We start from the raw sequence: 72,089 nt of genomic DNA on the forward strand, positions 1-72,089 counted from the left end.
CGAGCCGGAGACATTTTGTCTGTAGCGTTCCTTGGGACGCTGCGTGAATTAAATGCCGTCACCTCATCTTTTAAATAAATAGGAGAGAAGGCTGCTTTACTTTCACACGAATTCTTCAGTCTCCTCTCTTAGTACATCATGTTTGAGGCGAGGATTGGGGCAAAGGAGCTCTCTCCGCCACAAAAGCGCTGTGTCTTCCTGAGACTCCAGATAGTGAGGTACAGGCCAAGGAGGCGTAGACTCAAGAGAATATTTCAATTCGAGAGAGGGGAAAGGATGTTTCTCCTTCTTTTAGTCAAAATCCGAAGCAGGTTCTGGTCATGCCAGATTTTTGGCATGCCCGAAGAAGGAATTTCCGCCATCAGCGCTGTCTGCCTTGTAGCAGGCAAATTTCTGCGGGGGCTTCCCAACTGCCAGCTCCCTGCATCTCTTCTGTAGATGGTGTTAGCCTGAGGTCAGGTTCTTTGGCTGCCTGAGTTATGGGCATGTAGAAGCGTCGAGGAATAGTTTCCTTAGACGACATCTTGGAACAGTAGCCAACCTCTCCTCTGAGATATCTCCTCGGCATCATCTTTACTCTTTTGTACTTTTCTTTTACTTACGCAGTTAACTCTAATGTAAGCTGGTTTCAGCTTTTATTGTACACTGTACTGTTCTTTTGTCTTAATAAAAGATGTGTTTATTTCTTTATACATATTATTATTATTTTTTTTGCAACAACCACTTTGGGTCTGAATATTAAGTCTAAGCATGCCTTTAACAATATTCTGGACGGAAGAACACTTTAATATAAACCCTTATTAGTTTAAACTCGCAAATATTATCAAGTATAACAATGGTAATCCTCAATAGATTGAATTCATGGAACTAACCGAGATAGCTGCTGAGCGCTGCGTGATGCACGCTAGACGAATATCCGAGAGAGCAGTCGAGCAGCGATGGACTTGGATCGTGCCCTTGGGACAACATACTGTGCCGTATCGTATCAGCCCCTTTGGTACTGGGGATCTGAGGGTAGACCGGGGAACCCGTGCAATTAAAGACTGACCCAACTGTTAACGAGAAGTTCTCTTCGGATGGATTTTAATGCTCTAGTAACAGTTTTTATTTTGTGTACTTGGTTTCCCCATAGGCTTGAGTCCGAGGACCATACAAGGCCTTGGTTCTGTCCAAAACTGGTAAGATTTCTTTATGTACTTGGTTTCCCCATAGGCCTGAGTCCGTGGACCATGCAAGGCCTTGGTTCTGTCCAAAACTTATGATCTTTTTATGTACTTGGTTTCCCCATAGGCTTGAATCCGAGGACCATGCAAGGCCTTGGTTCTGTCCAAAACTTATGATCTTTTTATGTACTTGGTTTCCCCATAGGCTTGAGTCTAAGGACCATGCAAGGCCTTGGTTCTGTCCAAAACTTATGATCTTTTTATGTACTTGGTTTCCCCATAGGCCTGAGTCCGTGGACCATGCAAGGCCTTGGTTCTGTCCAAAACTTATGATCTTTTTTATGTACTGGTTTCCCCAAATAAGCTTGATCCGAGGACCATGCGGCCTTGGTTTCTGTCCAAAACTTTGAATCTTTTTTATGTACTTGGTTTCCCCATAGCTTGAGTCCGTGGACCATGCAAGGCCTTGGTTCTGTCCAAAACTTATGAATGCTTTTATGTACTTGGTTTCCCCATGGGCTTAGTCCGTGGACCAATGCAAGGCCTTGTTCTGTACAAAACTTAATGATCTTTTTATGGTATTGGTTCCCCTATAGGCTTGTGTACCGTGGATCCATGCAAGGCCTTGGTTCTGTCCAAAACTTATGATCTTTTTTATGTACTTGGTTTCCCCATAGGCTTGAGTCCGAGGACCATGCAAGGCCTTGGTTCTGTCCAAAACTTGTAAGATTCCTTTTTTGTACTTGGTTTCCCCATAGGCTTGAGTCCGAGGACCATGCAAAGCCTTGGTTCTGTCCAAAACTTATAAGATTTCTTTTTTGTACTTGGTTTCCCCATAGGCTTGAGTCCGAGGACCATGCAAGGCCTTGGTTCTGTCCAAAACTTATGATCTTTTTTATGTACTTGGTTTCCCCATAGGCTTGAGTCCGAGGACCATCGCAAGGCTTGTTCTGTCCAAACTTATGAATCTTTTTATGCACTGGTTTCCCCATAGGCTTGAGTCCGAGGACCATGCAAGGCCTTGGTTCTGTCCAAAACTTATGATCTTTTTTATGTACTTGGTTTCCCCATAGGCTTGAGTCCGTGGACCATGCAAGGCCTTGGTTCTGTCCAAAACTTATGATCTTTTTATGTATTTGGTTTCCCCATAGGCTTGAGTCCGAGGACCATGCAAGGCCTTGGTTCTGTCCAAAACTTATGATCTTTTTATTTGTTTTATTTTTCAACCACCAGCCCCTACACCAAGGCGGGGACAGTTGGCCTGAGGCTGGGAGGCCCCAGAGACGCCCGCGCTCTTAGCACTGCGAGGCGTAGCCCCTAGCGGAAGCTTACGTCGGAGCAACAACTATATGTCGCTGGAGACGGAGGAGATCCCAGAAATTTCTGCTTGCCAATGAGTTGATTCCACCGCCACCTGCGTCAACGCGCAAGCTTTCCCACAGACGGCGCCAATTGTAAGGACACGATTCTCTGGCGGCCCAATAAGGATGTTGGGCTCGCGTACGAAAGATCCCTCACAATATGATTTGTAGAGAGTGGGCTTGAAAAGCTAGCTGCTGGTCACGGGGCGATATCCGATCCTGGCTTTAGAGGAATTCAGGTAGAAAAAGGAGTTGGGCCTGAACATTTAAGCCCTAAGACGTCGCACCCTATGGGATGGGACTCCTCGGAGTTGATCCGAGGACCATTGAGGCCTTACCCCGGTTATCCAACGACGGACTTTCTTCAATGAAGTCCGGTATTGCTGAGATGTTCTCCCCCATCTCATCTTTCTTTTCTTCCAGGTGGGATGGGATCTCCTTTAGATTTATTTACTTTCTTCTTTTATACTCGTCCGTGTTCATTGTCCTTCGTCCACGTGTAGGGTCAATCTTTATAAGACTGATATTTGTCCCATCAGTCTAATCCCAGAATTGTTGGGTATGGTTGATAAGGCTGCAGAGTACGGCTCTGTCATGTGTTGGGTCTTATCCGGAAGGGTAGTAAGGATAACTTCCCCAAGATATTTTGGATCTCCTTACAAATTCGTCCCTGTACCAGTTTTACCCCTTCATTTCGGTGGGATTCAGGATCTGCCGAGGACCAAACTGTCCTCGGCTGCCTTCCAAAATTGTTTTGTGCTCTGTACTGTAGAGCTTGGGCCACAGCTCTCCTCGGATTGGGCCTTCGGATTTTCCAAGAGCAATTGGGCTTAGTCCTTAAATTATTGGGCCCCACAATAGCCCCTCAAAACCCTTCTATCCGACTTCCGGGTTGGAAGGGAGGGTTTTGGCAAACCCGGGCCCTTAATATGGCTTGTTTAGTTCAACCCCGCATTTATGTGAGCGGTTTTCCACCTGTCCAGGAGATTAGGCGGTTTTCTAGGGATTTCATTTAATCTGCTCGTGATCTACTCCTGCCGCTTGGCTGTCCCAGACGCGCCCTTAATGAATCCCCTTTACGAGGCTCATTTATGTCCGGCGGCTCATCTGATAAGGTGGGGGAAACGGAACGGACGCCTCTTTTTTCTCCAGATTCCTTTGGGAAACTTGAATGCATTTAATACCCTTCGTTCTGCCCTTCCTATAAGAAGGCAAGCAGGAGGCCGTCACTTTCGTGCAGACTCCTCTCCTTCCCTCTGAGATTTGAAACCCGTAGCCTTCTTTAGCGCCTGCTTAGCCCGTTTGTTTATACGCCATATCAGTACACGCCTTCCATAACGAACGATGAAGAAACCATGCCCCTCCTCAAAACACCATGTTCCGATAAAGCTTGAAATGGCTCGATCGGGGCAAGGGTGGCGCAGACTTAAGATCTGTCCCGCCTCCCTTTCAGCCAAAATCCGAAGCAGGGGCTCGTCACGTCGAACTCTTGGCGTGACTGAGTCGAGAACACCCAATATCAGCACCACTCGGCTCCTCACGAGCGTACCTAACATGGCACCGGTGTGTTAGGAGTCAGGGTTGAGGCAGGGGCGAAGTGCTTCAAAATCCGAAGCAGGGGCTCGTCACGTCGAACTCTTGGCGTGACTGAGTCGAGAACACCCAATATCAGCACCACTCGGCTCCTCACGAGCGTACCTAACATGGCACCGGTGTGTTAGGAGTCAGGGTTGAGGCAGGGGCGAAGTGCTTCTGCTTCTCCCTTTCCTTGCTCACTGGTGCCCTCCTCCGTCTTCCTCTTATAGTCTTCCCAGCACCAGTTCCGCCTTGGTGCTGTCCTTCTCCCTCTTTTGCTCCTCTCTTTGTCTTTTCATTTCTCCCACTTTTCTTCTCCTCCTTCTCTTACTCATGTCCTCCATCTTCTTCATTGATTTCTTCCTTACTATTTCCTTCTTCTTCGTTCTTTTTTTTTTTCTTTGAAGTGAGTTCTTCTTTTAGTATGAGCAACACTGAGGCAGAGATTGGAGAGACTTCGAAGACAAGTTCAAAAGGCGCTTGATCGTTTGCTTATCCGTACTGTGGATGTTAGTGCTGCTTCGGCAGCCCCTCTTTTGTATAGGCTTGTTGAAGCCTCTTTTTGTACATTGTAATAATTTTTCATATTAATAAAAGTTGTTTCTATTTCACTTTGCATGTTCTGTCTCTCTGTTTTTATAAATTTGCAAGTGCTGCTCGGCTCAAAAATACCGCATCTAAATCAATGACGACTAAGACCAAAATACTTAATAATAAAAAGATGTTGCCATAATCTTAATAGAAGTGCTTGGCACAATAAGGCAGACCAATAAAAAGTAGTACTTACCACCTTGGCTTGGGTCCGAGGACCACGCAAGGCCTTGGTTATGTCCAAAACTTGTAATAATAATAATTTTTTGTATTTGGTTTCCCCATAGGCTTGAGTCCGAGGACAATACAGGGCCTTGGTTCTGTCCAAAACTTGTAATAATAATAATTTTTGTACTTGGTTTCCCCATAGGCTTGAGTCCGAGGACCATACAAGGCCTTGGTTCTGTCCAAAACTTTAATAATAATAACTTTTTGTACTTGGTTTCCCCATAGGCTTGAGTCCGAGGACCATACAAGGCCTTGGTTCTGTCCAAAACTTTAATAATAATAATGTTTTGTATTTGGTTTCCCCATAGGCTTGAGTCCGAGGACCATACAAGGCCTTGGTTCTGTCCAAAAATTTAATAATAATAACTTTTTGTACTTGGTTTCCCCATAGGCTTGAGTCCGAGGACCATACAAGGCCTTGGTTCTGTCCAAAACTTTAATAATAATAATGTTTTGTATTTGGTTTCCCCATAGGCTTGAGTCCGAGGACCATACAAGGCCTTGGTTCTGTCCAAAACTTTAATAATAATAATGTTTTGTATTTGGTTTCCCCATAGGCTTGAGTCCGAGGACCATATAAGGCATTGGTTCTGTCTAAAACTTTATGCCCTCCCTTTTTCTCTTTGCACCTGTCTTTCCTCAGGTGTCTCATAAGTTGCCGAGCAGGAAGTTGTCCTCGGTAACGGTTATTCCTTGGTGTGGGCCATAGTCCGTGGGCTTCCATGCAGAATGGGCCTGGGCCGCGAATTTATTAGGCCCACAGATTTAGAGGCATTTCCGTAATCTTTGGTCACGCGGTACTTTTTGGCGTCCCAGTATTCGAGGTGCGCCTTCACGAGGCTCCTTTAATCACAGGGTTGCAGACGGCATTGGAAATCGAGCCGGAGACATTTTGTCTGTAGCGTTCCTTGGGACGCTGCGTGAATTAAATGCCGTCACCTCATCTTTTAAATAAATAAGAGAGAAGGCTGCTTTACTTTCACACGAATTCTTCAGTCTCCTCTCTTAGTACATCATGTTTGAGGCGAGGATTGGGGCAAAGGAGTTCTCTCCGCCACAAAAGCGCTGTGTCTTCCTGAGACTCCAGACAGTGAGGTACAGGCCAAGGAGGCGTAGACTCAAGAGAATATTTCAATTCGAGAGAGGGGAAAGGATGTTTCTCCTTCTTTTAGTCAAAATCCGAAGCAGGTTCTGGTCATGCCAGATTTTTGGCATGCCCGAAGAAGGAATTTCCGCCATCAGCGCCGTCTGCCTTGTAGCAGGCAAATTTCTGCGGGGGCTTCCCAACTGCCGGCTCCCTGCATCTTTGCTGTAGATGGTGTTAGCCTGAGGTCAGGTTCTTTGGCTGCCTGAGTTATGGGCATGTAGAAGCGTCGAGGAATAGTTTCCTTAGACGACATCTTGGAACAGTAGCCAACCTCTCCTCTGAGATATCTCCTCGGCATCATCTTTACTCTTTTGTACTTTTCTTTTACTTACGCAGTTAACTCTAATGTAAGCTGGTTTCAGCTTTTATTGTACACTGTACTGTTCTTTTGTCTTAATAAAAGATGTGTTTATTTCTTTATACATATTATTATTATTTTTTTTGCAACAACCACTTTGGGTCTGAATATTAAGTCTAAGCATGCCTTTAACAATATTCTGGACGGAAGAACACTTTAATATAAACCCTTATTAGTTTAAACTCGCAAATATTATCAAGTATAACAATGGTAATCCTCAATAGATTGAATTCATGGAACTAACCGAGATAGCTGCTGAGCGCTGCGTGATGCACGCTAGACGAATATCCGAGAGAGCAGCCGAGCAGCGATGGACTTGGATCGTGCCCTTGGGACAACATACTGTGCCGTATCGTATCAGCCCCTTTGGTACTGGGGATCTGAGGGTAGACCGGGGAACCCGTGCAATTAAAGACTGACCCAACTGTTAACGAGAAGTTCTCTTCGGATGGATTTTAATGCTCTAGTAACAGTTTTTATTTTGTGTACTTGGTTTCCCCATAGGCTTGAGTCCGAGGACCATACAAGGCCTTGGTTCTGTCCAAAACTGGTAAGATTTCTTTTATGTACTTGGTTTCCCCATAGGCTTGAGTCCGTGGACCATGCAAGGCCTTGGTTCTGTCCAAAACTTATGATCTTTTTATGTACTTGGTTTCCCCATAGGCTTGAGTCCGAGGACCATGCAAGGCCTTGGTTCTGTCCAAAACTTATGATCTTTTTACTTGCACTTGGTTTCCCCATAGGCTTGAGTCCGAGGACCATGCAAGGCCTTGGTTCTGTCCAAAACTTATGATCTTTTTATGTACTTGGTTTCCCCATAGGCTTGAGTCCGTGGACCATGCAAGGCCTTGGTTCTGTCCAAAACTTATGATCTTTTTATGTACTTGGTTTCCCCATAGGCTTGAGTCCGAGGACCATGCAAGGCCTTGGTTCTGTCCAAAACTTATGATCTTTTTATTTGTTTTATTTTTCAACCACCAGCCCCTACACTAAGGCGGGGACAGTTGGTCTGAGGCTGGGAGGCCCCAGAGACGCCCGCGCTCTTAGCACTGCGAGGCGTAGCCCCTAGCGGAAGCTTACGTCGGAGCAACAACTATATGTCGCTGGAGACGGAGGAGATCCCAGAAATTTCTGCTTGCCAATGAGTTGATTCCACCGCCACCTGCGTCAACGCGCAAGCTTTCCCACAGACGGCGCCAATTGTAAGGACACGATTCTCTGGCGGCCCAATAAGGATGTTGGGCTCGCGTACGAAAGATCCCTCACAATATGATTTGTAGAGAGTGGGCTTGAAAAGCTAGCTGCTGGTCACGGGGCGATATCCGATCCTGGCTTTAGAGGAATTCAGGTAGAAAAAGGAGTTGGGCCTGAACATTTAAGCCCTAAGACGTCGCACCCTATGGGATGGGACTCCTCGGAGTTGATCCGAGGACCATTGAGGCCTTATCCCGGTTATCCAACGACGGACTTTCTTCAGTGAAGTCCGGTGTTGCTGAGATGTTCTCCCCCATCTCATCTTTCTTTTCTTCCAGGTGGGATGGGATCCCCTTTAGATTTATTTACTTTCTTCTTTTATACTCGTCCGTGTTCATTGTCCTTCGTCCACGTGTAGGGTCAATCTTTATAAGACTGATATTTGTCCCATCAGTCTAATCCCAGAATTGTTGGGTATGGTTGATAAGGCTGCAGAGTACGGCTCTGTCATGTGTTGGGTCTTATCCGGAAGGGTAGTAAGGATAACTTCCCCAAGATATTTTGGATCTCCTTACAAATTCGTCCCTGTACCAGTTTTACCCCTTCATTTCGGTGGGATTCAGGATCTGCCGAGGACCAAACTGTCCTCGGCTGCCTTCCAAAATTGTTTTGTGCTCTGTACTGTAGAGCTTGGGCCACAGCTCTCCTCGGATTGGGCCTTCGGATTTTCCAGGAGCAATTGGGCTTGGTCCTTAAATTATTGGGCCCCACAAGTTATTATGTGGTGTAACTAATAAGTTGATTGTTTGTTTAATCATAGTTTTTGTTTCTTCAATGCATTGGAGTTAGTAATAATTTTTTTGTAATATCATTGTTAATTTTTTTGTTTGATGTCACGTTTATGTTGCTGAAGTATGATAGTAATATGTTAAACACTTAGTGAAAATAGTAATATTCTGTTAAAAGAATTTTATTTATAATCCAAAATATGTAAAGAGTGGTGAGGTGGAAAGTTAAATGAAAAATTGCTTTAACAAAGCGCTTCATGGTAGAATTGTATAATCTTCCACGTGAGGTTTTTGTTTCCTTATATAAAATTTTAGAATGTATATATACAATTAGTGCACACTTATAAATAATTAATATGTGTATTTACTCATTGACATATTTAATGAATTAAAAATTTGATATAAATGCAAACTTTGATGAGGTGGAAGCCTAAACAAGAGAGTTTCAAGGAATGTACTACTTAACAGAACCTCATGGTCTCTCACATAAGGTCTATGCTCTACATGAGATCTCTGCTGTTAATATATATTGATTGATTTGTATTATACTACATTCTATTGACTCTAACTGGTTTTATATGTTCAAAAGAGCTAGTCACAGACTTATACTTACCTCAAAAGGACTGGGATTTAAATTAGGTTCCATAACTATACAGAGGCTTGTAAATTATTCTATTTAAAATCCCATTATATATAAATTTCCTTGTTTGGCTCTGATATTTGATGATGAGAATTGTAAACAAAATCAAAACTAAAACTGAAAAATTATGTTAAGAGCAACCGTAAATATACCCGTCTTCCAATTCATGTGAGGCTTTGTCCATGTTAATCTCTGTGTAATTTCATCATTGTTCTACTTACTGCAATCCCACCTCACTTTCTTACTCATGCATATATGTAAGTCTTCTCCACATATGGAACTGCCACTATGTTCCAATTCAAAGAGATTATATGACACATATTCACCAATCTATATTCTATATGTTACGGTGGACCTTGCAAGCATCAAGCAATGCACCTCATATGCATGTATCAAGCTTGATAGACATGTGCCGAATGAACTTCAATGACACATATTCATTTTTTTGGCTGGAAGTTATTTTTTACAAAACAAAAAGAGGTTTAGAATATCTTTTGAGAGGATGAATCAAAATGTGAGACTCACTCCTTTGATTTTTGGGAAATGCTACATCCAAAACATTTTTCTAACAAATCTTTGGTGGTAAATTGTTATTGTTTTTTTTTTTTTTTTTGCCCATCAATTACAATTAATAATAACTTGTCACTTAAGATTTGTTATAAAAAGTATTGTGGATGTAGCAGTTTTCTTAATTTTGTCATTACATGGAATTGGTATGTGAATTGAGAGGTGAAAAGTGGTCTTCAATTGAGCTACATTGTTAGTCTTATACATGATTATCGTAACTCTTTTACATAATACAAGCAGAAGTGTTGATTGCAGCCTAATACATGATAATCGTAACTCTTTTTCCATAAATTAATAAAAAAAATACGCTAGTGTACAAGTCCAAATGGGGAAAAAAAAAAAAAGGTAGAGGAAAATTTTTGAAATAAAAAATTGTGTAAATGTTGTCATAAATTAAACCAAAATGTGAATAATGAATATATAATAAGTAAATAATTTTTTTAATACATGAATGAATTTATTTTCTTAAAAATTTAAATGAAAACACTAATGAGATGAGGAAGACAAAAACCAAAATAAAATATTTGTGAACACTTAAAACAATCACTCAAAGGAACATCACATGACAAAGATATAACAATTTGTTTCTAATTTGTCAAAGAAAATTTTTAAAAATAGTGAATGGAAACCACACAATTAATTTGTGTAGAACATATTCTTCAACTGCACAAACTATTCCTCACCATCTTGTTGTTTTCCAAGCAAACTAAAACCTAACAATATCACAAAATAAGATATATTATAATATGATTTTTCCCACAAATCAGGTCCGTAATAAACATCATTCATTAAAAGCATTCAACATTGTAAATAAAATGACAAAACAAATACTTGCACGATAGAACATATATGAGTTAAGAAAGGATAGGACTATAAGGGTACAAACCTATTGTAGATCTATAACATGCTTGATTTTGAGCTCCTCCCACGAGGCAGCTATTAGGTTGTATCATTTCCACCATCAAAGATTAAGCAACATTTGTGAATACATTTTTATTGACATTATTTTCATTGATTTTATTGTTTACTTCTAAACATCTAAATTAAAGTGGATTAATATGTATAGGCAAATTTTTTTATTTTTCATTGATTTCAATGTTTAGTTAAAAATTTAAATTAATGTAGATAAAAATTTAAAGACAAAGTTTTATGTATAGTTAAATTAAACAACCAAAAAAGAAGGTTCTCTCAAACAAAAATTATGATTTAGCTTACTTTCTTTCTTTCTTTCTCCACACCACCACCCCCCCCCCCCCCCCGCGCGCCCCCTTTTTTTTTTTAATGTCAAGGCTTTAGCTTATAGTGAGGAGCACCCATGGGCCATGTGATAGATGATTAGTTAGTTTGGACTAGACGTAGACTAGCCCAATACTTAAATAAGAAATCAAGTAGTGTGTCATTTTAATGGACCAAGAAGTGAGATTGTTTGGTTCAAAGAAGAGATTGCAAGGCAAAAAGAAGTGTTTATTCACTCTTTTGGTTTGATAGAAGTGAAGTGGACCATATATATGTTTTGACATTAACATTTTCTTAAATATGATTTAAAAAAAAAAGTATTTTCTAGAAAATTATCTTATTTTACATTATTTTAACTCTCTTTATTAAATTTAGTATGAGATTGAGTTGTTTTCTACAAAAATAAAGGAAGATAAGAGCTAGTTTTTTTAACTCATTTTAAGGCTACAATCAAACATAGGAAAATGAAATAATTTTTGAGAAAATACTTTTAAAAAAAATAATTTATTTTTCAAAAAATGTTAATAACGAAACAAACAAAAGAGGAGGGAAAGCATGAGGAGGGCCATATTGATTATTTTGGAGCTTTGATCTATTTGGTCATTTTAAAAGAAAAATGCTAAAGGTATTTTGATATTTTAAATAAATATTAACTAATACCAAATTCTTATCTATATTTGAATTGTTTATGATATAATGTAATCCAATCTATTCATTGTAAAAAAATGAATGAATTGATTTAGAAACTATTACAGAATAATTTTATAAACCCTAAAAATATTACCTAAAACCTTTTATTAAAAATATTTATAATAAAAAAAACTAAAGCTGTTTTTAAAATCCTAACAGGTGAAAATTAGCCACTTTGCCCATGCAACATGCCTTTCACACATGTTGAAATATAATAATGTACTCTTTTTCAACCATTAAAAATTTGAAGAAACCAAATTTTGTTCTTGTAAATCGTTTGGACAAAGCTTATTTTCACAATAAAAAAGAATAAATAAGTTTTTTAATGCATAAATATATTTTTATCCAATAAACAAAATAAACTACAAATTTATCCACAATACACAATGTAACGCCCCAGCCCCCCCCCCCCCCCCCCACCCAAAAAAAGGAAAAGAAAAGAAGGAAGCCAGATTTCTTTTAAGGAGCCACACGTGTGACCCACCTACCCCTTATTTCCTCACCACACATTCACAAATATCTTCCTCCCTCTTTGACCGGCCATCACTCCTTTCCACCATATTCTCTTTTCTTTTCTTTTCATTTTTTTTTTCACACAATACAAACACTTCTCTCTCTCACTCCCTCACTTTCCCACCGGCACCTTCACTTCTCATGACCTCCACCACCTTTTTCTGGCAAGATCACTGGAAAACTCTGTAGGAAAACATTAAGGCTCACTCACCTCTACTATTTGAAGTAAAATTTATAATCTTTTTGTGGGTTTATATGCTTTTGCTTAAGGTTATGTTTATCTAAACTTTAATAATAATACTCATGTGATTTATGAGCACTAGAAGTGATATTTATGTGTTCTTATATATGGGTTTTGGTCTTGGTGGATGTATTTGATGAGTGGGTTTATGATTTTTGCAATGGTGGTTAGCTAAGTAGTGAAGATTTGGGAGTTTTGACTTTCTAATGTGAAATAGTTGATGAATCTAATTTTGATTGTGTATTTGGAGCTAGTGGAGGATTTATATTTGGGGTTTGTAGTGGTGAATATTGTTATATTGTTGTTGTTTTGTGGGTCTCTTGAAAATGACATGTATATTGAGGAAGAAATTCATAAAGTGTTAGGATCTCTTATGGTAAAGGTGAAGCTTGGAATGACATGATGATAAGTTGGAGTCTATGCTTGTAATGAAATTGTTGAGAAGCTTTGGAAGTGGAAAACATTATTTGTGAGGTTAAATGCTAGGCTTGTCTAATTAATTTCTTAGTTAGTAATTTCTAATAGGTAGCTAGATACAATTTCAAGCTTTATGCTTATTTTGATAGGTTTGCTTGGTATTGTTTAGGTTCTAGCTAATTTCTTTTGGGACTTGGAAAATTAGGCTTTTGCGGGTTGCAAGGTAAGTAGCTTTTTAATGAGATTTTTGGAAAAAAACCATTTTTGCAAAAACATTATTTTTGGGTCAAACACATTTTGGAAAATTAATGGTGGAACTATGTTTTTCTAAAAAGTGTTGTGTTGTGACCCTACTATTTATGATTATATATATGAAAGTGCATATTCTTATTGCATATGGGGAATTGCATGATTTGTTAGCATGGAAAATACTAGCATCTTGATTAAATTCTTGAGAATGAATTTTATGGATTTATTGCATTAATTGCAAAAATATAAAGATGCTTTTATCTTGACCTATGTTATTTGGGAAGTTAATACAAAATCTTTTGGACAAGAAATGAGTTGAAGGCTTTGAGAACCTTGTGAATATCTTGGGCATTCAAATATTTTATGAAACTAATTGGAAGTGAATTATGTATTTTGAATTAAAGGTCATTTGTGAGCTCTTTATATTCTACCATGTGCTATGACATGTTATTACTCGGTGATTACCTAGCTAGATACTATAGTCTGTGTGACATTGGTATCTCAGCACCCATCTTTGTGATGGTTATTAAGTTATGTCTTTATGACGACGATGAGTTCCGTCTTTGTGACGGCATATTAGTTACGTCTTTGTGACGGCAATGAGTTTTGTCTTTGTGATGGCATATTTAGTTCCGGCTGTATGACGGTAGATTAGTTCCGTCTTTGTGATGGCATTGTCATGTGGCCTTGGGTTTGGAATTGTATTGTTATTGCTCACAAATTATAGTATGTAGTTTCATGAGAGCATTTTGAGAAGTTTTGTGACATGTCATCTTATTCATTCTTGTCATATTATTTTTGGAAATGGTTTTGTTGAAATTATTTGGAAATTCCCAAATTAAAACATGATTTGTAAATTGTTATCATCATGAAACTTGCATTTCCCCCACCCCCATTAATTATGCTACTTACTGTGCTTTGTTTCATTTTATTATTTTACAAACTTTTTCAGAGTAGGCAACTATCTTTTTGAGACAGCTTTTTGGTGGCTAGCAGTAGTTAGACTAACTGTTGATGGAGGTTGACTTTTGTGATGGAGATAATTGATGATGTATAACTTAGAGTATGCTGGACCCAATTCTTTTGTATCTAATAGTGGTTATGCCTTTATTTCCACTAATAGGACAAGTTGATGTTATGTAATTATTTATTCGGACCTCCATTCTTTTGTGACCAATAGTTATTGTATTTATTGCATAGAGTTCTGACTTACTTTGAGAGTATATTCAATGGAATTATTATGATAATCCTTAATATTGGCACTTGATATGATTTATGTGGATTGGATTGTCAAAAAGGAACAAATCTACAGGTACTTGAGACGTCTTTCTCATGCTTTGAACCCTTTGGGGTTTGGGGCGTGACAGTTATGGTATCAGAGCTTAGGTTATGATTCTATAGACTTTGAAAATAAAAATTGATTTTGATCTAAGTCAGAGTAATAGGGGTTTGATGAATTCTCTATTCTGTTCTTTTGTCTTAACTTCCACCTGCTATTCCTTTTTCCTTATCTTTTCTATGCTAACCTTCTATGTTGCCTTGTGATTTACTTGCTTGTTTTTGGGTATAGGTATAAGTACCTTTGTACACTATGCCTCCTAAAAAGAAAGCACGTAAAGTAAGGCATGTAGATGAGGTTGCAGCTCCAAAGCATGGCCATAGGCAATGCTAAGAGCATGAGAGATCTATCACTCCTGATGGTGGCGAGATTGATGAGGTGGCAGTGGCAGGCAGGATTTATGCTAGGATTGTTAGAGTAGTCCAGGGTGGTGAACATAGGAAGGAGGGCTGCTCTTTTGGGGAGTTCCATAAGCAAAACCCTTCAACATTTGATGGGGAGCCTGATCCTATGGCAACAGAGAATTGACTGCTAAAGATGGAAAAATTATTAAGAGCCCTTGAATGTACTGATGCTCAGAAGGTGGTGTATGCCACTTTTGCTCTTCAGGATTCTATTGAAAGATGGTGGTCAGGCACTGAGCAATTGTTGAGGATGGAGTTGGGAAGGAACACTCCTATTACTTGGAAGAAGTTTAAGGAAGTTTTTAATGGGACATATTTCCCTGATATAGTGAGGGACCAAAAGGCAAGAGAGTTTTTTGATTTAGTTCAGGGGACTATGACTGTAGAAGAATATGCTGCAAAGTTTGTGAAGCTTTCTCGCTTTGCTCCTTACTTGATCCCGAATGAGCCCAAGAAAATATGTAAATTTCAGAAAGGTCTTAATGATAGGATTCACCCTCTCATTATAGCTTCTGGAGTGGGCACTTTTATTGAGACTATGAAGCGGGCAATAAGTCTTGAAGAGGACTTTAAGTGCAACCCCGGTTCCAAGGAGGATGAAAAGAAGCAAGAACCCTTTAATTATTAGCATGTAGATAGTCAAGGGCAAAATTCCAAGAAGAGGTTATTTTAGAAGTCCGGTAATAGGGGTCATTATAATGGGCATGGCAAGGGTGGCTCTCCTCAATTTGGTAAGAAGTAGCCTTGCACTCGTTGTGGTAAGACCCAGAGGGTCAAACTTGTATGGATGGATTTAGGTTGTACTAGACTTGTAAGCAACCCAAACACTTTGCTAGGCAATGCCCAACTACTAAGGGCTCGGGTTCCTTTTCCACACCCTAGTTTGTTAAGGGTAGTGATGATGGGAAAAGGGTGCAGGGTAGAGTGTACGCCTTGACTACTCAGGATCCTCAGGCCACAGATGCAGTGGTGACAGGTATACTTCCTCCATTCTCCATACATGCTAGAGTTCTTTTGGTCTTGGTTCCATGCATTATTTTGTTTCTAGTGCCTTACTAAAAGTTGTGGTAGGAGCTTGGGACTAATTGATTTTAAGTTATTAGCTTCTACCCTAATTGGTGATATTATATGGAATAGTTTGTGCTCAAGTGTTGTATCTTTTTGGGGGTAGAGAGTTATTGGCAAAAATGGTATTGCTAGATGTGCCTGATTTTTATGTTATCCTATGCATGTAACAGTTGGCATCTTGTAATGCTTGTATGCATATTTAGGGAGAATGATAGGTCTATGAGGTTATGTACCAACTACCATGATCTAATTTGAGTTACCATGAAGAGTAAATATCATTTGCCTTGCATTGATGACTTGTTTGACTAGTTGCAAAGAGCACAAGTATTTTTTAAGATTGATCTTGTTCTAATTACCGCTAGTAAAAAATTTAGGAATACCAAAGATAGCCTTTTGGGCTAGATATGGTCATTATGAGTTCTTAATGATGCTATTTGGACTAATTATTGCCCCTGCTACCTCTGAGGATTTGATGAATGTGGCATTTCATGATTAACTAAATCATTTTATCAGTGTATTCGTTGATAATATTTTGACTTATTCTAAGAGTCTAGAAGAGATGAGGAACACTTGAGGATTATTAAAAGAAAATAATTACACTAAGAGAAAGTAAGTGGTTTGTTAAATTGAGGAAGTGTGAATTTTGGTTGGATCAAGTAGTGTTGTTAAGTTATGTGATCTCTAAGGATGGAATTACATCGGATCTTAGTAGGGTGTAAGAATCATGGGAAAGATTTCCCCACATGACTTGGAGTTAGCTACAGTTGTGTTTGCTTAAAAATTTGGAGACATGATTTGTATGAAATATATGATATTTGTACAGATCATAAAAGTTTAGAGTACTTATTTAACCAGAATGAGCTAAATATGGGACAACGGAGATGGTTTAAATTGTTTAAGGATTATGATTGCTCTATTAATTATCACTTTCGTAAGGCTATGTCATTATTGGTGCGCTTAGTAGAAAGTCTTCAGTTATTTTTCAGCTGTTTTGCATACAACTTAAAGGAAAATATTATTGATCTAGAAAGGTTGAGAGTTAGGGTTGTATAGGTCATTTAGAGGCCTACTTGGCTAGTTAAGAGTTTAACCAACTCTACTAAAGAAAATTAAATTGGTGCAAGGTAGTGACTCATAGTTGATGAAATCATGGATGAAGTGCATAAAGGAGAGAGACCTAAGTCTAATGTGTACAATTTCAAGGATGAAATTTTTATAAGAGGGGGAGAATGTAACGCCCTAGCCCAAATAAATAAATATATATATATATATATATATATATATATATAAAAGGAAGTCAAATTTCTTTTAAGGAGCCACATGTGTGACCCACCTACCCCTTATTTCCTCACCACCATCACTCCTTTCCACCATATTCTCTTTTCTTTTTTTATTTTCACACAATACAAACACTTCTCTCTCACACTCCCTCACTCTCCCACTGGCACCTTCACTTCTCATTACCTCCACCATCTTTTTCCAGCAAGATCACCAGAAAACTCCATAGGAAAATGGTAAGGCTCACTCACCTCTACTATTTGAAGTAAAATTGCTAATCTTTTGTGGGTTTATATGCTTTTGCTTGACGTTATGTTTATCTAAACTTTAATAATAATACCCATGTGATTTATGAGCACTACAAGTGATATTCATGTGTTTTTATGTATGAGTTTTGGTCTTGGTGGATGTATTTGATGAGTGGGTTTATAATTTTTGCAGTGGTGGTTAGCTAAGTGGTGAAGATTGGGAAATTTTGGCCTTCTAATGTGAAATAGTTGATGAATCTAATTTTGATTGTTATTTGGAGATAGTTTACCCTTAAATAAATTAACACAGTCTTCTTAAATAAGTTAAAAAAAGCTTGCACAATAGTTTCATTTTTTTCTTTTAAATGAACGCATCCAAGTTATCTTTGCTTTTGGATAACCATGCACTATGTATGCACAATACTAGTTTCTTTTGTTCATTATTAGTAAATTAATATTATAGATTGAAATTTGGTGTGATTTAATATGATAAAATCTCTTGTAGTTAAATAAATAGGTACTCCAAAAAATTGTGATCAAAGCAATCCCACCTATTTCAAAAAATAATAAAAAAAGAATTTTTTGATGTCTTGATCTATAAGAAAAAGTAATTATTATGAAATCAATACTGATGATGCACAAAAATCAGTAGGCTAGAATGTTTTAGACTATGGTGATGGCTTTTTGGTCCTAAAAAGAAAAGAAAGAACTGTCAAGGGTGATCGGTGTAACCCAGTCAAGGACCCTTCGACGATTAAGTTAGTTTTCTCTCTAGAACACAAGGAAATGAAAATAGTAAATGGTGGGACTTACCTTGGATGAATAGGACTTGTTCCTTTTATAAAGAGTTAAAAGTGGGTCTACTTGTTTGGCTCCACCACAATCATGGGTGATATGGGTGGTTAATAGAGAAAATGGGTAAATGGAGTACATGGAGCGAATTACGAGTAACTCCTTTCACGTTTTGAGAGTAGCATATCATGGCCTGATTCCATGGAGTTTTATGAGAAGTTTTCTTGTAGAATTCACTAAATATCTTCTAGTCGTCCATGCTCTTATGTTAGTCCTGGATGACCATCATGAGATTGAATGGTCTTGCTACTGATGGACGAGTATAAATCATACATGATGCTATTGTTGGACCTTCTCTTAAGGTTATTTGATGCTATTATTATAGATGTGGTGTAGCTGTTTGGACGACCACTATGGACGAATTAACCTTAGATTGATCCCCATCTGATACCATAGTTAATCCTAATTTTTATATATACACAAAAATTATACTCCTCTCGCTTGAAGTTTGGAGAAATGATATTCTACTCCAAACTCGAAGGGAAAAATAATTTTCCTTCAATTAACATCCGATTGACCAAACTTTATTAATTAATATTTAAAATGTTGTGTATTAACATGCTTTCTGCTTAAGGGCATGTTTTCAAAGTTATCTTGCTTCATAATTAAATTCATTGTTTTAAAACTTTAATTGTTAAAGTGTATTTAAAAATATTATGTTTGAATTTTACTTAGTATTTTTTTTTCTTTTTTCAATGGGTTATGGAAAGATTTGCCATTACAAGTGTTTTGGTACTTGATAAATTTTACATTTTTATTCTAAATTTATCAGTTTTTTATTTTTTTACTAACTATTGTTAAACTTTTGTACAGAAATTTTTAAAAAATTTAGAATAATTCATTACTAATATAAACTTGTCATTGTTGATTATCATGCCTTATCGTAGTCAACCTATATTAAAACGACTTTTTGTGTTAAAAAATTCCATATAAACTAATAAATTTTTAATGTAGATTTAAGGTTATCCAGATAGTAACCTTCTTGAAATGTTTAATAAGAAAATCCAACATACGTCTCTATATATATTATGTCGAGGCCTTCCAAAAAGAAAAAAGAAATTAGCAAAGATTTATATTCAATGTATTACCAAGGTCTAATAAATAAAAAGTATTACCAAGGTTTTTAAATCATAATCGATTTAGTAATTAATTATTATTAAAGTATGAATAAATAAATAAATAAATAAATATTATTTTTGTTGAGAATCAAAATGCGAATAAATATTAAATTTTTATAACTTGGTAAAATTAAGTAAAGAAAAGACATTTAAACATCCTTAAAATATATTTTTACAAATTTTTGATACGTCGAGTAAAAGATAATAAGAAAAATAACATGGTACTAAATTAATTTTATATCATACCCCACGAATCACCCCTTCTTTTCTTTTCTTTCTTTTTATCCCTCACCCTTTCGTTTTACTTCAAGACTTCAAACATCATACTGCATGCGGGGCTATGATTACCACAATACCACATGAATAAACAGATTTGGTTTCTTTTACTTTTGCTTTTGGCAAAAATACTTTTTTTTTTTTTTTTTGGTGGAGAAAAGACGATAAGCAAAAATACATTTTGATACCTCTTAATTTGTGTTTTCTGTCTAGTCCCCAAGTTCAAAATGGTCAATTTATACCATTAACTATGAGTCTAGAGCCAATACATATTACAAACACGCTATTGTTGATGAAAAATTCCTCCAATAAAAAGGTAAAAAAACAAAATAATTACTCTTATATACAGACAACGGCGATAAACAAAATTGTTTGAACCTCCAATCCCCTTACTAAATAGGAATTTTTTAAGAGTGTTATTTTTTGGAACTTGAAAGATTTAACTTTGTCTTAAAAATTCCTTTAAAAAATTGTCTCCTTCCATTCCTTTTGACATTAAAATTTTCTAAAATATATCATTGTTCAAAAGTTTTTTCTTGAAAAATATCTCATTTTTCTATATTTAATAGTAACTTTTATCTCAAAAAAAAAAAAAAAAAAAAAGAGTTGGAAACTATTTTTTGACTTTACTTATTCAGCTTAGGGTAAGATAGAATCATTTTTTAGAAAATTTTACGGAAAAATAACTTTATCTCATGTCAAGCTATATAAAGAAAGTCCAAAGATAATTTTAATTTAAACCATTTTTTTCTGATATTACTAAACATAGAAAAACACAAAAAATTATCTTCAGATCAGGTTTTTCATTAAAACAAATGAAAATTAACAAAAAAGTTATAAATTTGCCTCCAAATTGGTTTGAAGAATATCATCTATCCTATTACATGTAAATTTATAAATTCATCTACATACCCCATTGTAATTATTGAATTAACAAAAAAATCTATATGTATTATATTAAATAAGTCACGTTACTCATTAAATAGGTCATTAACTAAAATTACACACAAATGATTTAAAAAAAAAATAAATAAATAACACTTTAATTTCACAGCATGTTGAATTTGTCAACTGTAAGTCTGGAGATGATAGTTTCATATAAAAAGTATCAGTAATGCTATATCTATAATATTTTTGTAAAAAATTTTATATGGTAGATTATTACTGATAGGTAGAAAAAGTAATTTAAGTGGTATATTCAAATTAGAACTAATAACAATTTGCTATATTTAATTTTTTACGAAAATATAGTAAAAATGTTGTGTACATAATCTTTCTAAAAAAAGTAATGAACAAAAAATCATCAATTTCAGTTTTTTTTTTTTTTTTTTTTTTTTGGAGATAAAAGTAATGCATTTCAGTTAGTTGTGAAATTTGGTGTGTTTCTAATTTACGGGTTAAAAACAAAAAAAAAAAAATCCCGTCATAAAAAAAACGCAAGGAATAAGAAGACAGGAAAAAAAGAGGTAACCGTAAAAATCTGTCATTGTACAAAAAAAAAGGGTCAAAATCTGACTTTTATATAAGATTTTCAGACCAAGCAAACGCATCTGACTCAGATTCAACAACCAGTCCTCACTGGATTAGAATCCGGTGCACCGGGTGCAATTCATCCAAACCATTCATAAATTTTTTTACTTTTCACCTTTTTAACTTTTACTTTTTATTTCTTTTAATTTTTTTCTTAACTTTTTTTTGAATCAATGGTTGAGATTGAAAGTTGTTTTTTGAAACTATCAATCATAACCAGTTCTTAGTTTCATCAGTCTGAAAATTAAAAACTTCTCAGGTTAGAGATCGTATGGTTCATCCAATTGGTTTTTTACCTATGATTTATGCGTTGCATTGGACCATGTTAAATCTTTGCTTGTCTTAAGTTTGTTGGATTAATCATTTGGTTTGACCCACTTCATTTTTCATGGTCTAACTGAAAATTGACGTAAAAATTCGACATGCATATATGTATGTATGTGTTAGTGTTTGTGGGTATTTGTGTGTCTCAAAGTATGCATTTTTGTACATGTGTGCGTCTATGGTGATTTGGTGAGGTGTCATGAAGTTTTTGTGATGCAAATTAATCAGATGAATTTTGCTGGTAAATGGGTTATGGAAAAAATCGACATGCATATATATGTATGTGTTAGTGTTTGTGGGTATTTGTGTCTGAAAGTATATAGTGGCGACTCTAGAAATTTTTCCTAGGGTGTTCCTAAAAATTTTTCCCAGGAATTTTTTTTTTTTTTGGACACGTGGTTTTCTTATCAAATATTTGTCCATAATTCTAGTAAAAGAATAAACAATAATATTAATAAAATTATTAATTATTGTTGTTTAGTTGTTTCATTAATTTGTTTGTCTTTTATAAACTATAATTTGTTATATTGTTGTTTCATTAATTATAAAATTATTAATTGTTATTTAGCCTAACATAGTAACATAATTTAATTTTTTTGTCTTTTATAATGCATTGGTTAATTAAATTATTAATTATTGTTTATTAGTTGCTTCCTCCAATTAATTATTGGTTAATTAAATGATTGTTTATTAATTATTAGTTGCATTGTTGCACTAGCACACAACCACATACTCATGTGCATTTACCCCGGCCCCATGCCCCCATTCACCCCCCAATTCAACAGACAAGCCCCACTGCCCCATGCCCCCAATCACAAGACTAGAGCCAATATAAAGCCAATTATACTTAAAATTTTTACTCTTTTTTATGCATGTTCAAATTATTTTAAGCTAACATCTAGCCCATTTTACTATCCAATAAAAAATTAAAACTAAATAGGAGTGGTAAAAAAATTAAAAATCTAAATGAAAATAACTCTAGACAGTTTTCTATGAAATTAAAAAATAAAAAGTAAAGAAGTGGCAGGTAAACCACTTGGGTTTCTCCACCCATTAATAACTTTGGTTAAATCAAAGGTAGGTAGGACTAGGAGTGAAATAGTGAAGAAGTCATTTTGAGTTTCTATTATAACATTCTCTTTAGAAAGCCAGACTAGAAGAAATGCTGAAAGAAAAAGAGAGACAGTGAGGGAGAGAAGAAAAATGAAGAAGCTATGACGCAATGACGACGAGCTCAAGCCTCAACCTCCGGCAATATCTCACCAGTACCGGTGAATGAAGGTTTAATAGTGGCGTAGCAAAAAATTTCTAGAAACCCATTTCAATTTGTACCGGTCCGGAATGAAATTATCGACGAAAAGCATCGGAATCTGCCAAAATAGTCGATATAGGCCGAAACACCCTGGTATTTAGGACGGTACGAATCAGCCTAGTTTCTGTACTGGTCCAACCACCGGCACGAAAAATTCCAGTCGTACCGGTTGATATGCTACGGAATTAACTCCCTTGGTTGGTTGTTGCGTGTGTGAAGTGTGAAGTGTTTGATGCTCGATCTAATTTTAGTATACTAGGTAAGGTTTTTTTTTTTTTTTTTTTTTTTTTTTGAAATTTTAGAATCCGTGGGTTATTGGGTTTGCTACCATCTGTTGGCTTGCCATGGGCTTGATGTTGGGCTTGCCGTGGGCTTGCCATCTGTTGTTTTTTGTTGTTTTTTTTTTTTTTTTGAGAATCTGTGGGCTTGTCGTGTGCTCTGTTACAAATTTTATTTTTAGTTTTTTCAGATTTTAGTTTAAATTTTTTTTTTTTTGGGCTTTTTATTTTTTGCTTGGAAGTAGAACAAATAAAAAAAAAATTTAGGGTGTTCCTAATTTTTTTTAAAAGATAAACAAATAAATAAATTTTAATTATTATATATAAATTATTTTTTTTTCAGTTCAGGGTGTTCTTGGGAACACCCTGAAATGAACGTGGCATCGCCACTGCACACTGTTTAAGTTTCTCTGCCAGGTCAGTAATACTGGTTTACCAGGGTCAACCTTAGACAAACAAAAGAAAAAAATATTAGACAAGCAATAAAGGGTTTGAAACATCGAGCTCAAAACATTTGTCAGTTAGAGTCATATCACAAAATATTGAAAAAGAATACTTGACTACTTTCTGTGATCTTAAAAGTAGCTGTGTCATCCATAGTTTTCATAACTGGACCAGCCAGTTCAACTGGGTTCACCAGAAACCGGAGGCCAAGCCGGTTTTTTCTACCAGTTTAGGGGAGTGTGTTTTGGAAAAAAATTTATAAAATGCACACGTGGGAACTCGAATGTGTCTTTATGTCTCAAATTATTATATTTATTTTATGTAATTGAATTAATAGTTTTTATTTTGTCATGGTTTGACCTCGGTTGAACCCCAACCTCTACCTTTTCCAGTTCTTTGAATGCTCTGGATTTCAAAACTGTGGTGTCATCTACTGCATCAACGATTATACTAAAAAGATTTCAGATATCGACTTAGAAAATGATAACTTGATGGCAAAGCCCACCTATCATGCCAATTACATCCATAAACGCTTTACCTGTTGCAACAATGTCTTTACATACGTCTCTAGAACATAACCCATGGTAGTCAGATTTTGCAGCTGAATTAATTGGAACAGAGCTATGATCCCCCAGAAGGATTAGCAGGTTGGAGACTATAATTCTTATAAAAAAACCTTTGCAAGGTGATTTATGAAAGATTTCTAAATAAATAAAACCTCCATGGTATGGTTTAAACAGATTTAAAGAGAACCTTTGCAACTCTTTCAGAGACAACAAACATCTTTGATGTCTAAAATGCTGAACTTTTCTGGATAAAATTGCATATGAAAACCCAGAACTCTATGAAGCTGACTAGTGATAGAGATGGAAATCTGCACAGCAAAATCCAAGTAAAATACACTTTTGTACTTGTATCTACTTCTACTATTTATAATGGCCCATCCCTTCATTCAATGGAGTAGATGCCCAAGCACTTGATTTAGCCATGACTTGCTACTCACATATTTAAAAGCCTAAATTTCAGGGTTGATGTAGTTATTTCCAAGGATGTGAAGATGATTTATAGCATCCCCCCCCCCCCCCCCCGCCCAAAAAAAAACAAGAGAGAGAGAGAGAGGTGAAGATGAAAGGATAGAGGAGCAGCAAAAAGTAAATACAAAGACAATTAGCTCTACCTCAACTTCAAGTCCCATTGGGTGCATGTGTAATTTACCAATTGAAAGAAAAGGTAAATATAAACATTGTATGCAAAAAAAATCATTCAACAATCGGCCAAGTATGGGATAAACCATATCTCTGCCAACAAAAAAGATGGGATTGATTATCTGGCCTCTTGTAATGTAGTTAAAATTTTATGTTAAGTTAATATAAGTATGTGCTACCACCTGTATATTTCAGTGTTGTTTACTTAACAGTACTCATGCCTAGGGTAATTCTATACTCATTTGTTCTGAAAACTTACAGAATTATAGATAGCAGACAATAAAGTTAAATAAGTAATAAATAATCAAAATGACAGAAAAAATACCTAAGGTTTGCTGATTTCTCTCTCTGTAGACATAACTAGCATCATTACTAATATAGAATAAGCTATACTCATTAGCTTACAACCAAGGGCAGAAAGACAAGAAAGGAATTTCTACCGTTGAGTACAACACATCTAAATGTTGCAGCAGTTTAGAAAGTAGGCAGAAAAGCTAATTAAAAAGCTTGACAACTATAAACAGAAATCACTTCACCTTTTCAAGAACAGTATACACCATTTAAACCCTTCAAACATATAGAGAAAGTTCCATTGTAGTCCTTAGAAAGTAAAAGGGAGAAGCTGTCTCAGTATATAACTAAGTACCTTATTAGTTGAAGACTTAGAAAGTTCCCTCTCTTCTTCAACGAGACCATTTCCCAACTCCTTCCCCTCAAACATATTTCCTGTATTAAAGAAAGAACAACCACATCAGGCCATTTGCATTTTATATAATTCATCACACGATTCACATTCTTTTGAAGCCCATTTGGTTACCAAGAAGTCAGAAGACAAGGGTATAAGCATAGAAATCTTACAAACATTCTAACCCCATATGTACAAAATTCCAATTCTCTTTTCCTTTTTCCATTGTCTCATAAACCACAAATAGCATTATAATTTCCTTCCCAAATCAATTACTACAATATTTCATAGGCTGAACAGTTGTGGATGGCCTCTAGTTATAAACTTAAAACTATCATTATAATTCATGTGAACTAGTTTGATTTGTACAGCGCACTTCCCATCATTAACAGAGATCAATTGAAGTTATGCTCAACATAATTTAAGCATACTGAATGCGCAACACAGGAAATCACATTAGCAACATATTTACACAAAAATTGAAAGGTTATAAATTCCAATTCTATTGCTCAATAACACATTCCCATGAACGCATATATCAATACAGTAAGTGTTAAAACAGATTTTTTATTTTTTTTATTTTTTTTTTATGTTAACGTTGAGGGTAAGGCAACCTATGTTGGGTGCAAGTATGTTTTAGGAGTAGAATTTAGTGTTTTACCTTTGGAGAGATGTTACTGTTATGCTAGATATGAAGGAAAAACAGAGTATTGCAACACAACTATTTCATTGTAATTTTCATTGTTCTTTTTCCAGATGTTAAATACATCATTTTACAACTCACATCTATATATAGATGAGTTAGGAGTTTAGGATGACTACAAGCTTCAAGAATACTAAAGAAGTTTGCTTCATTTCTCTTTAATTGACACTTGTCCATGAGGTGTCCACTTGCATGCTTGTTCAATTTTGCTGCTGCTGGATTCTTCATTTGTTGACACCTAGGTTTCAGTTGCTTCTTTCTTTGACACTTAGGGAGCCACTTGTCAATTACAAATTATATTTTAACAACCTACAATCGCCTTTCACAGATCCCACAAAAGTGGGAGCTTTGTGTAGTGGTTACAACTTTTTTTAGGCCTTCAATTCACTAAAATAATATCGCAACTACATCAAAACTTCCAACTTCAGTAAAATTCATACCAGATATCTCTCTCTCTCTCTCTCTCTCTCTCTCTCTCTCTCTCACACACACACACACGCTATATATTCATAAGAATCATAACCCATTTCGTAGCAAAATTCATCTGAGTACTTTGCATCATAGAAACTTCATTGCTCACCAATCATCTATAGTCACACACCCACAAAATCATCATATATTATCGAATAACCCACTAACTTCACATACTATTCATAACCCATTTCACAGCAAAATTCATTAGGTCAAAACTCACCAATCACTTACACACACACACACACACACAAAAAAGCATTATATACAATCCAATAACCCATTAACTTCATAAATTATCCATAAACCATTTCCAAACAAAATTTCATCTGATTATTTTGAATCACAGAAACTTCATGACAACTCACCAATCACCATACAAACATAAACAAAAATGCACAATTTCAGACACACAAAAACCCACAAACAGTAACACATACATACTTATATATGCATGTCGATTTTTTCCATAACCCATTTCCCAGCAAAATTCATCTGATTAATTTGAATCACAGAAACTTAATGACAACTCACCAAATCACCATAACACACGCATGTACAAAAATGCATACTTTCAGTGGAGACGCCATGTTCATTTCAGGGTGTTCCCAAGAACACCCTGAACTGAAAAAAAAAAAAAAAATTATATATAATAATTAAAATTTTTTTTATTTGTTTATCCTTTAAAAAAAATTAGGAACACCCTAAATTTTTTTTTTTTTTTTAATTTGTTCTACTTCCAAGCAAAAAAAAAAAAGCCCAAAAAAAAATTGAACTAAAATCTGGAAAAAAAAAAAAAAAAATTGTAACAAAGCACATGGCAAGCCCACAAATTCTCAAAAAAAAAAAACAATGGATAGCAAGCCCACGGCAAGCCAACAGATGGTAGCAAACCCAATAACCCACGGATTCTAAAAAAAAAAACCCTTACCTAGTATACTGAAATTAGATCGGGCCTCAAACACTTCACACTTCACACACGCAACAACCAACCAAGGGAGTTAATTTCATAGCGTACCGGCTAGTACGGCCGAAATTTTTCGTGCTGGTGGTTGGACCGGTACACAAACTAGGCTGATTCGTACCGTCCTAAATACCGTGGTGTTTCGGCCTGTATCGACTATTTCAGTGGATTCTAGTGCTTTTCGTCGGTAACTTCATTTCAGACCAGTACAAATTGAAATGGGTTTCTAGAAATTTTTTGCTACGCCACTATTAAACCTTCATTCACCGGTGAGACATTGCCGGAGGTTGAGGCTTGAGCTCGTCGTCATTGCGTCATAGCTTCTTCATTTTTCTTCTCTCCCTCACTGTCTCTTTTTTTCTTTCAGCATTTCTTCTAGTCTAGGTTTCTAAAGAGAATGTTAACATAGAAACTCAAAATGACTTCTTCACTATTTCACTCCTAGTCCTACCTACCTTTGATTTAACCAAAGTTATTAATGGGCGGAGAAACCCAAGTGGTTTGCCTACCACCTCTTTACTTTTTATTTTTTAATTTCATAGAAAACCGTCTAGAGTTATTTTCATTTAGATTTTTAATTTTTTTACCACTCCTATTTAGTTTTAATTTTTTATTGGATAATAAAATGGGCTAGACGTTAGCTTAAAATAATTTGAACATGCATAAAAAAGAGTAAAATTTTAAGTATAATTGGCTTTATATTGGCTCTAGTCTTGTGATTGGGGGCATGGGGCTGTGTGCCTAAAGTTTTTTTTTTAATTTTTCTTTTAAATATTTATGTAAGCTGGTATATATATTGTTATACTGACACAACAAATTTCATAATATTTTCACAATTATTGACGTGTCAATTTTTTACAAGTCGAAATAAAATAATAAAATATGAGACTGTGGCCAACCACAACTAAAAATAAATGTTTTGAGAAAATATTACAACTCTTATTGTTTTCACAATTATTGAGATCTCAGTTTCTTATACATCAAATAAAAAAATGCTAAGTCCACAACATTTTAACATTAATTTATACAGTGCCTAAATTTTTTTTTTTTTTCCAATTATCGGTTTGTGTTTTTTTTCTTTTAAATATTTATGTAAGCTGACATATCTATTAACTATATAAAAAGAGCCAAAGGCTCATGAATAGTGTTTTTTGGTTTATTTAATTAGTGAGATGCACTTTTCCCCCCTTCAAGTATGCCAGTTGGTTTGAGCTTTGTTTTTTTTTTTTTTTTTTTTTTTTTAAGATCTTTATTTGTTTACTTTGTACTTGCAATATAAGTTTACATTGTAAATACACAAAAGTGGTTAATATTATACACATTTGCACAAAAAATGGTAAATATTGTACAAAGTTTGTAAATGTGTACAAAATTTGCCATTTTTTTGTGTCTATAATATAAATTTACATTGTAATTAAGTACAATGTATACATAGAGATATTATGAAAATGTTGTAACGCATGTATCAATTCCTTATGAGTCAAAATAAAATAAAATAAAATAATAAAATATTATACCGAGATCTAGTACAACTAAAAATGTCGTGACATTTTGTTGTTATTACAATATATTTACAACTATTAAGGTGTAAGTTATAGGTCAAAAAAATAATAAAATATTGTACTGAGATTTGTCACGGTCTTATACGATTGAGATTAACTTTTTATGACATAATTATCAAAATTCTTAAAATTAATGTCTCTTTTAATTAATGTAAATCTCTTTGTATTTTAAAAATCAAATAATTTTTATTTTTATTTTGTGATACAAATAAAATCTAAAATTGATCCTAATCACTATTTTTTTTTCCCATGGCTAGCACGTGCCTTACACGTACTGCATTGACTAGTATATATAAAAAAGCGTGAATGCGCAAAATCACTATATTTTTTTATTTTTTTTTAAGTTTTAAATAGTAGCTACAGTACCAAGTGGCACTGTAGCTACAGCAGCTACCATACAAAGTAGCTTTTTTTTTTTTTTTTTAGTCTTCCGTTTATACTTTTTTTCCTTTTATATATATTGTTATATTGATACAATAAATTTTACAATATTTTCACAATTATTGAGATGTTAATTTTTTATAAGTCAAAATAAAATAATAAAATATAAAACTGTGACCAACCACAATTGAAAATAAATGTTTTGTGAAAATGTTGTGCCACTTATTAGGTGAATGTGTAAAAACTACAGTACTTTTGGTTTGTTCAATATATACTTTTTTTTTTTTCAATCATCGATTTGTGCACTTTTTTTTTCTACTAACTATATAAAAAGAGGCAATGCCTCTACAGGGCCCTTTTTGGTGTAGTCAGCCATTTTTTTCCCCCTAAGTTTTGAACAGTTGCTACAGTGCTTTGGTTTCGTCAACTTCTGCACTGTAGCTACAGTGCCTAAAGTTTTTTTTTTTCCCCTCGAATGTGCTAAAGCACTGTAACTATAGTGCTTTGGTTTCATCAACCTCTGCACTGTAGCTATAGTGCCTAGAGTTTTTTTTTTTTTTCATTTAGTAATCGGTTTGTGTGTTTTTTTTTTTAAAATATTTATGTAAGCTGGTATATATATTGTTATACTGACACAATAAATTTCACCATATTTTCACAATTATTGATGTGTTAATTTCTTACAAGTCTACAGTATTTTGGTTTTGAGAGCCATTTTTCCTTTTTTTTTTTTTTCCTTTTTTCTTTTTTTATAAGTTTTGAACAATAGCTACAATACCAAGTAGCACTGTAGCTACAGTAGTTTTTTTTTTTGTTTTTTTTAGACTTCCGTTTGTACTTTTTTTTCCTTTTATATATATTGTTATATTGACATAACAAATTTCACAATATTTTCACAATTATTGAGGTATCAATTTCTTATAAGTCAAAATAAAATATTAAAATATTAAAATATGAAACTGTGACCAACCACAACTAAATATAAATGTTTTGTGAAAATGTTGTGACACTTATTAGGTGAATGTGTAAAAACTACAGTTCTTTTGGTTTGTTCAATATATACTTTTTTTTTTTTAATTTTAATCATCGATTTGTGCACTTTTTTCTACTAACTATATAAAAAGTGGCAATGCCTCTATAGTGCCCCTTTTGGTGTAGTGAGCCATTCCCCCCCCCCCCTCCCCCAAAGTTTTGAACAGTTGCTACAGTGCCTTGGTTTCGTCAACCTCTGCATTATAGCTACAGTGCCTAATTTTTTTTTTCCCTCAAATGCGCTAAAGCACTGTAGCTACAGTGCTTTGGTTTCATCAACCTCTCTGCATTGTAGCTACAGTGCCTAAATTTTTTTTTTCTCAAATGCGCTAAAGCACTGTAGCTACAGTGCTTTGGTTTTGTCAACCTCTGCACTGTAGCAACAGTGCCTAGAGTTTTTTTTTTCCCCCTCTAGTAATCGGTTTGTTTGTTTGTTTTTTTTTTTTTTAATAAATATTTATGAAAGCTGGTATATATATTGTTATATGACACAATAAATTTCACAATATTTTCATAATTATTGACATGTCAATTTCTTACAAGTTGAAATAAAATAATAAAATATGAGAGTGTAACCAACCATAACTAAAAATAAATGTTTTGAGAAAATGTTACAACACTTATTGTTATCACAATATTTTCACAATTGTTGAGATCTCAGTTTCTTATATATCAAATAAAAAAAAATGTTAAGTCCACAACATTTTAACATTAATTTCTATAGTGCCTAAAGTGTGTGTGTGTGTGTGTGTGTGTGTGTGTTTTGTTTTGTTTTGTTTTTTTTTTTTTTTCCTTCCTTCAAGTATGCCAGTTGGTTTGAGATTTGTTTTTGTTTTTTGTTTTTTGTTTATTTAAGATCTTTATATGTTTACTTTGTACTTGAAATGCAAGTTTACATTGTAAATACACAAAAGTGATTAATATTATACACATTTGCACAAAAAATGGTAAATATTGTACAAATTTTGTAAATGTGTACAAAATTTGCCAATTTTTTTGTGTCTACGATATAAATTTACATTGTAAGTACAATGTATACATAGAGATATTGTGAAAATGTTGTGACGCATGTGTCAATTCCTTATGGGTTAAAATAAAATAAAATAAAATAATAAAATATCATACCAAGATCTAGCATAACTAAAAATTTGACATTTTGTTGTTATTATAATATATTCACAACTATTGAGGTGTAAGTTATAGGTCAAAATAAGATAAAAAATAATATAGGACTGGGATCCTTCATGGTTGAAAATAGAGGTATTCTGAAAACGTTGTGATATTTTGTTGTATTCATAAACTCTCTTTTTTTTGTTGGTTTAGTCAAATTTAGTAATCTATCTATAAAAAGAGTAAATAGGAAAAGCTATCATAGCTTCGTTGCAGTAGTTTTGACTTGTTCAATTTTCACTGTTTTGCGGGCCTTTTTTTTTTTTTTTTTTGTGAATGCATAAAGCTGCAATAGATTTGCTATATTATTTTTGGTTTGCCCAATTCACATTGTTTTACATTATAATAAAATATTAATACAATAAATTGGCACAATTTTTTCACAAATTTTGAGATGCTAATTCCTTATAATTCGAAATAAAATAATAAAATATCATACTACAACCAACCACAACTAAAAATAACGGTAATGTGAAAAAAGATATGTACATTCACAATATTTTTTACAATACTTTCATAAAAAATTATAGGTAGTAATTTGTTTTGGTTCTAATTTAAACTTACTAATGAAATTACTTTTTTGTCCACCAATAACAACCTGTAACAACCTACTACTTATGATTTGTTATGAAAATATCGTGGACATAGCTTCTTTTTTTTTTTTTTTTGGGTGAAAAGTCTAAAATATCTTGTTGTCATCACAATATTTTCAAAACTGTTGAGCTGTCAATTCTTTACAAGTCAAAATAAAATATAACAAAATTATAAAGGTATTATGAAAATGTTGTGCCATTCTATTGTGTTTTTAGAAATTTTTTGTGGGTTTAGTCAGATTTGTTGAGCCAAAATTCACTATTTCACATACAATTTTCTTGGGTTGACTTTTTGTATTTTTTTTTCTTTGCGCACCATTTTAAGTAAAACTACATAGTTTTACGCACAAAAACAAAAACAAAAACTTAGGAAAAAAAAACTTTTTATTCTTTATGTTTGGAGTTGTTTACAATTCCTCCTTCTTAAACATTAAAATCAAGCAATTTTTCTCTTAATATTTTGGAAAAGAGCAAATATGTCATGTTATTACTCTCTCAGTTAAACCCTAATGAAAGCTTATAATTTTTAAAATATTTTATTATGTAATGTCTAAAATACTCCCACTAAATTTTAACATCCCAAAAATTTTCTTCTAGTATTTTGAGTTTTAGATGGTAATAATTCTTGGAAAGTTAGAATGATGATATAAGGTTTTTTATTTGTTATCTAAAGAACATTGATTTTCTAGGTTTAAATTTTTAAAACATAAAATTTATCTAATGGAAAATTCGATAACACATGCCTTTTGTTATCTTTTTTTATTTTTTATTTTTATCTTCTTAGCAAAACTCAGTTGTTTATTGTTGGAAGATGATGATATTCGTTATAATTCTTAGAAGTTTTTAGTGAGTGGATATATTGACTATAGCAAATAAGTACTAAAAAACTATTATAGTGAAATAGATATTTATATGTTAAATAGCTCTCCTAACTCTGTGGTTGATCAAAATTCTTATACGAATGAGATTAATTTTTTATGACATAATTATCAAAATTCTTATAATTAATGTCTCTTTTGATTAATGTAATTCTCTATGTATTTTAAAAACCAAATTATTTATATCTTTATTTTGTGATACAAATAAAATCTAGAATTGATCATAATCACTACTTTTTTTTTTCCCATGGCTAGCACGTGCCTTGCACGTGCTGCCCTAACTAGTCTTTATTTACAAGAGCCAAAAGCGTGAGGATATTTTCATCAAAAAAGAAAGGATGTGGATTTAGCATGCTATTTGCTTATTTTCTTGATAATATTTCTTTTGGCTTAGAGTTTCATTTTGAACCATTCGCAGTAATAATTTTAATCCCATTATTCAAAACTAAAGCCCATATGAACTTTCTCCAAAAAAAAAAAAAAGGCCCATGTGAACTTTTTTACATAAATCGTGCTGTGTCACCTTGAGGTCATGACACTTTATCTGACAAGAAATAATAGGCAAAAGAATAGAAGGCAAAAAATGAAAGGAAAGAAGAAAAGAAAACCTAAATGGTTGCTTGCACTTCACATCTTTGTTTATTAGTACCATATATATATATATATATATATATATATATATATATATATTTATATATATATATTAGTCGCTAACCCGTACGATGCACGGGAAAATGTATTGAGTACAATATATAATTTAATATTTGTTTATTTTACTACAACACCAAAATTGAATTTGTAAAATAAAATCATATAGCTAAAACATTTGTTAGCAGCTATACGTTTCAGACATTTATTAAACTATATTATTATTATTATTATTATTATTATCAACTTAACAGTATTTTAATATATGATACCAACATGCTTCAAGAAAATGTCCAACATGTACATACGCTATGAAAGTAAAAATAAGAAAAACAAAAGAGACGTAAACACAGACAATTAAAGAAAAAATATAGGAAAAAAAAATTAGGAATAGAAATATAAGATAAAGATGGGTTACCCTCAAAAAGAATAATCCATGGATATTCATTGAAATCTTCTAGATAATTTCTGATAATAGAAAAAATAAAACCCAAAAGTTATGATGTTAAAACTTCCAAAAGGCCAATTTTTTTTTTTTAAAAAAAAAAAATCAGAAGATTCAAAGCTTCAAAAGTATTGAAATAAAACAATATATATATATATATATATAATTACGCAATAGAGAAATACAATAGAAAGAAGGGAATCCATGATTATAGCTTTTCTACTATTGAAATTGGCCAGACAATTAAATGTATTGCAAAAAATGAACTTAAAAATTCATATGTAAACCAAACAATTAGAAGATTTTGAGCCAAGAATTTATTAAAACAAAACAAAAATTATGTGACTACACAATGGAGAAATATAATAAACAAAAAAAATATGTCTACACAACATAGAAATATTAGAGAAATATGAGTTACCTTTTAAATGTTAAAATTCAAAATATTAAAACTTTTAAAAGGTTAAAAAAATTTGAAGATTTAATTAAAAGATTCAGGCCCAGCAATTAAATAAACAAAACAACAATTGACAAACTTATAAGAAAAAGCAACAAATCTATAATTTTTATTGAACAAATCAAATAACCCTAACCTTGATGCATTGACCGAAGAAGGAGAGGAGTCCAATACATAAGTGGAATATGTGAATTGTGAAGCATGAGCCGCCCTCAAAAAAAATCTTGAAGAAAAATAAGTTTTAAGGAGAAAATTGTGTTGCGGCAAAAGAAGATAATAGTAGATCTAATCATAAAATCTAAAATAAAAAGAATTTAAAATAAAAATAATAAAAAAAATAGTGGTGACCAACGACCATACATATAGATATAAGATATTGACCAACCTTTATAAAATTAAGGTGGGCGTACTCTTTTTCTCTATCCTCATGGAATATTTACAATGAAATTAGTAATACAGTGCAATGAAGTTGCTCATATTTTGGAGGGACATTTACTGTCAATGATTTGAGTAGGAACGGTCATAACTAATAAGCATTGTCAATGTTCATAGTTAGAATATTTCTACGAAACTTACTGGTAATTAAGTTTGCTTTGCGGAGTAGGTTAGTGTTGGAGACTTGTTGATTTGGAAGAGACTGGTAGACAACTTCGATGCTTTCAGTTTGGCCATAACCTTCTCTTCTAATTTTGGGGCTTAGGTTTTCTATGCAAGCAATTCTTAAATAGGAGAGAGTAGAGGCGGTGGGAGAGTGTCCTTATTTGGCTAGAAGTCTAATTTGTATTGGAAAAAGAAAATAGTGATGAGGTGGAAAATTTAATTTAATTTAAATATTGTGCTGACATGGAAAATTGTGGGAGTTTCAAAAGTTTCAGTTATATATATATATATATATATATATATATAGATTATTAAGATGTAGGGCACTTGGTCAAACCACTAGATCTTTTCTTGATTCTGAAATACAACACAAAACTGGATATTCCTGATGTCATTCAAGACACTTTTTGGCCAGTTTATTCTTGGAAGAATTTTTTAGTTAAACTGTTGGTTAATTCATTTAGGTGATACCTAAATTTCCTTCTTATAGATTATTAACAAGTTACCATTTTGTGAACAGTTATTCTTTTCAAACTCCGGAAGCTTGGAACAACAAGGACCAATACAGATCTATATGTTACATGCGCCCTTGGGCCATATGGGCCATGCAGTGGGCACTAACGAGACCATACCTTCTTGACGCAGAGGTGAGACAAGAAGTGAAGGAAGATTCTATGTTTGTGCACCATTGCGGGTTCTCAAAAGTTGCTTGCCTTTTAAAGTTGCTTGAAGAGGGAAAGTCTAGAAGTCTTTTACAGGCTTTATATGAGCTCGCCTTGACTAGGGTTGGGATTTAATTCAGGTTTCCACAACTATCCAGAGGCCTGTAAATCATTCCATTTGATTGTTGTGTTTACTATATAGCACCTTGAATCTTAGTTGAGACAGCTATTTGATGTACTAGCAATGGGCCGCGCAATGTGTAGATAATTTTGTAAGCTGTTATGTCAGAAGATTATGTAAAATATTTAAAATATTTAATGAAGTAGTGTTGTGATAATTTGATGAGATTTATTTTAAATTAATGATGTAATACAAAATTAAGGGGATGGAGAATTTGGACTATAGAGTAAATGTCATATAAATTAGAAATTAGTTATTTTGTGGTGTAACTAATAAGTTGATTGTTTGTTTAATCAAAGTTTTTGTTTCTTCAATGCATTGGAGTTAGTATTAATTTTTTTTTGTAATATCATTGTTAATTTTTTTGTATGATGTCACGTTTATGTTATTGAAGTATGATAGTGATATGTTAAACACTTAGTGAAAATAGTAATATTTTGTTAAAAGAATTTTATTTATAATCCACAATATATAAAGAGTGGTGAGGTGGAAGCCTAAACAAGAGAGTTTCAAGGAAGGTGCTACTTGACAAAACCTCATGGTCTCTCACATAAGATCTATGTTTTTATACTTTGATTAGAATGTAGCCTAAATGAGAGAGTTCCGAAAATTGTGCTATTTGGTAGAACCTCATGCTTTTTCACATGAGATTTCTCCTATTAATATATATTGATTGATTTGTATTATACTACGTTCTATTGATTCTCACTGGTTTTATATGTTCAAAAGAGCTAGTCACACACTTACACTTACATCAAAAGGACTGGGATTTAAATCAGGTTCCATAACTATTTAGAGGCTTGTAAATTATTCTATTTAAAATCCCATCATTTATAAATTTCCTTGTTTGGCTCTGATATTTGATGATGAGAATTGTAAACAAAATCAATACTAAAACTGAAAATTACGTTAAGAGCAACCGTAAATATACCCGTCTTCCCATTCATGTGAGGCTTTGTCCATGTTAATCTCTTTGTGTAATTTCATCATTGTTCTACTTACTGTAATCCCACCTCACTTACTTACTCATGCATATATGTTAGTCTTCTCCTCATATGGAACTGCCACTATGATCCAATTCATAGAGATTATATGACACATATTCACCAATCTATATTCTATATGTTACGGTGGACCTTGCAGGCATCAAGCAATGCCCCTCATATGCCAGTATCAAGCTTGATAGACATGTGCTGAATGAACTTCAATGACACATATTCATTTTTTTTTTTTGGCTGGAAGTTATTTTCTACAAAACAAAAAGAGGTTTAGGATATCCTTTGATAGGATCAATTAATAGGATCAATTAAACTGTGAGACTCACTCCTTTGATTTTTGAGAAATGCTACGTCCAAAATATTTTCTCAATAAATCTTAGGTGGTAAGTTGTTATTGTTCTTTTTGCCCATCAATTATAGTCAATAACAACTTGTTACTTAAGATTTGTTATAAAAAGTATTGCGGATGTAGCAGTTTTCTTAATTTTATCATTACATGGAATTGGTATGTGAATTGAGAGGTGAAAAGTGGTCTTCGATTGAGCTACATTGTTAGTCTTATACATGATAATCGTAACTCTTTTACATAATACAAGCAGAAATGTTAGTTGCAGCCTTGTACATGATAATCGTAAATCTTTTTCCTTAAATAAATAAATAAAACACTAGTGTACAAGTCCAAATGGGAAAAAAAAGGTAGAGGAAAATTTTTGAAATAAAAAATTGTGTAAATGTTGTCATAAATTAAACCAAAATGTGAATAACGAATATATAATAAGTAAATAATTTTATTAATACAAAAATGAATTTATTTTCTTAAAAATTCAAATGAAAACACCAATGAGACAAAAACCAAAATAAAATATTCATAAACACTTAAAACAATCACTCAAAGGAAAATCACATGACAAAGAAATAACAATTTGTTTCTAATTTGTCAATGAAAATATTTTAAAAACAGTGAATGGAAACCACACAAAATTAATTTGTGTAGACCATCTTCTTCAATTGCACAAACTATTCCTCACCATCTTGTTGTTTTCCAAGTAAACTAATACCTAACAACATCGCGCAATAAGATATATTATAATCTGATTTTTCCCACAAATCAAGTCCATAATAAACATCATTCATTAAAGGCATTCAACATTGTAAATAAAATGACAAAACAAATACTTGCATGATGGAACATATATGAATTAAGAAAGGATAGGACAATAAGGGTACAAACCTATTGTAGATCTATAACATGCTTGATTTGAGCTCCTTCTACGAGGCAGCTATTAGATTATAATTTCTACCATCAAAGATTAAGCAAGATTTGTGAATACATTTTTATAGACATTATTTTCATTGATTTTATTATTTACTTCTAAACATCTAAATTAAAGTGGATTAATATGTATAGGCAAAGTTTTTTATTTTTCATTGATTTCAATGTTTAGTTATAAAAATTTAAATTAAAGTAGATAAAAATGTAAAAACAAAGTTTTATGTATGGTTAAATTAAACAGCCCTAAATAAATGTGGAACATCAATATATTCATATTTTTAGTACTGCAAAAAAAAAATTAGAGTATAAAATAAATAAGAAAATTAGTGATTATGTGGTAGATGAGGTGACCTAATTACTGCGCTTCCATTTTTATATAGTATATAGATATAGATATAAATATGAAAAGGAATATAAGGAATATAACTTTTTGTGGCTATCACATTACTCTTTTTTAGTGATGTAAGGAATATAACTTATTTTCACATCATTTTACCACTTATTGAAAAGAGAAGGGAAAAAAAAAATTTCTTCTCCTCTCGCTAGAAGTTTTCCTTCTCACCTAGGTGAGCCACCTTTCTTCACCACGACTCTTCTTCATGGTTTTGTCTTTCTTTTTCTCTTTCTTCCTCCCTTGTCTTTCTTCTACACCTCACTGGTCTTTGAAGGTACTAGACCAAGGGGCTAATATCTTGAGCACTGAGATGGACGTCGAAGTTATAGATCAATTGCACTGGATTAAGTTAACTTCAGAGGAAGGCAAAGTTATCATTGTAAGGACAGACATAAGGGATAAAACTCTAGAAGAGTGCTCCCTCAGCCTTCTCGAAAAATTCTTAGCACCCCGTCCGCTAAACCTGAGAGCTGCCAAGAACCTTCTTCAATCAATATGGAAGATGGGACCAAACCTCAAGATAATCGAGGTTGGTGACGGTTTGCTTCAGTTTAAGTTTGCATTGGAGAGCCAGGTATCATGGGTCGTGAATAACGGACCTTGGAGCTTTGATAATAGGGTCCTGGTACTGGAGTGATGGAAACAAGTCATGACGGCATGGTTAGTCACTTTCACCGACTTGTCTATTTGGGTACAAATCTAGGGTTTGCCTTTTGATCTCATCAATGCAAAGGTGAGCTTGGAGATTGGAAACAGTCTAGGTCAAGTTGTCGAAGTCGACTGTAAGGCATTTACCACGGACCAAGCACGCTTTCTTAGAGTCTGTGTGGTGACTCCGTTGGACAAACTGATTCGTAGAGGTGGCCCAATAGGTACCTTGAGGGAGATAAGACCTAGATCGCATTTTGATATGAGCGACTATGTGGGTTGTGTTTCAAGTGTGGTAAAATCGGTCATGAGGCCAAGGAATGCAACGTCCAGGTTACCGAGGGGGAAGAACTACCCTATGGGGATTGGTTGAAAGTTAGGTTCCAACGGAGAGCTCCGGGAAGTGGTGGTTCGACAGAAATCGGACAGAGAATGACCTAATGGACACACCTTTTGCTCCAACTGGGGAGATCGGTGATGATAGGGTCCCGCTAAACAGCCACGAAGCCGTTGGGGTTTCGACAGACACCAACCAACACATAGCGTTGATTGACTTCTTTTGATACGAATGATATCTCAGTGGATTTTTTGGCCATCACGCGATTTTCGCAAAAGAATATGATTAAGCAGGATTCACGGGATCCCATTCCTATTGTACTGAAAGTTGATGTTACACCAAAGGAAACTAGCTCCACACTGGGGCTCGCGAACATGGAAAGAGTTATCAGTGAGATGACAGCTTCGCAAAGTGGCCTATTTAGTGTGCCTATTTCTTACATGCAACCAGCTATAGACCTCATAGGATTGGATGGGACGATGCATGACAAGGGAACTGTGCACCCACTACAAATTCCACGTACACAAGAGGTATCCCATTCAAAAGATAGTAAGAAGGGTAAGGGGAAAAAGCCTCTAAGGCCCATGACTATTTCCATGCACACTAATGACTTGAACCATGATGTGGTTGGCGTAAAAAGAGGAAGGCTGGAAACTGAATGTCAGAGGTGGTAAGCACTAAGGAACCCAAAAAACGTCCTCGGTTTGAGGGACATGATTCGGACAAAATTGCATCAACGGTGGAGGCTGGTGGTCAGCCCCACCGAGCACAATGATCGTGATAAGCTAGAACTACCGGGAGCTTAGGAACCAACGTGCAGTGAATGCCCTTACCTTTTTGGTAAAGGAGAATGTTTTGTTTCTCATTGTGACAAAGCAATCTGTTGAGGAGATGAAACACATTCAGGCTGACCTACACTGCCCCTCCATGTTGGCGGTTTTAAGTGAGGGCCAAAGAGGTGGGCTAGCAATGCTCTAGATAGCTGAAACGAACTTACATATTCAAACCTGCTCCCCTAACCTTATTGATGCTCTTATTTTTTATAACAGTAACACACCCTCAAGGTTGACTGGATTCTATGGTCAACCAGAAAAGAGCATAGGCAGCATAAGACACGGCAGCTTTTACGCCACCTTTCTTCTAGATTCTTAGTCCCATGGTTATGTGTGAGGGGTTACAATGAAAACTTGGTGTCTGAACAAAAATAGGGTCGTATCTCAAAGCCCCTACACCTTACACTAGACTTTCAGGAAGCTTTATCTGACTATTCTTTGATCGACTTAGGCTTTTAGGGGAACATTTACCCATGGAGTAATGGACGGGAGAGTGACAACATTGTTCAAGCACGCTTAGATTGGGCTTATGCCATGTTGGAATGGAGAGAACAGTTCCCACATGCTAAAGTCACACATCTACACTCTTCTTACTCTGATCATGTCCCAATTATGGTTAGCACTCACAACCCAAGCCTGCAAGAAAGAAGAAAATCCCACATAGGTTTGAGGAAAAATGGGTGACCTACCCAACATGTGAAGACACCATCCGTGAGGCATGGATGGGGTCAGTATGTGAGGGGAGCCCAATGTTTCAACTTTTTGAAAAGATTAAACAGTATAGACAAGCCTTGGTGCGGTGGAGCCGTACAGCTTTTGAGAATGCTAAGTAAAGACTCCAGGATAAGCATAAGCTTCTGGAAGAACTAGCCAACTAGAATAAGGCGGAGAACAATGAGGCCATTCGGGGTTTACGGGCTGATATAAACTCATTATTGTACCACGAGGAGGTGGTGTGGAGATAACAATCACAGTCCATTTGGCTTCCTACGAGTGATAAGAACACCAAATTCTTTCATTAACGAGCAAGCCAACGGAGATGAAAAAATCACATTGCTAGGACCTTTAATGCCAACGATGAGTGGTGTACCGCGAATGATGAAATTACAGATGTAGTGAAGCAGTACTCTAAAGCCTTATTTACTTTGACTCAACCAACTAACATGGAGGTTGTTTTAGACCCTGTAGACAGGCTAGTAACCCCAGACATGAAGCACCAACTCTTACAACCATACACACCGGAGGAAATAAAGCGAGCTTTGCTCCAAATGCATCCATCCAAGTCGCCTAGCCCTGATGGTATGTCCCCGTTCTTTTTTCAAAAATATTGGCATTTTGTAGGGAATGATGTGTTTAGGGCTGTCCTTTCTGTTCTAAACTCTGGCCACCTTTTACACAAGATGAACTATACCCATATTATTCTTATCCCCAATAAGAAGGAGCTTCAGTACATCTTAGATTATCGCCCCATTAGCTTAGGCAATGTTATATCATGGTTATTTTCAAAAGTTTTGTCTAATCATATCAAATTAATATTGCATAATATTATCTCCGATGCTCAAAGTGCCTTTGTTCCTAATCACCTAATCACTGATAATACCGCTGTAGTGTTTGAGTTGTTACACAGGATGAGAAATAAGAGGAAAGGGAAGCGAGGTCAAATGGCAGTGAAGTTGGACATTAGCAAAGCCTACAATTGGGTTGAGTGGTTGTTTTTACGGAATATGATGACTAAACTCGGCTTTGATGATACATGGATACAGCTGGCTATGGAAATGCTTTGCACCACTTCTTACTCAATCCTCATCAATGTAGAGCCTCGTGGTCTGGTTAAACCCGCTCGTGGAATCAAGCAAGGCGATCCTCCCTCGCCATATTTGTTCCTTCTATGTGCTGAAGGCTAGTTCACAATGCTTCATAGGATGAAGCGAATCGGTCTTTTAAAGGAGTTGTATCTTGTCAGCATGGGGTGACCATTTCTCATTTGCTCTTTGCAGACGACCACCTACTATTCTATCAAGCCACGGTTCAAGAGTGCCAAGTGTTGCTCAACGTATTATCACAATATGAATCGGCCTTTGAACAAGCCATTAACCGACAAAAAACGTCATTTTTTTTTTTTTTTTAAAGTCATAACACCAGACAAGACACATGAGACTCAATAAAAAATTTGCTTAGAGCCAGAATCATGACTAATTGTGAGAAGTATTTAGGTTTGCCAATGGTTGGGGGTAGAACTAAGACAACCACCTTCAAGGAAATCCAAGAACGTTTTACTAAGAAGAAATTGGTCTCCAAGGTTGGCTGTGAGATACTTATAAAGTCAGTTGCACAATCTATACCGACTTACTCCATGAGCTTATTCAGGCTTCCAAAAGTAATGTGTGACGCCATCAACTCGACCATAGCCAGATATTGGTGGGGTAAAAAATGCAATGAGAAAAAGATCCATTGGGTAAGCTGGTAGAAGCTGTGTGCAGACAAGAATAGAGGTGGTATAGGGTTTCAAGACATCAACACCTTTAACCTCGCAATGTTGGCCAAGCAAGCGGGGCGACTGATTCATGGCACTCAATCTCTCTTCTATCGAGTGTACAAAGCCCGGTATTTCTCTAGTAGCACGTTCTTAAAGGCCCCACTAGGCCACAATCCTTCATTCATATGGTGAAGTCTTCTATCTGCTAAGGACATGAACGTTGCTGGTTCGAAATGGAAAATAGGCGATGGTGAGTGTATTGGTGTCACTACGCACAAGTGGTTGTCTCATGACCCTATCTTCAACGGTGAGCCCGACCCTAAGTTGAAGGTTAATGACTTGATAGATGCTGACACAAGACAGTGGGATCGAGGCAAGGTCCATGCAATATTCACGACTAGAACTCGGAATGAGATTCTAGCATTACCCCTCAATGATACACATGCTAGGGACTCCCTTATATGGATGGAGAATAAGTCAAGGACCTTCTCAGTCAAGACCGCTAACCACGTAGCGCTCCGGTTGAAGTAGTAGTAAGTACTGGAGCACTCAAAGGCCCAGACAGACAAGCCAACTTGGAAGAAACTCTGGACACTAAATGTACCCCCAAAAGTCAAAACCTTCGTGTGGAGCGAGACAATTTGCGTAGAAGAAAGGTTCATGTTACGGAGGTGTGTAGGTTGTGTCAGCAAAAACCTGAGACAACTGGGCATATCTTGTGGGAGTGTCCCCTTACCAGGAATGTGTGGGCCTTAGTTGAGGGAAAGATTCAAAAGTGTTCCAATGAGGCTCTTGACTTTTTCTTGCTGTTCGGTTTCATGGTACAGAGCTTAGACCAACGCGATTTGGAACTTTGGGCAACAATGGCATGGGCTATTTGGAATGCCCGAAATAAGGTGTACTTTGAACAAAAACAAACTCATCCAAGGTATATTTTGAGTGGTGTAGAGGGTCTGTTGAATGAGTACCAAAAGCTGATGGCTTCTCGGATTTAAGTTTTTATATAGGTGCCTTTTCGTAGCTACGTTGTTGTAGCTATAGTCTATGGCAGGATTTAATTTTTTATATAGGTGTCTTTTCCTTAGCTACGTGTGTTGTAGCTTTAGTCTATGGCCAGCTTTTTGTAGCTGGCTTTGGACTTTATAAGTTGTTTACTTTACGTGTATTTAGTTTACTGAGTTAAATAAGAATTTCTGACCAGTTATCAAAAAAAGAAAAAGAAAAGAGAAGTTGTGATAGGCAATGTCATTTTCTTTCCTACTAAAAAATTAATGGTTCATGCCAATAACCAAATAGTTACACACTTATACTAATCTTGTTTTAAGGAATTTTCCCCCTAATGTGGGTGTCTAGGATTCTTAGATCACTTGACTAATTCCTTTAGATAGTATAGTCCCTATGTCCCAAATACATTATGTAATTACGGGGATGAATCCCTTGGGGTAACCCAAGGTGTTGTTTAGCTAGCTTGGAGACATGAATTCAAGACCTTTATAAACCATGTGTCACTAAAAAAGACATCAAACAATAAAATAGGAAGAACCATAAAACTTAACATTTACATCAAATATGTAGTTATATACCTTGCTTATTTATTTTGTAAAATTATCAACCTAACTTGAAACTTAGTACATACCATATATGTGCTCTTTGTGGTTGAAAATTTAATACATTTTTCCTTGAGTTGAATTGAAGTAATAATTTCAGAAAACCAGAACTGGATTTGTCCTCATTAGGCTACAGATGACAGTTAATTATTAGCCCCCTTTTTTTTTACAGGTAGAATGATTATCCTTTTTACATTGACTTTTAACTCACAATGCTATTATTTCTGGAAGCTAACCTAAAACTTCGGTGACTAGCACTACAAGAAATTTGCCCTTTTACCTTGCTTATTTATTTGTAAACCGTCACAAAAAACCTAAAAAATGTCACCATAGACTAATAATGCCTTGAAATGTATACTTGTTATATATTTATGTGGGCGTTATCTCCTTATTACTATACTTAATTTGTATAATTAAGTCATGATTTGCATTAGCCCCTATTATTTATCTTTACATAATTTCTTGAATAAGATGCCATTCATTGTGTGTAATTTTCTACTTTCAGGAAATCATGTGAGAAAGATGAGTTTACAGGAATTTGTGAAAGAATGGAGGCCAAACTAGAATTAAAGTGGAGCTAAAGGACCATGCTTAAATGTCTAAGGAGGTGCAGCTGGAGTGCTTGGATCATCTACCATGATTGGAAGCTTCAAATAAGGAAAGAAATCAAAGAGGCAGAATCTAAAAAGGAAAAATCTAATTTAAGCACTGATCAGTATTTTGGGCGTATCTCTCTCCTCAAAAATCCAATTGACACAAGGCCAGATGGGTTGGAACCATGACTTAAATATCTACAATTTTCCACTTTAATGTTTTTAGAAATTCTCAATTTTTAATGCCTAAATTAACTCACAAGTTACTGCTATAAACCTGAACGGAAATTAAAATAGAAAAAGTTTAATTTTCTTTGAACACTTAGACATTAAGGTTTGGAAGGAAGGCTGTGTAGAACGAATTTTGGCAAAGAAAACCTTGTATTTTCCATTCTCTAATGGCAGCCTAGACTCTTTGCTAGTGCTAGGGGTTATGTTTCTTCTATACAATATGAATATTCAATGTGATTCTTTCTAAGATTTTATCAATAACATATTTGATTGTTCAATTAGATTTCTTTTGATGTATTAGTTCTTCCATGCTTTCAATAAGTTCAATCATGTTTTCCTTATTTTTTAGATGAATTTCTAATAGTTTCAAATAGAAATCAGGTTCTAAATTAGTGAGTGGGTTTTTCTGAAAACTTTTCCAACCGCATTATTAATCTAGGTTATGATGCGTTCTTGAATTGTCTCAATTCAACCGAATCATAAGTATTTAATTGTATAAGAACAATCAATTATGAAATATATAATTTCTGAGATCACAAAAAATTTCATATCGATATATGGAAACACCCTGATGCCCTAGTATTTACATTATTGATTTAAATCAGTTATTATTATTATTCTTGTTAACAATCACCAAGCAAAAGTATTTTTCTTCTTTACCCAAATTTTTGTTTAATTATATTGTTTTTGAATCTATTCTGCTCCTTGTGGTTCGACCTCGGTACTTCGAGAATTATATTGCTACGATCTCCTGCACTTGGGAGTGAGCAAGCATAGAAGCAAATGGTCTACAATGACTTTTTTGCAACGTTCGAAAATGTTGCAACAGAGCCATCGCTATAGGTCTATTGCGACGCTTTTAAAAACGTCATTTATAACTCTTTAACAATATTCAAAAACCTTTAGTGACATTTTTGAAAATGTCACTAAATAATATAACATTTTTGAAAATGTCACTAAATAATATAACATTTTTGTTTATAATGTAGGAAAATATATCTAGTGACCTTTTTAAAACTCCGCAAATAATCAAGATGTTTCAAAAACGTCACCATAGCATTTGTCCTCTTACTTTTTAGCAACGTTTTAAAACGTCACTATAGGGTTGATTATTTGTGGCATTTTAAAAACGTCACTAACATCTAACTTTAGTTAGATTTTCTATGTAATTGTGAGTTGCTAGGTAGTGTTAACCATTTGCAAGATGAGTGCCAAAAAAGAATAGAAAGGGAGAAGGGATTGGGGGCAATGAGAGAGATGCAACTATAATTTTGTTCATAAGCATTGTAAAGCATGGTTACGAAAATAAAAACTTAAGGAGAATTACAGACAGAAGACCTCTCCATCCACAATAATGAAGCTCATCTAGTTGCTAAACACAATATTTTTAATATTAATTTAACAAAGTTTGGTCAATCAGATGTCAAGGGGAGAAGTGTTTTTTTTTTCTTCAAGTTTGAGATTAAGTGTCATTTCCCCAAATCTTAAGGGAGAGGAATGTAATTACGTCTTTGTCTTTTGTTTTTTGTTTTTTTTATCACAAGCTTCTATTTGTTTTGTGTTTTTGTTTTTATTTAGACTGATGATAACATTTTTTTATCCTAACTTTTTTTTTAAAAAAAATACAATTTCAGTTAAATCCTATTTTCAAAATACATGTTTTCAAACTTCTTATTTCACAAGAAATGTGTACGAAAATGTATAATAAGGATTGCGTAGCACATGCTTCTATTCTCTGTTGGTTTTTTATTTTTATTTTTTCACATTTTTTCTCTTTTTATCAAATTTCTATTCTTACTAAATAATTAAGTAAAGGCTAGGTACAAAAAAACCCTCATGTTTGTTGGAATAATTTTAATTCAATAGGATTAAGTGTCTGTTTAGTATTTTGTAGTATGTGGTAACTTATTTGTTAAATATGAAATAATAAGTATAGTTTTTTGATAGTTTTTATGTAAATGTGTGCTAAAAGATAAAATTTATTTTATTTTTAAAGTTTATGTATTAATTTGATATTACTAAATTATGATTTAGCTTCTCTCTACATAAAAAAAATTAAAAAAAAAATGTTCTCTCAAACAAAAATTATGATTTAGCTTGCTTTCTTTCTTTCTTTCTTTCTTTTCCTTCTTTTTTTTTAAAAAAAAAAAGATAATTTTTAATGTGAAGGCTTTAGCTTGCAGTGAGGAGCACCCATGGGCCACGTGGTAGATGATTAGTTAGTTTGGACTAGCCGTAGACCAACCCAATACTTATATAAGAAATCAAGTAGTGCATCATTTTAATGGACCAAGAAGTGAGATTGTTTGGTAAAGAAGAGATTGCAGGGCAAAAAGAAGCATTTATTCACTCTTTTGGTTTGATGGAAGTGAAGTGGACCATATATATGTTTCGACATTAACATTTTCTTAAATATGATTTTAAAAAAAAAAGTATTTTCTAGAAAATTATCTTATTTTACATTATTTTAAATTTCTTTATTTAATTTAGTTTGAGATTGAGTTGTTTTCCACAAAAATAAAGGAAGTTAAGAGCTAGTTTTTTAACTCATTTTAAGGGCAGAATCAAACGTAGGAAAATGAATTAGTTTTTAAGAAAATACTTTTGAAAAAACTAATTTATTTTTTAGAAAATGTTAATAACGAAACAAACAAAATAGGAGGGAAAGCATGAGAAGGGTCATATTGACTATTTGGAGCTTTGATGTATTTGGTCATTTTAAAAGAAAAACGCTAAAGATATTTTGATATTTTAAAATTTTCAATGCTATTTTAAATAAATATCAACTAATACTAAATTTTGATCTATATTTAAATTGTTTATGATATAATGTAATCCAATCTATTCATTTTTTTTTTTTTTAAATGAATGAATATGATTTAGAAACTATTACAGAATAATTTTATAAACCCTAAAAATCTCACCTAAAACTGTCTGCTAATAATATTTGTAATAAAAAAAAAAAAAAAAAAACTAAAACTGTTTTTAAAATCCTAACAGATGAAAATTAGCCACTTTACCCATGCAACATGCCTTTCACACATGTTGAATTATAATAATGTACTCTTTTTCAACCATCAAAATTTGAAGAAATCAAATTTTGTTCTTGTAAATCATTTGGACAAAGCTTATTTTCACAATAAAAAAGAATAAATTAGTTTTTAATGCATAATTATATTTTTATCCAATAAACAAAATAAACTACAAACTTATCCACAATACACAAGCTTTACACAATTTAGTAACAAAATCTATCAAGTTTAGAGGGATCACCCACATCTAATAATACATCCAAGGGAGAAAGCCAGAAAACAATAATAATCAACCTCCTCAGGAGAAAACAAGCACAATAGGTTAGGATTTAGGATATTTCCTATTCTTCAATTTTTGTTACTACTGTATTATTAATTTGTGTTTGTCTTAACTTGGACATACTAATTCTAGATTTTCCTATATTTTATGTCGTTGTGTCTTTGGCCTAGAAAATGCTATCTGTAAGGGCGGAGTTTGGGGCCCAGGCCCAGCAAGCGGGCGATTCTGGTCCAAAAGACCCTCAACAATGAATTTGTAGAGAGTGGGTCGTAGAACTAGGTCTTGACAGAGTAGACGTAATTGTTAGTAAGCCATGCAACCATTTGAACGTGGGAACATTTCATTAAGTTTCCTGGGATAGCAGTTCATGGACTGTATCTTATGCTTTGTTTTCAGAACTTCTCTCTCTCTCCCTCTTTTTTCTTCTCTTTTCTCTCCCGTCCCCCTTTTGTCATGGGGATTTTCTTCTCTTATATAGCGTCCTTCGATTGGTTATGGCCCTACATTTGTTAATCATCTAGGCCTCTACTTGAGTGCCTGTCCCATAGGACATCCTCCTTCTTTTCTGTGAGTTGCACTGGCCAAGATAATACTGTTCTCCTGTCCCTTCTACATTAATGCGGCTGGAAAAGTAGCTCCCTTACATTTAATGCGGCAGTTGTGGTTGCCCCCTGAACGTCTAGCACTCCCCTTTGATTTGGGACGATTTCTCACCATGTAAAGGGTGTGAATTGGGCTCCCATTTGGTGCGTCCGAGGAGACACTTCTCCTCGGACCCCCTTTAAACAAGCCCGGCCCAACAGGATTGGGCTGGGAGTCCTCTAGCCGTGTCTTCACTTCCTGATATGGCTGGACTCCACACGGGTACCAAGGCCCACTGTTGACTGATGAATCTTACCCTTACACTATCCTTTTCAAAAGGTTAATGGGTTTGCTAATGTCAACAGACTAAGTTGAGGGATTAAATAAATTGGTAAACTATGTATTTGGTATCCATCCTTTACACTAGATTTCAATTTGATATCTAATATTTCAATTATGTCAATTTAGTCCATACCATTATGTCACTACAAAAAACAAGAGCTATAGTGACATTTTCAAACGCTACTATAAGTCCTAAAAAGGCCGCTATAGGTCCCTTTGGGCTATACTGGCACCACAAAACACCACTATTGTTCCGTAACTTTAGAACTAAACCTAAACGGAAATTTTAACACCACTATTGTACTGTAAAATGCCACTATGGGTTCATACCCTATACAGCAATTTTGGATGGAAATTGCGATGTGACAAATGGCAAAAATTAAAAATTATTTTTCATTGATGTGACAATAAACTAATTTTTTATTTAGGCATTTGCTACTACAACAATTTCCATCTAAAGATAATGGTAGTGACTAAATTGACACAACACTAAAATGTTAGAAATCAAATTAACACAATTGAAAATTTAGAGACCAAATTGAAATATGTTATTAATGATAGAGATCAAATACATAATTTACCCTTAAATAGATTAACACAGTCTTTTTAAATAAGTTAAAAAAAAAGCTTGCACAACAGTTTCATTTTTTCTTTTAAATGAATGCATCCAAGTTTTCTTTGTTTTTGGATAACCATGCACTACGTATGCACAATACTAGTTTCTTTTGTTCATTATTAGTAAATTAATATTATAGATTGAAATTTGGCGTGATTTAATATGACAAAATCTCTTGTAGTTAAATAAATATATGTACTCCAAAAAATTGTGATCAAAGCAATCCCACCTATTTCAAAAAAGAATTAAAAAAAAGAATTTTTTGATGTCTTGATCTATAAGAAAAAGTAATTATTATGAAACCGATACCATAGTTAATCCTAACTTTTATATATACACAAAAAATTATACTCCTCTCTCTTGAAGTTTGGGGAAATGATATTCTACCCCAAACTCAAAGGGAAAAATAATTTTCCTTCAATTAACATCCAATTGACCAAACTTTATTAAATTAATCTTTAAATTGTTGTGTATTAACATGCCCTCTACTTGAGGGCATGTTTTCAAAATTATCTTACTTCATAATTAAATTCTTTGTTTTAAAATTTTAATTATTAAAGTGTATTTAAAAATATTATTGTGGGGCCAGAGAATTTATGACCCTGGCCCACTTTACATTAGGGCCCAAGGCCTGAGCCGAGGAGAGGCACTGTCAAGGACATATATGAAAGTCCAAATTGCCTTAAGACACAGCCGAGGATGATTCTGTCCTCGGCATCCCGTAGTGCCCTAAAGGAAAAGACGAGCTCAGTACAAGAGCAGGGCAAGTGAAAAAGCTGCCAATACTGCAATAAAGAACTCTGCATCTGACAGGTCCATGCTCTTCACCATGCTCTTCAACTTTTATAACCACCCCCAACCACTCTAGGTATGGGCTGATGGGACAAGTCTCAACCCCAGAAAGTGGAGTTTACACGTGGACACTGGAAGGAGGGTAAAGGCTAGTATAAGAGGGAAAGAGAACCAATGGGAGGAGTGCAGACCAAAAAGTTCGAAAAAAGAAGAATAATAAGAACACTAAGCTCCTCGGACGAGGTCGAAGGGCCGCCTACCACTCAAGTGGCATCGGAAGAAGGTCTTGCTAGACACGCTAGGTTCACCCTCGTGTAAACTTCCATAGAAACCATGATTAACCGCTGTCCGGTGATCAAGGCCTAGCCTTTCAAGCCCACGCTCTACAAATTTTATTGTTTGGGCCCTTAACGTGCGAACCCAATATCATTTTAGGGTCGTTACAAATTGTGTCCTCACAATTGGTGCCGTCTGTGGGAAGGCTTGTGCGTTGGCACAGACGGTGGGTCGAGCTCCTGTCAACCCAGGGCCTGCGAAAGCCCCTCCATTACTTCCAGCGGCCTGGTGTTGTTGCCCTAGTATAAAGTTCTACTAGGGGCTATGCTTCGAAGCACTAGCGACAAGGACAGTGCTAGGGGCTTCCACCATCAGTTCTATGCCCCGTGCCTTGGCCGAGGGGCTAATCCTCGGTACTTAAAAGAAAAATTATAAGTTTTGGACAGAACCAAGGCATTGCATGGTCCTCGGACTCAAGCCTATGGGGAAACCAACTACTTAAAAGAAAAATTGTAAGTTTTGGACAGAACCAAGGCATTGCATGATCTTCGAACTCAAGCCTATGGGGAAACCAACTACTTAAAAGAAAAATTATAAGTTTTTGACAGAATCAAGGCATTGCATGGTCCTCGGACTCAAGCCTATGGGGAAACCAACTGCTTAAAAGAAAAATTATAAGTTTTGGACAGAACCAAGGCATTGCATGGTCCTCGGACTCAAGCCTATGGGGAAACCAACTACTTAAAAGAAAAATTATAAGTTTTGGACAGAACCAAGGCATTGCATGGTCCTTGGACTCAAGCCTATGGGGAAACCAACTGTTTAAAAGAAAAATTATAAGTTTTGGACAGAACCAAGGCATTGCATGGTCCTCAGACTCAAGCCTATGGGGAAACTAACTACTTAAAAGAAAAATTGTAAGTTTTGGACAGAACCAAGGCATTGCATGGTCCTCAGGCTCAAACCTATGGGGAAACCAACTACTTAAAAGAAAAATTACAAGTTTTGGACAGAACCAAGGCATTGCATGGTCCTCAACTCTGACCCATGGAAAGATTACCCATTGAAAATTGGGTTAAGTCCTAGATCGAATGGAAGTCCCACTCTATCCTCGGATTCTCAATTCTAAGGGAACTAATGCAAACGAGTGTTTAGGCCTGGTATAGCCATACCTCGGTCCTCGGACCAGATGCCAAAAACGATTAAGGCCATGTGTTACCAAGAACACAGCCAAGCCCCCTAGTACTCGGCAACCCTCTCGGATGGTTTATTTTGGGTTACTCATTCTCGGATGACTGCCTCACATGCAATACAGAGCATTCAGCTGTTATCTCGGTTAGTCTCGTATGTTTAATCTACTGAAGGTTGGTATTATTATGCTTGATAGTCTCAATAAGTTCAAAATAATAGCTTTTTGTTTACAAGGGTTTCAGCCCTAAGTATCATTCAAAAAAAATATACACATATGAAATACATCCATTCACAAAGTAATTACTACAGAAAAGAAAGAATGTGTAGAATAAAACAGAATCATCTTTTATTAAGACAAAGAAATAATACAACGTACAATGAGGGGTTTAAGTAAGCCTATACCAAAAGCTAACTACAGAAGCAAAAAGAAAAAGATACAAGGAAGAGATAAATCCTTCAAAACTCTGCTCTAGTAGAGATGATGCATGACAGGATGGCCCCATTGATGGAAGAGAAGAAGAAGCAGAAGAAGTAGAAACACCAGGGTGGCCCCGGTGATGGGAAATAAGAAGAAGCGGAGGCAGAAAGAGGCACCAGTGAAGGAAGAGAGGAGGAAGCAGGGATGCTTAATCCCCGCACTAGCTCTGACTCCTAACACGCAGGTGTCATATTAGCAACGCTCGAGAGAGAGCGGATGGTACTGACGACGAGAAACCCCACTACTGTTGCACCAAAAATCTGATGCGACCAGCACCTACTTCGGATTTTGACTGAAAGAGGTGGAAGCATCGCTCCCATCTTGTGAAAGCGGAGAATTGTCTTGAGTCTCCATCTCCCTTGCCCTGACCGCGCCATCTTGAGTCTCGCAAGGACCCAGTGCTTCTGGAGTGGGTGTGGATCCTTCACTCCCACTCGTGCCTCAAACATGTCACTCTCTAAGGTTTAATTGCACTGGCAATGAAAAATTTGAGCACAACTGAAGGATTAGGAATTTGAAAGGACTGAAGGGTCTATACGTAAAGGGAGTGACCTCCTACCCTGCTTCTTATATGAAGGGCAAGTTCGTGGCATTTAATCTACGTAGATTTTCAAGAAGTGCTACAGACGAGACAATTTCCACTCAACTCCCAACACTGTCTACAACCGTAGGATTTGGGTGGCCTCGTAAAGGGAACATATTAAAGACGTGCCTCGAGCACTGAAACGGCGAGGACGCGACATGAGTAAATCTAAAGGAATGTCTCATAATCCGGCGCATCTCCCAGGAAAATGAAGAGACACCGACATTAATGAAGGGCAAAGCTAGGCAAGCCATGATATAGGCCCGACATCACCAAAACCCTCCTCCCCAACCAAGAGGTCGGGCAGCAGGATTTTGAGGGGCTATTGTCGGGCCAGAAAATTTGTGACCCTGGCCCACTTTACATTAGGGCCCAAGGCTCGAGCCGAGGAGAGGCATTGCCGAGGACATATATGAAAGTCCAAATTGCCTTAAGACACAGCCGAGGATGATTCTGTCCTCGGCATCCCGTAGTGCCCTAATGGAAAAGACGAGCTTAGTACAGGAATAGGGCAAGTGAAAAAGCTGTCAATATTGCAATAAAGAACTCTGCGTCTGACAGGTCCATACTTTTCACCATGCTCTTCAGCTTTTACAACCACCCCCAACCACTCTAGGTATGGGCTGATGGGACAAGTCTCAACCCCAGAAAATGGAGTTTACACGTGGACACTGGAAGGAGGGTAAAGGCTAGTATAAGAGGGAAAGAGAACCAATGGGAGGAGCCCAGACCAAAAAGTCTGAAAAAAGAAGAATAATAAGAACACTAAGCTCCTCGGACGAGGTCGAAGGGCCGCTACCACTCAGGTGTCATCGGAAGAAGGTCTTGCTAGACACGCCAGGTTCACCTTCGTGTAAACTTCCATAGAAACCATGATTAACCGCTGTCCGGTGATCAAGGCCTAGCCTTTTAAGCCCACGCTCTACAAATTTTATTGTTTGGGCCCTTAACGTGCGAACCCAATATCATTTTGGGGTCGTTACAAATTGTGTCCTTACAATTATGTTTGAATTTTACTTAGTATTTTTTTTTTCTTTTTTCAAAGGGTTATGGAAAGATTTGCCATTACAAGTGTTTTAGTACTTGATAAATTTTACATTTTTATTCTAAATTTATAAGTTTTTTTTTTTTTACTAACTATTGTTAAACTTTTGTACTGAAATTTTTATAAAAATTTAGAATAATTCATTACTAATATAAACTTGTCATTGTTGATTATCATGCCTTATTGTAGTCAACCTATATTTAAATGACTTTTTGTGTTAAAAAGTTCCATATAAACTAATAAATTTTTAATGTAGATTTAAGGTTATCCAGATAGTAACCTTCTTGAAATGTTTAATAAGAAAATCCAACATGCGTCTATATAAATATATATATATATATATATATATATTTGTCGAGGCCTTCCAAAAAGGAAAAAGAAATTAGCAAAGATTTATATTCAATGTATTACCAAGGTCTAATAAATAAAAAGTGATGGTGAACCAATAATTGGACCATCTCCAGTTCGTCCGTAGTGTCATCCAAGTCCAACGAAGCTATCCCAATATAAGAAGGTCGTCCAACATAAGAAGGTCATCCGAGGGTAAGAAGGTCGTTCGAGGGGAAGAATGTCGTCTATCATGGAAGCACCTGGACAACCTCTCAACACTTAGAAATTTTCAGAATGGATTTATGTTCAAAAACTTATAATTCGGACCACGTTCTACTATTTTGAAGTATGAGTAAAACTCTTGTTCATCACTATAACTTCCCACTAAGTTCTTAACTTCTAATGGCAATTGTAGAAAATAAGATTGAACCTTCTAACTTCTATAGCAGTGGGGGAAGTTAAGTCTGAACCTTCTAATTTCCATACATGTCGAGGAAATTACTAAACAAGTAACCACTCTAAAGCTCACTATATAAGGACTCATTCACATCAAATGAAAGTAAGTTTCCACTACTCCTAAAGCTGGAATTCTTGAGTTCTAGAGAGAAAATTAACTTAAGCATCGGAGGGTTCTTGGCCGGTTCACCCCGATCATCTTTAATCTCGTGTTTCTTTCTTTTTAGGCCTTCCAAGCAACCATTAGCCCATTGAAGCCTGGAGCATTCAGCCTACTGATTTTCTGTGCATCATCAAAAAGTATTACCAAGGTTTTTAAATCACAATCAATTTAGTAATTAATTATGATTAATGTATGATTATATATATATATATATATTATTTTTGTTGAGAATCAAAATACGAATAAATATTAAATTTTTATAACATGGTAAAATTAAGTAAAGAAAAAACATTAAAACATCCTTAAAATATATTTTTACAAATTTTTGATATGTCAAGAAAAAGATAATAAGAAAAATAACATGGTACTAAATAAATTTTATATCATACCCCACGAATCACACCCATCTTTTTTTTATCCCTTACCCTTTCGTTTTACTTCAAGACTTCAAACATCATAGTGCATGTGGGGCTATGATTACCACAATACCACATGAAAAAACAGATTTGGTTTCTTTTACTTGTGTGTGTGTGTGGAGAAAAGACGATAAGCAAAAATACGTTTTGATACCTCTTAATTTGTGTTTGCTGTCTAGCCCCCAAGTTCAAAATGGTCAATTTACACCATTGACTATGAGTGTAGAGCCAATACATACACACTATTGTTGATGAAAAATTCCTTCAATATAAAAGTAAAAACAAAACAAAATATTTACTCTTATATACAGACAACGGGTAGGGATGGCAATGGGGCGGGGCGGGGCTGGAGGATGGGATCTTCGTCCTCGCCCTGCATGGTTGTTGCCCTTCCCCATCCCCGCCCAGCCCCGAGGTGCGGGGAAAACTACCTTGCCCCATCCTCGTGTCCTTGGGGCCCCGCCCCGCCCCACCCCTAATACAATTTTATATATATAAATAAATTTTTTGGTACAATAATATAAATCACAACAAAACAAAATATTTTAAAATCCTAGAATTTAAGTAAACCAAGTATTTAAATAGTCTAATACGTAACAACATAATTCAAAATTTCTTATAACAAAATAAACATTGTCTTTGCATGAACAAAATCATCAAGGATAATTGACTAGTTCTTTAACAAAATAAACATTGTCTTATAACAAATAAAAATTGACTAATCCTTTAAGAATAAGTTTCGCTTTCTCCCAATGTAGTAACACCACTTTCTTCTTCATCATCAAAATCATCAAGGATGTTTTAGAATGTATTAGCTTCAATTCCATCTACAACAGATGAAAGGCCTAAAAAAAGTAAAACAAATTCAATCAAACAATTGAAAAATACAGTGAAGAATGCAGCAACATAAATCATTAAATAGATTAACTAGTAAATTTGATAACCTTTGATTTCAACCCATAACTAATTTTGAGCACACATCAATGCCTCCACGGTCTTTGCATGAAGTTTACTGCGATGTGGACTTTGCAACCTACCACTTGTGCTAAATGCATATTCTGAAGCAACAGTTGACACTAGAATGGCTAGGATATCCGTTGCAATACATTGCAAAGTAGGATACTTAGGCCCATTAGATTTCCACCATGCCAAAATATCAAACTCCAAAGTTCTTGGCATTAGATCATCCTCAAGGTAATGCTCCAACTCCAATTTAATATTCCCACCCTTTTTTTTTTTCTGACTAAGATATATTTCAAAGTCCATAAGGGAGTCATCAACTTGTGGATCCTCACTTACACAAGTGCCACGAGTACCTTCCCTACCCATTCTCCTAGAAGTATAGTCACGAATCATTTCATAGGAAGTATCTCTAACTCTTTGAATTTCATTTTCAGCTTCATCATTGTAAATAAGAGGAAAATAATATTCCAACAATTTAATCTTATATCTTGGGTCTAAAATGGTTGCCATAGCCATAACACCATGAATCACATCCCAATAACAGTCAAATTTTTCTAACATTTTAAATGCCGTACTCCTAATTATATCACTTGGGCTTGTGAACAAAGAATTCAAAGCAATTTTTATTTCACACACCTTAGGAAAAAAAAGATTAGCTGTAGGATATGAGGTACCTGAGAATAGCTCTGTAACCTTGTAAAACAATGCCAATCTCTCACATATACTACTTGCCATCTCCGATTCTTCCTCTTTTGGAATGCACTTATAAGATGACTCCCTTTGGCTCAATCGAAAAAAGACATCTTGATACTCTATAGCAGTAGAAAGGTAAGATAGGTAGAGTTCTAGTGAGTCTTACAATCAAGAGCTAGTTCTTTGGTACATTCAACATGTAATTGTCAAGCCGTATCTATAAACCGTTGCCTTCTTTTTGTTGATCCAGTTCAAAATCCCACACTTTCACGAACCTTCTCAATGCATGATCCAATAACATTCAAACCATCCTGAACAATCAAATTAAGAACATGTGCTGCACAACGCATATGCAACATTGATCCAAGCATAACAAGGGTACTACGTTGAAACTTGTCTAGTATAATATTTATAACTGCATCATTGGTACTGCAATTGTCCACTGTCATAGTAGACAACTTCCTATCAATGTTCCATTCCAACAAGGTTTGTAAAAGGACATCAGAAAGCACTTCTTTTGTATGTGAAGATGGCACATAAATAAACCTAAAATAAGAAATTTAAATTATTATAACTAACAGTGAAATAAGTTCATACATTATTTGAAAAAAAATTAAATAATAAAATGAATATATACTTAAAAAAATGTACCTCATAACTCGACTTTGTAATCTCCAGAAATCATCAATGAAGTGTGTCGTTACAACCATAAACCCTCACTTTTTGTTTTGTGAAGTCCACATATCAGTGGTAATAGCAATTCTACTCCAATTCTTTTTCTATTTCATGCATTGATTTCTCCCTTTCATGATCATAGATGCTCATAATGTCCTTCTTGATTGTGTTCTGAAAGTTCAAAAACGTGTAAAAACACCCTTGAACGTTTAGACCCCCAAATACAAAATAACCAATTCAAGCTTTATGACAAACAACTAGTGTGCGGAAAATGAACATAAGCTATAAACAGAATTGGAAATCAATCTAAGCCAATTATAAAACACATCCACAGCAGAAAATAAAAGGCAAAGATAAAGGGAAGAGAGATGCAAACACAAGGACAACACACGATGTGTTATCGAAGAGGAAACCGAAACCCTCGGCGTAAAACCTCTCCGCCGCCCTCCAAGCGGTAAACAATCCACTAGAAAATACAGTTGGGATACATGGACAGCAATAGACCCTCCAAGCCTAATCTACCCAGTGCACCTAAGCCCTCCAAGCTTCTTGCTCCAACGAGGTTGCGCCGAACCTTTTTCTTTTCTAGCTTCCCGGATTCCGCTACTAAACCGTAGCATCCGCCATCCTTGGCATCTTCCAATGCTTCCCAAAACTCCAAGAACACTCAACACTCTAAATGGGTGTGGGTAGTGTTTGGATAGAAATCTCCTCTCAATAGGTATGACAATGAGAGAGGGAATGAGAAAAGACTACAAAGATTTCTCTCTAAGAATGAATAGCTCTCTCTAATTGGGTGGGTGTTTTGAAGAAACCTCTCTTAGGGTTTTTCTTTCTGAATAGCCACACATATCTTGTGGGAATGAGGGGTATTTATACTGGTGTGAGAATGGAATACGAAGAGTCAGTTTTTCCAAAAACAGGGCTGGCTGGCGACTTGACCTCGCGACTTGACTGAGTCGCGAGTTCAAGTCGCGAGCTAACTTAATGGCCAGTCTGGATTTTTGTCGTGTAGTGCTCTAGGTGGCGTGACTGTTCAGCTCCCCTGCATGCTCTGCACGTGAGCAACTTTTGGCGGCTTGCAAGCCGCGAGCCACCCGCGAGTCCTAACTGCGAGTCTCTGCTTCACTGCACTGTCTTGAGCATTTCTTCACACTCTCTCACACACTACCCTTACATGATTCTCACCTAAATACAAGGTTTCTAAGTGCTATATTACAAGCAAATTTGTCATGGAATAAAGCCAACACATGGTTGATTAAATTCAACCTTACATGTTCCTACAAACCATCTTGAACAATGGTTGAAGAAAAGTTGAATATCTTCTAAAGCCAATGTGATCAACTATAGAAAGGGGATACTCATGCAAGATGATCATACATGTGAGTTCTTTTCTTGATTCATCTTGATCAAAATGATAAGCATTCACACCTGCCATGAGTCCACATTATGTTGATCCCTCACCGAAATTTTTGTTTCATATCCCTAATGTCCTTACACTTTTTCCTAGGACATATTTTTAAGTGGTCATGCACATGTTTAGTACCATTTTTAGAACTCCCTACAAGCAATCTCGTACAATAGTTGCACTCAGCTTTGTCTTTCCCATCAACTTTCCTTTTCTTAAAATGATTCTACACAACTGATTTCAACCTCCCTCGTTCCTCAGTTATCTCATTGTTAGGTTGGGCTTGGGCATCTTCTGGCCTATCCAATGGAGTTGAACAAGGAGTTGTATTATCTTCATCTACCATCATTGGAGATTGATGGCTGCCAATGGGTGTGATAGATGGATTGGAGCTACCATTGTTTTCACTTGAAGTCATTCCTAAAAAAATTATTTATGATAATTTAGTAACTTAGCAATCATAAAAAAGTAATATACATACACCAAAACCTAAGCCAAAAGTCTCCAACACAAACAATGTAGACAATGTAAAAGATAAACTAAATTCAAGTAAATTAAACCGTGTGTAATGCTTTCACACATTTCAAGGAAAAATATTGTTGATAGAAAGATATAGATATAAGTATTTAACCACATGAACAAAAATAAAGTCTTTAAGATTATCAATCAAACAAGTTTTAAAAGCTATGACTCTATCACATAGTAAAGAAAAAAATAAGTTGGATATAAAAATATAAATATAACGGAATAGAATGAGTACACACACACACGAACACACACACACACCAAAAAAAAAAACTCTTTTAAGTGTAAGCCCTTCACTATTCTGGCTTGTTCTGGAATTGAAGAAATTTTGAACATTCAATTTTGTAATTATTTTAATGTTTTTGGAATATAACCGAATAGAAGATCTCTCCCCTCCTATGCAGAATACATAATGAAACAATGTGGGGCTAAATATATGATGAGACAATGTGCAAAAACATGAAACAATGTTGGGCCGAATATATCATCAAACCTACTGCCTATTATATTCAAATATTTGAAACAATGTGCGAAAAACATGAAACAAACCTGTGTAGAATACATAATGAAACAATGTGCAAAAACAGGAAACAATGTGGGGCCGAATATATCATCAAACCTACTGCCTATTATATTCAAATATTTGAAACAATGTGCAAAAAACATGAAACAAACCTGCCTACTGGAAGTTTAGGCACTATGTAACGTGAATGAGATAAACCTTGAAAACACGTATGAACTACAGAGAAGAGGGATGGGTCAGAGGCGGCAATAACAATAGGGTTTTAGAATAAAAAATATTTTATTTCATATCTTGTACTCTTGTGTTTCACTTTAAATATTAGTGATTTAGAGTTTACTAAATTTACAATAATAGTCTTTATTAGTGTAGGGTAGGGACGGGGTGGGCCGGGACGGGTTGGGAATAAAAATACTAAACCTATCCTCACCCTACCCTAGGGTGTGGGGACAAAATATTGCCCCATCCCCGCCCCACCACCTTTGTGGGGCAGGGAAAACCCGCACAGGACATGGTGGGACGGGGCAAAATTACCATCCCTAACAACGGGATAACAAAATTGCTTGAATAACCTCCAACCCCCTTACTCATTCCATTTGTTTTGACATTAAAATTTCTAAAATATACCACTGTTCAAAAAGTTTTTTCTTAAAAAAATATTTCATTTTCCTATATTTCATAGCAACTTTTTATCTTCAAAAAAAAAAAAAAAAAAACCTTTAAAATGAGTTGGAACTCATCTGACTCAGACTCAACAACTGACTCAGACTCTAACAACTATTCATCGAACTCTTTCTTTCTCTGCACAACCAGTTCTTAGTTTCATCAGTCTGACAATTAAACTTCTGAGGTTAGAGATCGTATTGTTCATCCAATTTGTTTTGCACTTATGATTTATGTGTTGGATTGGACGATGTTAAATCTTTGCTTGTCTTAAGTTTGTTGGATTAATCACTTGGTTTGACCCACTTCATTTTTCATGGTCTAATTGAAAATTGACGTGAAAATTCGACATGCATATATGTATGTATGTATGTGTTAGTGTTTGTGGGTATTTGTGTGTCTGAAAGTATGCATTTTTGTTCATGGGAAGTGCGCTGTACAAAATCAAACTAGTTCACACGTATTATAATTATAGTTTTAAGTTTATAACTAGAGGCCATCCACAACTGTTCAGCACTTCAGCCTATGAAATATTGTAGTAATTGATTTGGGAAAGAAATTATAATGCTATTTGTGGTTTATGAGACAATGGAGAAAGGAAAAGAGAATTGGAATTTTGTACATATGGGGTTAGAATGTTTGTAAGATTTCTATGCTTATACCCTTGTCTTCTGACTTCTTGGTAACCAAATGGGCTTCAAAAGAATGTGAATCGTGTGATGAATTATATAAAATGCAAATGGCCTGATGTGGTTGTTCTTTGTTTAATACAGGAAAGATGTTTGAGGGGAAGATGTTGGGAAATGATCTCGTTGAAGAAGAGAGGGAACTTTCTAGGTCTTCAACTAATAAGGTGCTTGGTTATATACTGAGACAGCTTCTCCCTTTTACTTTCTAAGGACTACAATGGAACTTTCTCTATATGTTTAAAAGGTTTAAATGGTATATACTGTTCTTGAAAAGGTGAAGTGATTTCTGTTTATAGTTGTCAAGCTTCTTAATTAGCTTTTCTGCCTACTTTCTAAACTGCTGCAACATTTAGATGTGTTGTACTCAGCAGTAGAAATTCCTTTCTTGTCTTTCTGCCTTTGGTTTTAAGCTAATGAGTATAGCTTATTCTATATTAGTAATGATGCTAGTTATGTCTATAGAGAGAGAAATCAGCAAACCTTAGGTATTTTTTCTGTCATTTTGATTATTTATTACTTATTTAACTTTATTGTCTGCTATCTATAATTCTGTAAGTTTTCAGAACAAATGAGTATAGAATTACCCCTAGGCATGAGTACTGTTAAGTAAACAACACTGAAATATACAGGTGGTAGCACATACTTTTATTAACTTAACATAAAATTTTAACTACATTACAAGAGGCCAGATAATCAATCCCATCTTTTTTGTTGGCAGAGATATGGTTTATCCCATACTTGGCCGATTGTTGAATGATTTTTTTTGCATACAATGTTTATATTTACCTTTTCTTTTGATTGGTAAATTACGCATGCTCCCGATGGGTCTTGAAGTTGAGGTAGAGCTCATTGTCTTTGTATTTACTTTTTGCTGCTGCTCCTCTATCCTTTCATCTTCACCTCTCTCTCTCTCTCTCTCTCTCGTTTTGGAGGGGGGGGGGGGATGCTATAAATCATCCACATCAGTGGAAATAACTACATCAACCCTGAAATTTAGGCTTTTAAATATGTGAGTAGCAAGTCATGGCTAAATCAAGTGCTTGGGCATCTACTCCATTGAATGAAGGGATGGGCCATTATAAATAGTAGAAGTAGATACAAGTACAAAAGTGTATTTTACTTGGATTTTGCCGTGCAGATTACCATCTCTATCCTTACTCAGCTTCATAGGGTTCTGGTTTTTCATATGCAATTTTATCCATAAAAGTTCAGCATTTTAGACATCAAAGATGTTTGTTGTCTCTGAAAGAGTTGCAAAGATTCTCTTTAAATCTGTTTAAACCATACTATGGAGGTTTTATTTATTTAGAAATCTTTCATAAATCACCTTGCAAAGGTTTTTTTTATAAGAATTATAGTCTCCAAGCTGCTAATCCTTCTGGGGGATCATAGGTCTGTTCCAATTAATTCAGCTGCAAAATCTAACTGCTATGGGTTATGTTCTAGAGACGTATGTAAAGACATTGTTGCAACAGGTAATGCGTTTATGGATGTAATTGGCATGATAGGTGGGCTTTGCCATCAAGTTATCATTTTCTAAGTCGATCTCTGAAATCTTTCTAGCATAATCGTTGATGCAGTAGATGACACCACAGTTTTGAAATCCGAAGCATTCAAAGAACTGGAAAAGGTAGAGGTTGGGGTTCAACCGAGGTCAAACCATGACAAAATAAAAATTATTAATTCAATTACATAAAATAAATATAATAGTTTGTGACATAAAGACACATTCGAGTTCCCACGGGTGCATTTTATCAAATTTTTTCCAAAACACACTCCCCTAAACTGGTAGAAAAAACCAGCTTGGCCTCCGGTTTCTGGTGAACCCAGTTGAACTGGCTGGTCCAGTTATGAAAACTATGGATGACACAACTACTTTTAAGATTACAGAAAGTAGTCAAGTATTCTTTTTCAATATTTTGTGATAGGACTCTAACTGACAATTGTTTTGAGCTCGATGTTTCAAACCCTTTATTGCTTGTCTAATATTTTTTTCTTTTGTTTGTCTAAGGTTGACCCTGGTAAACCTGCATTACTGACCTGGCAGCGAAAGTTAAACAGTGAGGGAAGTGCCCTTTCTGAGTTCACTCTAAGTTGGAAAGAGAGAGTTCAGATGGTATGTGTAGAGATTTAGATTTAATACCTTTTCTCTTTGGACCCTTAAAATCCTTTGCTTCTCTTATTTTATATAATCAAGCATATAAATGTGTTAATTGCTTTTTTGAAAGGCCTAAGGAGATATACACACACAAACACATACATGCAGATCTGTACATACATACATACAATACACACGCACACATATCTGTTGTGTATGTATGTGCTTATGGTTTCCTTCACAGATATTTTTAACTTGCTTATATTTCTGCATCCTTACCATGGTATTGCTGATGCATCAGAATCACATGACAAATTCACGAACATTAGGACCTTAGGCCCTTTATTATGGTTTCATGGGTGCCAACTATATTGTTTGTTATATTTGGTAGGCTCCAATATTATTTCGGCTGTGGCACCAAGTCCGAGAAGAGGCTGCTAAAGGAAATGTAACTTTCTTTCTTTTTACCTATCCAGCTTGTATTGGTGGATTGGTTATGGTAAGGGATCCTTGAGCATCTTTCTGTTCTCTTTGCAGGGGGTTGCTATCAATCTATTTGCTAGACGCCTTGTAACTTCTTGTCATGGCATTCCCTTAGGTGGTATAGGGTATGTGTTCAATCTTAATCACTCATGATAGATGTTTATTATTATATAATGTAACATAAAAGCCATACATATACATTCTTTAATACATATACTAGACATTTGTGTTTCTAGTAGAAGATATTTATTATTGAACATTATATAACTTTAGGTGAAGAAAATGCCAATGAGCTCTAGCTCAAATGGCACCTTATCCCCTTGTAAAAGTAAGTTTGAGGGTGAGGTTATGGGTTTAAGAGCCACCAGGTGCATTTGGAGTTGACCAATTAAAAAGAAGTTTATGTGAAAAAAATGTGAAGCTGAGAATATTTCCTCACATTGTTTGGAATTATCTTTACTAATTATAACAAGCTGAAAACTTTCGGATCTTACCCAAATTATTGTATATTGCTTCTTTTTAGTGAGTTTTAGAAAATAATCATCTCTTGTAAAAATATAATGTTCAGCTCGGGCAGCATAGGAAGGAGTTACAGAGGTGAGTTTCAGCGCTGGCAACTATTCCCTAGAAAATGTGAAGAGAAACCAGTTTTAGCAAATCAATTTTCGGTAAGTTCAATGAATATATTGTTGAAGTTTTTTATCATTGATATGTTGAAGGAGATATTATAAATATTCCTTTATCTAGGGCTATGTTTTTTCGAGTGTTAGAGACCTTGTGTAGCTGTCAAAATGCAATGCCGTATCTGTCTTCCCAATTTAACTAAAGGGGTGATATGTTGAGGCATTCCCTGGCCCTATCTGGTCCATTTATCCTAAAACAGCTATTATCATAATGCTTTTGAGGACAGATTCAACTGTTTTAATCTGTTTTTGAACTTTTAAGAAATAGGTTTAAAGTTTTACTTTGTTCAAACTAGAGTGATTTATGCAGCAGTGAGAAAGAGCAAGTTGATTTAAGTTGAGGGAACAAAAACAGATACAGGAAAACAAAAAATAACATTACTAGAAGTAGTAAAATAGGACACGTAAATTAAGGAAGTAACAAAGATTATGACACTGGATAGAATAGAATGGCAGTAAAGGGTTCTTGTGGTCAATTTTTACTAGTTTGTTGAGGGTCCATAGGACCATAGGTGATACCAAAATTTTGGAACCAAGGCTTGATTGTTGTCGAAACAAAGAAATTAAAGGAGAATTTTAACACATCTTTTTTTTATGGATCTTTGGTTTGGAATTTAGTTCTGATATCATCTTTAAATAAAATGCACGTGGCTGATTTGGTCCTAGTTTACATGTTTTACAAAGAAATATGAAGGATGTTGTCATCCATGGCTATGAGAAATTTATACAATATACAGGATATGTGACCCTAGATGGTGGGAAATGGTCAAAGACTTTCAATGGTTGATCAGAAAATATTAGGATGAGTCTTTGATGAAAAGTTCATTGAAGCACTTAATGTTACTTAGATAAATTTTTGTTTCTATTTTTTATAGTTGATATTACAGTTGATCTTTCATTGGATGGAAATAAAATGAAGAACGGAACATCTGTTATCATCAGTATCTTTTCATTGGTTATTATCAAGTTTCTGCAAAATTTGGAATACAAATACCTGTGCAGGTTTTTGTTAAGCGCTCAAGTGGTGAAAAATATTCAACAGTGTTGTGTCCAGGGAGCCCAGAGGTGCTTAAGTAAGCAACTATTAGCTGCACTGTTAATTTGAATGCTTGAGAAATTCTTGAGAGCTTCATTTCATTTGTGCTTGAACTTACTGAATACTATGTCTTCCACAGAGAAACTGATGTTTCAGGGATTGGATCTTGGGACTGGAATCTGAATGGAGGCAACTCTACGTATCATGCTTTATTCCCAAGGTCATGGACTGTATATGAGGGTAATCGTTTAGTGGTATACTTCTGAGTCTACAATGATCTGTATCATGGATAATTTGTCTCATGCATTGGTCACCCGGTTCTTTTTAAATCCAGGAGAACCTGATCCGGAACTTAAAATGGTTTGTCGTCAAATTTCACCTGTTATCCCCCATAATTACAATGAGAGCAGCTTCCCTGTATCAGTTTTTACTTACATGGTAGGAAAGGATCTATTAGATACATGGTTGTCTATATCAGATATATAGTTAGCATCAGTATTGAGTTGTGGTTTTAATTTTCTTCAGCTGTACAATTCTGGAAAGACTGCTGCAGATGTTACCTTGCTTTTCACATGGGCAGTATGTCTCCTTTTCGTGTGTTCATCACTTTCAAATTTATGTCCTTTGGTTCCATACTTATGTTAGTTGTATTTCTTTAAAGCTTTTTCCTTCTTGGAGTTACCAAGTATATTTTATGTAGATTCCTGAAAAGAATCTGATGTGCCAGAAGTCATTAAAACTAATGCAAAATCTTCTTGTCAATGCCATTTTAGAATTCTGTTGGGGGGCTTTCTGAATTTTCTGGTCAGCACTTCAATTCAAAAATAATGTAAGAAACTTGTCATTTGCTTGACTTCTTCTTTATATATCTTACCTTTTCTTTTGTTGATTTTTGAAATTATAATTAGATACATATGCGTCCTTGTGTTTGTTTGTGAAGGATTAGATATTTGTGCCAGCATACGTGTGTGTGAAGATTGCTTATCTATTTTATAGCATGCCAATTGTTTATGCTAACCCATAAGATTGTTTATTCTGCTAGGATGAAGGATGGTGTGCATGGTGTACTTCTACATCACAAGTACGCTCTTTTCAAATCTTCCCTTTGTTTGATCAGTTCAGTCATTATATGGTATATGTTCTGATACTCTTCGTGCAATACCCCTCGCATGCCACTACAGGACTGCAAATGAATGCCCACCTGTGACTTTTGCAATTGCAGCAGAGGAGACTGATGGTGTTCATGTCTCTAAGTGCCCTTACTTTGTGATATCCGGTAACTCTCAGGGTATCACTGCAAAAGACATGTGGCAGGAAATCAAGGAGGTTGGTATACTTCCCACATTTTACATGCACATTCCATTAGAAAGGTTTTGGTGGGTGTAGTCAGTTGTCTGTAGGTCTTACTGGCGTGAGACAAGTCTATAGGGCTCTTCTTTAGAAAGTTTCCCTTCCTTACCAAAATAAAAAATAAAATAAAATAAAAGACATCTCATCAGTTTCCTACATTTGCACATTCATGCCAGGCTTTTAAGTTTTAATCCTACCATGTATTCACAACTTAAGAAGGATTTTGGTTTCAGCAGATTGTAACCTGATTAATTAATATTGCCTGGCTCTTTCTTGGTGACAGATTGGCTGTCTTATCTTTGTTTTATTTACCTGAACCAATCATCTTCTTTTCACCTTTTTATCTATGATTATCATGAGCTTGAAGAAGAATAACATATCTTGATGATTTTGGTTGAAAAAAAGTGTGGGAATCAAGTGGGATTTGACTTTCTTTGAGGTAGCCAGTCTCCAAAGAAGAGGAAAGGGGATTAAGTAGAGAGCCTAGAGGGGAAATAGAGGAATTTGTATCAGTGTTCAATATAAGACCGATTACATGGCTCCTAGTATTTATACTAGGGATCTTACACAGCAAGTATCAAGAAAAAAGCTCAAGATTGTCCTTTTAACCAACTACTGAACAAATACTTTGTAACTATTTAACTATCTTGGCTTTTGTCTTGCTCTTTGGTCATATCCACACGTGTCCTTAATTGGGTTGGACTAGACTTGTTGCACTTGGTTTAGCTAAATTACAATTTCAGTCAAATCTGAAAATTGGGTTTGTAGATCAGAAACTATAAGATTTGGCATTATGCCTTAAGAATATGAAACTGTTACTGTCTAAGTGAGATTTGATAAATAACATTGATCTCAAAATCTGAAGTTGCGTATAGATGAAATAATCATTTAACAACTATTTTAAAAAGAATTTTCTTTGTGTTTTCACCTTTGGTAGTTTTGCCTCTCCTGTCCCACTGTCAAAGGGACATTTTCAGTCTTAAGGTTTGTTTTTTGTTTTCTTTTGCTGTTGTTTTGTTCTTGGTGGGGAGGGTGTTCGGTACATGATGTTGTTTATATTTTGATGCTGGGAGCACAACCAAAATTATTTTTTATTTAAATTTTGTTTGAAATCTCAGATTTAATTTTTTTGAATTTTGAATTTCATATTTTTCCAGAGTTTTACTATTGAATTTTGAATTTAATGTTGTTCATGATTTTATGGAATGTAATTGAGGCTTGATGTACTTCTTGATGCCTATTAAAGAGAGGCTCCAAGAATGGCTTGAAGCATTGAAATTTGAAATAATTTTTTTTTTTTTTTTTTTTTCATTTGAGAAGTTTCTCTAAGTTTGGTGGTGATTGCAAGCAACATGGGTGCTGAAGTTAGGCAGATTCTAGGTAGTGAATAGTACAATTTGTCTCTTTTTTTTTTTTTTTCCTCTCTTTTCCCTTTATCTCTATTTTTCAACCTAGCCATCCGGCATCAAATTTCCTCAAAGGAATCTGACCTATCTTTATTTCTCTTCTGTTATGCATAAAAAGAAATAGCTTCATCTTCATTTCTCACATAACTTGATATGTGTATTTCTTTTCTAACAGTATGGTTCCTTTGACCGCCTTAGTTCCATGGAAACGTCAGTGCCTTCAGAACCAGGATCATCTATTGGGGCAGCCATTGCTGCTTCTCTTACAATTCCTTCGAATGCAGTACGTTCTGTAACATTTTCATTGGCATGGGACTGCCCTGAAGTAAACTTTTCGAGTGGAAAAACTTATTACAGGTAGCTAGCCAAATTTTTTTTTGAGAAATATCACATTTCAAAAAGTTATCTATTTGTTGAAAATTTTTATCAACAGGCGTTACACTAAATTCTATGGTACCCGTGGGGATGCTGCTGCAAAGATTGCACATTATGCTATTCTTGGTAATGTGCCAGTGTGTGTTGTACATTGATGATTTGTTTCAACTCTAGGATTTTAAAGTTTTACTCCATGTTTGAGAGCAAGAATATAAACTATAGTTCAACTCATATGTAATAAAGTTGGCCATAATGCCCATACATTCATAAGATTTTTGATTGATAGGGAGTGCTAATACACAAAATAAATTGTTTTTATTGTGAAGAAATTGTTACTTCAATGCCCTTATTTTTGTTTTATTCTTTCTGAATATAGAGAATGGTCATTGGGAGTCCCAGATAGATGCATGGCAAAGACCTATTCTTGAAGACAAGAGGTTTCCTGAATGGTGAGTTTTGACGTGTTATTTGTTGTGCATGTATGGTCAGGTTCTAACTTATTCTGATGGTTTTCTACAGGTACCCTATAACTCTCTTCAATGAGCTCTATTATCTTAATTCAGGGGGGACAATCTGGACAGGTATTGTGGAGCTTCTCTTTATGTTTTAGGACAGCATTGTGTGCACATCCTGTTTGCATGATGTTTACTCTATTCTATTAAAACTTAGCCAACACCAAAGTTTTGGGACTAAGACTTGGGTGGTGTTGTATCAAAAACGTTTTTGTGATTGTTGACTCAAGTAACCACAAGTTAGTTTTTATTTTTGCAGATGGATCACCGCCGGTTCATAATTTAGCAAGCATTGTACAAAGGAAGTTTTCCCTTGATAGTTCCAGGCCAGGTTTGAAAGACATAATTGATGTACCCCATCAAAATGATACCGCTAGTGATATTCTTGAAAGGATGACTTCAGTACTTGATCAAATCCACGCCACAACTTCATCAAACTCTGCATTTGGGCCAAATCTTCTTCAGAAAGGAGAAGAAAACATTGGGCAATTCCTTTATCTTGAAGGTATTGAATATCACATGTGGAACACTTACGATGTCCATTTCTACTCATCTTTTGCATTAGTCATGCTTTTTCCAAAACTTGAACTTAGCATCCAAAGAGACTTTGCAGCGGCAGTAATGATGCATGATCCCAGTAAGATGAAAATTTTATATGATGGAGAGTGGGTTGGTAGAAAGGAGCTTGGAGCTGTTCCTCATGATATTGGAATGAATGACCCATGGTTTGAAGTAAATGCTTATAGCCTTTATAACACTGACAGGTGGAAAGACTTGAATTCAAAATTTGTTCTTCAGGTTTATAGGGATGTGGTTGCCACAGGTGATAAGAATTTTGCACAAGCTGTTTGGCCCTCTGTTTATGTTGCAATGGCTTATATGGAACAATTTGACAAGGATGGAGATGGGATGATTGAGAACGAAGGCTTCCCTGATCAAACTTATGATACATGGTCTGTCTCTGGTGTGAGTGCATACAGTGGAGGGTTGTGGGTGGCAGCCTTGCAGGCTACATCTGCCATGGCACGTGAAGTAGGTGATAAGGCATCTGAGGATTACTTTTGGTTTAAGTTTCAGAAAGCAAAAGCCGCGTATGATAAATTATGGAATGGTTCTTACTTCAATTATGACAGCAGTGGCAGAAGTTCAAGTTCATCCGTTCAAGCTGACCAATTAGCTGGACAATGGTATGTTGTGACTGAAGCAATTGTCTAGATATTTTTTTTAATATCATATTCTTTATGTACATTAAAAATGGTTCTTTCAATTTATGCTTGCTTATGCGTGTGCATGTGCATGTGTGTGCATGCGCATGCGTGTGCTTGCTTACCCAATTTTTGCTTTTAAAATCAGGATAAAATCCTTTGAATTTTCTTATCCAAGGCCGGGGAAATATCTTTAGCATGTGTACCAAATGGTTTTTAGTATACATTATGCTTACAATAGTCTCCATGTGGGACAATTTCTGGATTTATCTTGAGCCTATGTTATATTTTTTATAGAAATACATATACAGGTGCATAACTCCACCTATGTCAGTGCTTTGTGTCATATATTTTGTTCATTGCCAGTCCTAAGCCCAGAAAAGGAGGGGGGTGGTTGTAGGCTGACAGCTAGCATAAAATTTAGTCACCTTATTATGAATAGAACCCTTACACACACAAGTTGGGGTATCCTCTACTAGCAGCCAACTCCAAAATTTTGGGACTATGGATTTATTGTTGTATTTTGTAGAAACTAATTTTTGTATTTTTTTTTTTTAAAGTTGGAGAACTAAAGTGTCCATACTCTTGACCTTAAAATGGTCTTTTTTTATTTTATTTTATTTTAGATTTTTTTTTTCTGTACCGTGTCATTCATGGTTATTTTATTTCTTTCAGTAACAATGGTGGTGGATTAGAAGTTTCTTCGTATTAACTCTGTAGGTATGCTAGAGCATGCAGTCTTTTACCAATTGTTGACGAAGACAAGG

The 72,089-nt window shown here is 35.1% G+C and overlaps 2 protein-coding genes and 2 long non-coding RNA genes across 7 annotated transcripts in view; 3 read left to right on the forward strand and 1 right to left on the reverse strand.

Annotated features, from left to right (window-relative positions):
- The first annotated feature begins 12,109 nt into the window (after nt 1–12,109).
- On the forward strand, nt 12,110–14,170 carry LOC115977598. Its single transcript, XR_004088583.1, has 3 exons — nt 12,110–12,276; nt 12,879–12,932; nt 13,911–14,170. It is a non-coding gene; the product is annotated as an uncharacterized LOC115977598 (long non-coding RNA).
- Nucleotides 14,171–14,834: 664 nt separating this feature from the next.
- LOC115974078 lies at nt 14,835–15,329 on the forward strand. The gene has a single exon (XM_031094294.1). The coding sequence runs from the start codon at nt 14,835–14,837 to the stop codon at nt 15,327–15,329; it is 495 nt and encodes a 164-aa protein (XP_030950154.1).
- A 9,627-nt stretch (nt 15,330–24,956) lies between these two features.
- Nucleotides 24,957–27,896, reverse strand: LOC115977597. Its single transcript, XR_004088582.1, has 2 exons — nt 27,425–27,896; nt 24,957–25,360 (listed from the first exon to the last, which is right to left on the reverse strand). It is a non-coding gene; the product is annotated as an uncharacterized LOC115977597 (long non-coding RNA).
- A 33,670-nt stretch (nt 27,897–61,566) lies between these two features.
- The window catches only part of LOC115977595 (non-lysosomal glucosylceramidase-like), a 12,169-nt gene continuing 1,646 nt past the window's right edge, over nt 61,567–72,089 (forward strand). The window contains exons 1-19 of one of the 4 annotated variants that reach the window (XM_031099529.1): nt 61,568–61,672; nt 62,259–62,338; nt 64,186–64,290; nt 64,664–64,720; nt 64,810–64,880; nt 65,324–65,423; nt 66,441–66,511; nt 66,614–66,714; nt 66,809–66,912; nt 67,000–67,053; nt 67,248–67,303; nt 67,517–67,555; nt 67,656–67,800; nt 69,406–69,587; nt 69,664–69,731; nt 69,982–70,054; nt 70,125–70,186; nt 70,377–71,304; nt 72,043–72,089. The exon at nt 72,043–72,089 is cut by the window's right edge and continues 244 nt beyond it. In XM_031099529.1, coding sequence (XP_030955389.1) covers nt 62,264–62,338; nt 64,186–64,290; nt 64,664–64,720; nt 64,810–64,880; nt 65,324–65,423; nt 66,441–66,511; nt 66,614–66,714; nt 66,809–66,912; nt 67,000–67,053; nt 67,248–67,303; nt 67,517–67,555; nt 67,656–67,800; nt 69,406–69,587; nt 69,664–69,731; nt 69,982–70,054; nt 70,125–70,186; nt 70,377–71,304; nt 72,043–72,089 — 2,338 coding nt within the window. In that variant the 5' untranslated portion in view covers nt 61,568–61,672; nt 62,259–62,263. Of the gene's footprint in view, nt 61,673–62,258; nt 62,339–64,185; nt 64,291–64,663; nt 64,721–64,809; nt 64,881–65,323; nt 65,424–66,440; nt 66,512–66,613; nt 66,729–66,808; nt 66,913–66,999; nt 67,054–67,247; nt 67,304–67,516; nt 67,556–67,655; nt 67,801–69,405; nt 69,588–69,663; nt 69,732–69,981; nt 70,055–70,124; nt 70,187–70,376; nt 71,305–72,042 lie in introns of those variants that run through there. The other 3 variants (XM_031099531.1, XM_031099530.1, XM_031099533.1) reach the window with 3 other exon arrangements.

Source organism: Quercus lobata, chromosome 2 (genome assembly GCF_001633185.2).
Source record: "Quercus lobata isolate SW786 chromosome 2, ValleyOak3.0 Primary Assembly, whole genome shotgun sequence".
NCBI classification, from domain to species: domain Eukaryota; kingdom Viridiplantae; phylum Streptophyta; class Magnoliopsida; order Fagales; family Fagaceae; genus Quercus; species Quercus lobata.

Bases quoted from the DNA above. Each gene is read 5' to 3' on its own strand.
- LOC115974078 (XM_031094294.1), top strand. From the start codon at position 14,835: ATGGAAAAATTATTAAGAGCCCTTGAATGTACTGATGCTCAGAAGGTG.